General features: G+C 48.6%; 1 protein-coding gene across 1 annotated transcript; it reads right to left on the reverse strand.

Annotated features, from left to right (window-relative positions):
* Positions 1 to 11,492: 11,492 nt before the first annotated feature.
* On the reverse strand, positions 11,493 to 28,520 carry PSMA1 (proteasome 20S subunit alpha 1). The gene is made up of 10 exons (XM_088450313.1): positions 28,420 to 28,520; positions 21,189 to 21,233; positions 17,861 to 17,962; positions 16,155 to 16,258; positions 15,824 to 15,912; positions 15,113 to 15,183; positions 14,635 to 14,764; positions 14,417 to 14,496; positions 13,770 to 13,874; positions 11,493 to 11,762 (listed from the first exon to the last, which is right to left on the reverse strand). The coding sequence occupies exons 1-10, from the start codon at positions 28,420 to 28,422 to the stop codon at positions 11,703 to 11,705; spliced, it is 789 nt and encodes a 262-aa protein (XP_088306439.1). The 5' UTR covers positions 28,423 to 28,520; the 3' UTR covers positions 11,493 to 11,702.
* Between the last annotated feature and the right edge of the window lie 43,569 nt (positions 28,521 to 72,089).

A 72,089-nucleotide genomic window follows, 5' to 3' on the forward strand; every position in this document is an offset into this window, starting at 1 on the left:
GCATACTACCTTCAGTCTCCTCCACCCCTGTCATTTCCTCTCATGGTCATGTCCAAGATCGCTCGGTGCGCCTCCAGCCTATGGAACTCACTCCCTCGCTCAGTCAGTCAGTCAGTCACCTCCCCCAGTTTTACATGAGCTCTTAAAAATACCTTTCTATCAACGTATAGCAGCCCTCCTTATGTCTTGTCACTGCTTCCCTTTACCACTCCACCATAAGTCCTTCCCAGTTCACTCTCCAGTTGTTTACCCTTTCCCCTTAGTATATAAGCTTCTACAGGCAGGGCCCTCCACTCTCTTGTTCCTAGCACACTTCAGGCCTGATTCGGAGCCGCACGCAATGCCGATGTTCATTTAGTCAAGTGATTTTTTTTTTATTTGCAACTGCACATGCGGAGAGTTTTCTAAAAATTTGTATGGCGCATGCGTTACGCAGAGTGTACGTACAAAGGCGCTGCTGCATTCAAGACGGACGGTATCAGAAATGTTGCGGGAAAAGTGATGGGCGTTCCTTAGGCAGTGGCTAGTAGTGCTCGCAAAAATTGTCCGCACAGTGGGCGTGTTATGGGAATGTCGTGGGCGTGTCAGTGCGATCGTCCGCTTTCGGAGACGTACAGCCGCAGGCGGCCGTGTTCAGATGGAGAAACTTCACCTGTAATAGGGCTGGTGCACGTTTTGGGGATGTGACTGATGGTGGCATATAAGGACAGGGTTGGGTATAAGATTGCGGCGCTCAATATTCCGACTTGGTTAGGATACAGACACCTGCAGGTAAGTATCCTAACCCTCTTCCCCCACAGCCTAACCCCTCCCCAACAGCCTAACCCTAACTCCTCCCCTGCAGCCTAACCCTAACTCCTCCACCGCAGCCTAACTCCTCCCCCACAGCCTAACCCTGCCCCTAACCCCAGTACTTACCAGTGCCGGGATTCTGACTGGAGTCAGGTATTCTGAGTGCCGACTGCCGGGATATAAACTACATTCCATAAAGATCTACCAATAGGTATTACAGCGTGCACGGACGCTAAACGTTTGCACATTCAGGCGCATGGATGTACACAAAGGAAGGACTCTGTAGCGCCATTTGCATAAAGTTGCAGACGGTAGACCGCTAATAGACTCTGGTGCGTGGACTTCTGCGTCCACCTCTGAATCAGGACCCCCCTGTCACCAGTCTTCAGTGACTCTGACTCTCTTTTCTTCTCAATACATTGGGTACAGGATCTGAATCGGTTCTGACCGGTGACTCGTCACTGTATGCTCCTGCTGAATATTGCCCTGCTCTTCCTCTTATTATCTGTCCTACCCAGTCCGTGGTATGACAGGAGCAAGTCCAGTCTCAAACTGGCAGAAGGCCTCCGTCAAGCAGGTTTAGCAAAAATCGAAGCTGGCTTGCTGGTGACAAGGGCATAGAGATGGGTGCATACCGGGCCGAGTGGGTGCCTATGAGCAAAGCGGCAGAGGAGAGGCAGAGATGGGGTGAGCCAAGTCTTGATGGCCACAAACTGTAGCTGGATTAGGATGGAGTAAGAAGGCTCCTTCAGACACCTGGCGGCTATCTTACGGATTCACAGGAGTTTTGTTCAAATGTACATGGGCAGAGTAAGTAGTGAGGACTAACGGGCCCCATCCATCTGCGATGGATTGCAGAGATGCTGCAACCTGGCATCGCAGAAATCAAACATGTTGGATTTCGGCAATTTGACAATCGTGATCAAAAAATAATCGCAATTGTCAAAACGGGAACATTTAAGCATGTCAAATGTCTGCGATCCAGTGACGGATCGCAGAACATAGATGGTGGGCGATTGGAAATTTAAGCACAATGCCTTTTAGTAAACCAAGGTGAGAGATAATAATTTTATTTATATAGGGCAATGTTACTGCCGAGGCGTTCCCAGCACTCTCAGAGATGATGGGCTGCCCCCAGGTTCCCCCTACACTGTGAACAAATGACATATGCATGCACACTGCATCTATTCTCCCACTGCTCTGCCCAACTCCCCCGTCCCCCACTGCTGGACACTGTGGCCTGCGGGTGGGACAGCTTGAGAGTTCCAGAAATACGGGACAGTTGGGAAGTATGCAGTGATGAATACACCTGTGCACCAGCTAGGAAGAATGGAAACCATGCACTGTTTCAGCACCTCTACTAAATTGTTACCCACTGTGTGGTGGTGGTGGCAGGACTGGGTATAACCAGGACTCATGCCAACTAGATGAGAGAATGGAGGGGGTAACCGGAAAATTCCATCACACCTTCTAAAGTTCAGATAATGCACACAACGCTGCTAGTCTGGATCACAGGGACACTATTACACACAAGTACGTAGTGGAATATATTTCCCCTTCAGCTGCCGCTCTATGAATATAGTAGATCATGTAATAGAGAGCACAAGTTGGTGTACAAACACTATTAGGGGTCTATTTACTAAGCCTTGGCTGGAGATCAACTCGACGTAGATAAGGCTGGTACCTTATCTCCGTTAACTGTATCTCCATCCAAGGCTTCGTAAATAGACCCCATAGTTTTATTCCACATCGCTCATCTGGTCTAGCTTTGGCTGTGCATTGCCCATATATCACAGATGGGGGCAGCAGTGGGAGGATAAGTGCAGGACATTTCATACACACTCCTCCCTGGGCACTGGGCCATGACAGATGTCTGCTATGGAAACAATGTCCCGGTCAGGCTCAAGGGACAAACTCATATATAAAGACTAAATGTTTTCTAAGAGGACATAGCGATTGCTTCTAAACGTATTGTTTCCCCTTGTAAAGGTAATTACAACACAATTAGAGGCGCTGCCAGCCTTTTCATCAGACCACTTCCTTCCAGCCCAGGCCCCAGGAGAGGTCCTGCCAGAAGCTGCACAGCAAGTTACAGGAAGACCAAGGCTGATAGGACAGGTTTATATAAAGCGCGACTAGTAACATTCACATGAAGATTCATTTGGATAAGCTAAACATCGGTTTGCTAGGGCACCACATTCCCTGCAGTCCTCCTACCACACACACTCACAGGAGCTATGGGAAGCACAGATCGTCCAGATCAGCTCCGGCCACTGGCGAGATTTTCTGATGATTCCTGGACTGTTCAGAGTAGGTTCGGGAACAGCATTCTGGACTAATTGCTAAAGAGAACTTCTGGAACGGCATTCTGACAAATAGCAATGTATATACCAGTTTTATATATATTCTGTCAATGAACAAACAGGGCAGGCTTTACTTTACTACATGACGCTCAGCATTGCCCAATAATTAATGAGTACCAATGAGTAGCTATAATTCATATATTCTAATGACCACATGACGTGGAAGAGCTCTTGGATAGGTTATTCTAATCATCTTTTTCATTGGCCCTCATAATATGTGACACAGTCGATAGATTAATGTGAGTGCCGGGCAGTAAAAACCGTGCGGCGTTCCGGGTCACGTGATCGGAGAGAATCACGTGGACGGGACATCTGACAGACGGATGTATCATCTTAAGATGACTATCTATAGACCAACGAGTGGTATGAATCAAATGCAATAACTTTGAAGAAGATCTCTTGTCAAAACCTTATTTAGTGGTCCATAGAAATATGACAGTGAACATGTGATTGTTGCTACGCTATAGTAAAGGGTCATATGGAGTTCCGGGTCACGTGATCGGAACTAATCACGTGGACGGGACCTGTGACAGCTTCAATATTATACATCATTAGAGGTTTGTCTTTTTTCACAATATTTTTGTCTGATGTTTACTATTTAATTATGTCAGACATAATAGGATTGCCTAGAATTAACTAAGGTTTTTATATTATAAAGTGGATGTTTTTTTCTTGTTTCTGTATATTCAATGTAATTGTACACAGGTGTCAACAATTGATTAGATTAGATCAGATAACAAGAGATATGGTAAGAACTTACCTTTGTTATCTCTCTTTCTACTAAGTCCATAGGGTCCACAGGGTTGACCTTGGGGTATAGCTGGATCTGGATCCACGGGCACCACGCAGTTAAAGCTTTGCTGCTCCCAGGATGCACTTGGGTCCATCCTCCTCTATACCCCGCCCCCGAGCCACAGCACCTGAGTTGGTAAGCAGCCAAGGCCGGAGGAGGAGACTAAACAGAGAGAAGGAAGACTGGAACACACAAGAAACCATACTCACAGAAATGGGAGACGGAAAAACCGGTGACCAGCCACATAGCCCATTTGAAGCCAGGTGCGTCAGGGTGGGCGCCCTGTGGACCCTATGGACTTCGTAGAAACAGAGATAACAAAGGTAAGTTCTTACCATATCTCTTGTTTTCTACTTCAGGGTCCATAGGGGGTCCACAGGGTTGACCTTGGGGATGTCCCAAAGCAGTTCAACTAAGGGTGGGGACGCTCCTGTGCTGAAAGGAGCACCCAGCGCCCGAAGGATGCATCCTGAGACGCGAAGGTGTCAAACGCATAGAACCTCAAAAACGTTTGAATTGAAGACCAAGTGGCCGCCTTAAACAGCTGAACAGCAGAGGCTCCACGTCTAGCAGCCCAAGAGGGACCCACAGAACGAGTGAAATGAGCCTTAACAGAGGCTGGCACAGGGAAACCCTCCTGTGCATAAGCCTCACAAATAACTGTACGAAGCCAACGGGCTAACGTTTGCTTGTTGGTAGGCCAACCCCTCTTGTGAAAACCGAAGAGGACAAACAATGAATCAGACTTCCTAACCGAAGCAGTCCGGTCCACATAGATTCTAAGTGCCCGGACTACATCTAAGGAAGCCTCACCAGCTGAAAGATCAGGTGACTGAAAAGCTGGCACAACTAGTTCCTGATTAATGTGGAATTTTGAGACCACTTTGGGCAAAAACTCAAGACGAGTGCGGAGCACTGCTCTGTCCTGGTGAAAAATCAGAAAAGGAGGGCGACAGGAAAGCGCCCCCAACTCAGACACCCTCCTGGCGATTGCCAGGAGAAAAACAGTCTTAAACATCAGCCACTTGAGTTCCACCGACTCAAGCGGCTCAATAGGAGGACCCTTCAAGACCCGTAGCACCACCGCCAAGTCCCAAGGAGCCACAGGAGGCACGAAGGGAGGCTGGATCCTGAGAACACTCTGGAAAAAGGTGTGAACATCTGGCAGTGTGGCAATCCGTTGTTGAAACCACACGGACAAAGCAGACACATGAACCTTCAGAGAGGCAAGGCGTAAGCCAAGGTCCAAACCCGATTGAAGGAACTCCAAGATTCTGGAAACCCGGAACACTTGAGGATCAAAGCTTCTGGATTCACACCACTGAAAGTAAGTGCGCCACACCCTGTGGTAAATCCGTGCGGAAGCAGGCTTGCGTGCCCTAAGCATGGTACCAATGACCGAACTGGAGAAACCCCTAGACCTCAAGATGGCTGTCTCAAGAGCCACGCTGTCAAAGACAGCCGACCCAGATCCGGGTAAAGGCAGGGCCCTTGAGACAACAGGTCCCGACGCTGAGGAAGAAGGTACGGAGCGTCGATGGAGAGGCACCTCAGATCGGAGTACCAAGGACGTCTGGGCCACGCCGGAGCTACCAGCACGATCGTGCTGCCGTCCTGCTTGAATTTCCGCAGAACCCGAGGAAGTAGGGATATCGGAGGAAACAGATACGCCAGGTGAAACGTCCATTTCACCGACAGTGCGTCTACCAGACAGGCGCCTGCGTCTCTTGTCCTTGACCCATAAACGGGCAACTTGTGATTGTGACGGTGCTTCTTCCGCAGACCAACGACCCTGAAGCGACAACGAGCCGGTCACTGCCCCCCAACCCCGGAGACTGGCATCCGTCGTGAGCAGGACCCAGTCCGGGATCCAAAAGGGGCGCCCCTCGACCAGATGAGCTGTCTGAAGCCACCAAGCCAAAGACTGCCGAACCTCCGGGGACAACACCAGCATCTGAGAGCGGATCCGGTGAGCTAACCCATTCCATTCCGATAGAATCAGCCCCTGCAGGGGCCGGGAATGGAACTGGGCAAATTCCACCATGTCGACTGTCGACACCATGGAGCCCAGAACTCTCATAGCCGAATGGACCGACAGGCGGCAACTGCTCAGGCAACTGTGTATCCGCAGCTGTAGGGAGGAGACCTTCTCCGGGGTCAGGAAGATCCTTTGCTGACGAGAATCCAGCAGGGTTCCCAAATGAACCATCCGCTGAGATGGAATCAGGGGGGACTTTTTCCAATTTATCAACCACCCGTGCGCTTGCAGGCAAGTGATCGTCAGGTGGAGATGTTGAAGCAGTACCTCCGGGGAGCTCGCCAGCAACAGGAGGTCGTCCAGATACGGCAGCAGCCGTACATTCTGTTTCCGAAGATGTGCGGCCATGACTGCCATAATCTTTGTGAATACCCTCGGTGCCGTGGAGAGGCCAAAGGGTAGCGCCCGGAACTGATAGTGGTGTTGAAGGATAGCGAACCTCAGATACCGCTGGTGCGAGGGTGCTATCGGAACATGGAGGTAGGCGTCCTGGATATCCAGGGACACCATGTAATCCCTAGGCTCCATCGCCAGAATGATGGAACGTAACGTTTCCATCCTGAACTTGGGAACCCTGAGGAATTTGTTCAGAGACTTCAAGTTGAGGATAAGGCGATTAGAACCATTGGGTTTCTGCACCAGAAACAGAGAAGAATAGTACCCCGTCCCTCGTTGTAATTGAGGAACGGGAACAATGACCCCTGCTTTCAGCAAGGACTCTATCGCTTCCTGAATCTGTAAAGTCTTGGTCTTGTCCTGAGAAGGACTCGTGCAGAAAAACTGGTGGGGCGGTCTGTGCCGAAAAGACAGGGCGTACCCCTGGGAGACCACTTCTCCAACCCAGGCATCCGTGCTGGTATTGTGCCAGCACTGGGCAAATAGAAGTCGGCCTCCCACTCTGGGGTCCCCCAGAGGGAGGCCCGACCCATCAGGCAGAAGGTTTATCTTCCTGTTTGGAAGAAGGCCGCCTGGCACTCCAGGCCTGCTTCTTGGGCTTAGAAGCGGCCTTGGTCGCCGACTGCCTCGGGAAGAACTGACCTTTGGCCTTGCCCTGAACCCGAAAGGCAGAGCTCCGTACCTTGGTAGGTGCAGAAGCCGAAGGGAGGAAGGCAGATTTAGATTTATCCAGAGTATCCACTATTTTGTCCAAGTCCGGACCAAATAGCAGTTCTCCATTGAAAGGCAAGGCCTCCAGGCCCTTCTTAGAATCAGAGTCCGCTCTCCAGGACCTCAGCCATAAGGATCGGCGGGCAGACACCGCTGCAGCCGATACCCGAGAAGTCAGCAGACTAGCATCCAAAGAGGCTTCTCCGATGTAGGAAGCAGCGTCCCTCATCTGTCCCAACAACGCCCTCTGGACATCCGGAGCGTCGTCCGGACAGGTATCCTCCAAGGCGTTGGCCCATCCCTCAATGGCCTTGGCCACCCAGGAGATGGCCATGGACGGTCGGGCCACTGCACCTGAGAGGGAGTAAATAGACTTCAAGCAAGTCTCCACTTTCCTGTCCGTGGGATCCTTCAGCGAGGATATAGACGGCAATGGCAAAGTAGCGCTCCGTATTAAACGGGTGACGTGAGAATCCACCGCCGGTGGAGTTTCCCATTTCATACAATGTGCCTCAGGAAAGGGGTAATTAGAATCCAACCGCTTCTGAGGTAGGAATCTCTTACTGGGCGCCTGCCAAGCCACCACCATATGATCCGTCAACTGATCAGACAGGGGAAACACCGCAGAAGCCACCTTAGTTTTTTTTAAAACTAGGATACTTCGACTTTGGAGCTGGGGCCTCATCCTCCATCAAGAGAATGGCACGCACCGCCCTAACCAGTGCTCGTACATTAATGGACGATTTGGTATCCACTTCCTGCACCTCCCCATCATCTGAGGACCCCTCCGAGTCCGATACTTGTGCCGCCTGCGCCATTAGTGGGCGTTTTGATGCCCTGGAAGGCATGTCAGTCTGCAACATAGACTGAAAAGCCGAAGACGCGGCCGCCAAATTTTGTACGGAGCTGGAGAGCACATCCACCCAGGGTGGAGGAGCCGCCAGAGGGGCCTGGAAAGGCACCACAGACTGCTGCGTGCGGAACACCCGGGGAATGGGGGACGGCCGGCTGGGACAACGCCCTAGCAGGAACTGCAGTCGGTACCGACAGACGGTCTGCAATAGACGCCAGCACCTGAGAAAACATCGCCCATGGTGGCTCCTGCGCTATAGGAGGTTGTGAGGGGCCAGGAATCACCTGGCACCGACCACACAGGCCATCCAGTGACAAAACCTCCTTATCCACTCCTGCAGAACAGCGTCCACAGGAGACCAACACCGGAGCCATGGAGTGCTCAATCTCCTCGTCCGACATGACAAAATATATTCTAAAAATAAATATATCTGGCAATAGAGCCGAATCAAGCGCACTCACCAGTGTGCTGAACAACAGCCTACAATATGGTACTGTGTAGCACACAACTGTATGTGACGGACCTCACAAATACGTGATTTATATAGGTGAGGTCTGTAGAAACGCCCCTCCCCCACACACCTGTAGGGCTTGTAGGAGAAGGAAAGGGATAGGTATAGGCTGACAGTAAGTAGAAATTAGCACAGACAGGCAGCACTAGCAAAAGTCACATACCATGCAGGAAGATATACTCACTGCACCTTTCCACTACAATCAACCTGCCCAGATTCAGTGTCTGGGAGGGCTATAGTGCGGTGTACGCTGTCCTTGATCAGGGGAGAGGTACACAGGGGGACCGGTCCGCGTGCTCCCCGAGAGATCTGCGCTGCCACAGAGAAAATGGCTGCTGGAGACCTCAGAGGAGGAGTGGCCGAGTATCTGCAGCTCAGCGACGCCAGACTACTAGCTGAAAGGCGCGCTGAGCTGAGGGGAGGAGCCGCTAGACAGGGAAGGCTTCCTCCCCTGGCTAGCATATTAAACCCAGGGTTGCCGGCATCCCGCTTGCCAAGAATTAACCCTGGTGGTCTAGTGGACTGACGGGGTATTCCTCATTAGAGGGGGAGCCCGCCGCCACCGCTAGCAGCCCCCGGTCTGTCCCCTAGAACCGGGAGCAAAGGACTGCATATTCTGGTAAAACCCGCGAGCCACCGCTAATCGGCGACTCGCGGCTTACCTTGTCCACGGCGTCTCCGGCAGCAGTCCAGGGAGGTACTCAGAGTCCGGCTAGTACAGACTCTGGCCTCCCGCCGCGATCCCCAGTGCGATACTGGCGTCGCGGCGCCAGCGGGGAAGAAGAGCGGCAGCGTGGGCGTCTGCACAGACAGCCCTTCGCTGCCGCTACAGAGCCAAGTTATAAGAAAAAAACCTAACAGGCTTTTTTTTTTTTTTTTTAAATAAATGAAAAAGCTTTTGGGGGCTGCTCCTGCAGCCCCCCTGTGCAGGGTGACCCGACTCCGGCCAGGCACCAACTAAAACTGAGGTGCTGTGGCTCGGGGGCGGGGTATAGAGGAGGATGGACCCAAGTGCATCCTGGGAGCAGCTAAAGCTTTAACTGCGTGGTGCCCGTGGATCCAGATCCAGCTATACGCCAAGGTCAACCCTGTGGACCCCCTATGGACCCTGAAGTAGAAATATATACAAGCCATGGAGGTTCATTCAACCATATGCTCCTGAGGAAGCTGGGCAACAATATATCCAGCGAAACGCGTTGAGCACCATTTGTTTATGCTGACCAAGCTCTGGAAGTTTGTGGCTATCTACCCTGTGGACTTAGACCCTTTTTCCTTGGAATTGGCAGGAACAACGTAGATCCGGACATTTCACAAGAACCCATTCTTATGCAACTATAACGCTGCTAAGGAACTTATCTGTGAGAAGGTGTAGTACACATTAACCCTATCTGTGCAAATTACGCTGCCCAGGGATTGTGTGACATCTATCATACTTGGATCCGGTAAACCTATGTTGCCTTAAAGGGAAGTTCTAGTCCACATTAATACGGATTTCTTGATTATCCAGGACTTTCACTCCATGAGCTACAGGTCATAGTATATACATTACAGTGCTATTTCGTATATTGGTTCACCTGTGGTGATTTTATATATTTTTATTATGTGTTATTAAAATATGTGATTTTTCATTCAACCATCCACTTTTATTATACTATTTTTTATGACTATTTAGCGCTGGTAATTTTGTATTCTAATTGCTAAAGAGAACTTCTGGAACGGCATAGCAATAGCAATGTATATACCAGTTTTATATATATTCTGTCAATGAACAAACAGGGCAGGCTTTACTTTACTACATGACGCTCAGCATTGCCCAATAATTATGTAGATCTACATATTTTCGATTGAAAACTAGACTGGTAATTAAGAACAATGGTAGTAGCCTGTGAGTGTCTATAGAAGGGGGACTTTTGTGATGTAGTTATGCCAATATTAGTATAGTCATGCACAGGATATGACAGGACTGGGAATGATACGTCTTATATGAAGAGACAAACACCCACGACTGTTTGGAATGTGGGCTTTATGTTATGTGCAATGTAAGACTGTAATAACAGTGCACTGTAAAACCTTCCCCTAGCCATTTCCCCGACAGCCTCGGCCGAAAACCAGGGGATGGGTATGTGTGCCAATTACATGGGGCAAAATCCCTCCCCACCATTTGATGATGGATAAACTGAATTTGCCGGTTCTGCAGAGCCACAGCGGGAGGGTCCAACTTCAGATCTATTTCCCCAGCTTGTAGGGCACCTTTATGGTCTCAGACAGGGGATCAGTATGACGCCGGAAGCCCGGCAGTGAAGATCCTGATAAATTAAGTATTTCTAAATAACCCTCCCTTAGGGGTGCCTAACCCTAACCTCCCCCCTTGTGCGTAACCCTAATCTCCCCCCTGTATGTTCCTAAACCTAACCCCCACCCCCTTCCCCACAGCCTAAACCTAACCCTCTCGGGGAGGTGCCTAACCCCCCCTTTCCCCTAGCCTAACCCTCCCAGGGGGTGCCTAACCCTAAGTCCTCCTCCCCCAGGAGCCCCTAACCTAGACTGCGGCTGTCCGTGCCCGCTGCCCGGCTTACCTTCGTTCGGTATGCCGGGCATCGGGCTCCCGGCATAGGGATAATGATAGCAGTCGGTATTTCGACACCTGTCATTAGACCCCTGCCGGGATTTGACAGTCGGGAAACCGGCGGTCGGCATTTCAACCGTCGGCTTCCTGACTACATCCCCTCAGACAGATTAGGAGGTATATAGTCATAATCCCGGCAAGTGGGATGCTGGAGCCGCAATCCCAACACCAGTCAGAATCCCGGCACCGGCATGCCGGCGCTTATTACAGAGGTTATGGGCTAGGCACTAGGGGGAGGGTTATATTTAGGCTGCGAGGTGCGGAGAGTTAGGTATAAGGATGTGGGGAGGTAGAGTTAGGTTTAGGATACGTCGGTATCCTAACTGTCGGGATGCCGGCCTCCGGGATCCTGTACCCAACCCGAAGAGAACAGCTGGTTGTGTATATAAAGATTCTACTAAACTTTGCATCAAGGAAAAACAATGTTTTATTTCATTCGGCTTCAGCAATGATAAAGGACAATGCGGAATTATAGAAAACACTATTTGCAAACCTGCCCCTGTGGAAGGGTCTACGTATGTAATCTGCAGTAAGATCCCTCTGAATGGAGACTGGAGAAGATTACTCTTTTCAGCAAAATAATGATGTACAAAAAAAAAAAAAACCCCCCCAGTAGGTCTTAGTGCTCCATCGGCTCCTCCGGCTTCTCCACTGGATCCTCGGCGGCAGGTGGCGCAGTCTGGAGAGAGATTATAAAACCTAGGTCATCCCCGACACACACATAATTCATATCTAGTAGCGTATAAGAAACATCTGGTGCTTATAGCCAGAGAAGACATATTCACCGCAAGTTCATGTCACCTCCTGTAACCAGGGGGGGCATGTTAGGGTTAAACGGTTCTGCTTAAAGCAGCTGCTTCCCAACCTTTTTAGCGTTGTGACATTGCTGACGCAGATAACGCGTTTCACAATAAAATGACTGCATATCTGAAAACTAAGATAAACTGCAACTATTGTGCATCAAGTACAGAACTAAAATTTATACTACTTGCATATCCTCATCTTATGTGAACAGGTCATCCGAAATATAAATATTGATCCGTTTCTGTTCCTAGAACAGTAAAATACTATCTGCGCAGGTGGTATTTAAATAATGAATAATACATAACAGTTCTGCAGAACCACGAACGTTCATCCACTGCACACGGGGGAGAATGTAACCTATGGAGAGAAAGGTATCACTCCCGCCAGGGGCGTAACCAGAGGTATAGGGGCCCCATAGCAAAATTTCCACCGGGCCCCCATAGGTCTAGCTAGGCACCCCGTTGCCCCACCAAGTTCAATGACAGGTTGAGCACAGCCAACTTTCAGGCTGCAAAGCTTGAGCAGATGACTCACTTGTGTCAGCAGCTCCTCCAGCTGGTTCCCGGACAGGTCCAGCTTCCGCATGCTGAGTAGCTGCCACAAACTGGGGAGGGGGGGGGGGGGGGAGGGGGCTCAGCAGCGCGTTCCGGCAGAGGATGAGGCTCTACAGGTAGAAGAGGAGGCCCTGGCCGCCCGGCAGCTCCCGCAGCTCTGCGCAGCCGCTCAACTCCAGGTAGTTGAGGAGGGAGAGGAGGCCGGCCAGTAGTTGTCCCCCGCACAGCCGGAGGCACTCATCCACCGCCTGCAGCACCAGGTCCAGCGACCTTTCCAGCTCCACCCGCTGGATCTCCGGCCATTCCGCCGTCATCGCCGCACACAGAACACGCCACACGTGGTACAGCGCAACCAACCACAGGCCAAAGGGGCATTTTCTTGCAACATGACCAGCCAATCACAGAACAGGGCAGCCTCTTGCTGCACTCCACTGCACACAGCCAGCCAGAGAGCAGGGCAGCCTCTGCCAGGAATGTGACCAGCCAATCACAGAGCGGGGAGGAGACTTTCCAGCATGTCCAATCAACAACATTACTGCCGCTGAGGTGAGCTGGGTGCTGGGGGAGGCGGGCCCCAGAGGTGCTGCGGGCCCCATAGCAACCGCACCCCCTGCACCCACGGTAGTTACGCGCCTGACTCCCGCCTTAGGTGTAGGAATTGTAGAAACGGAGGGCTCAGGGCACTAGAGGGAAAATTTCCCAATAGATCAAGTGAATGTTTCACTTGGATGAAGACATGAGAATAAGGCTGCATACACACCTAAAGCTTTCTGTCCAACCAGCCAACTAGTTGATTGGTTGGAATGAAAACCTGGTAAGGGATGAAAGCAAATGACAATCAGCAATTTGCTCCCAAACGCCGGAAAATGGATAAAAACTGTTGTTTGAACAAATTGTTTAGATCAAACATTTAACAAACTTGTCTGACCGACCATTTATCTATTTTCTGGCATTTAGGAGCAAATTGCTGATCATCAGTTACTCCCATACGTTACCAGAGTTTCATTCCAACCAATCAACTAGTTGGATGGTTGGACAGATAATCTTTACGTGTGTATGCAGCTTCAGACTCATATGGTCTACACTCAACTCTATACCAGCTTCTTCATCAAAATTACACATTCACATCATCTATTCAGATGGTTTCCTTTCCATCCAGGGAAGTCCATTCTATGTTTTAGCACTTTTTCCACGTTACCCATAAACACGCGGCAGCGATCTGTCGTCACGTAAAACGCGCCACTGTTCTGACACAGTTGCTATGGATCAAACGGACTAGTACATGAACGCCACCGAAGTGCAACCTATGCTAGAAAAGTGTCACTGACCTTCCTCTGCGGTCGCTCTTCTAGGCCTTCCAGAAACGGAGCAACCTCATCGTCATCGTAGATGGTAAACTCCAATTCTTTCCCCACGATGCCGATGGAAACGTTCTGCAGAATACAATATAAAAGCAGTTTCCTCTAAACCTCTTTAGTACAGTTTGATGCTAAACATTAAGAAACATCCATAGAGTTCCAGCATGTGAATAAGACAGGCAATACCCAGCCCTGTCCCTGTACAGATTTCCCATTGAAACGCACCAATGTATTTTACGGATATAATTGGGGGGGGGGGTCAGAATGACGTGGACTCGCAGTGCAGCAAGACCATTCTGATATGTTTATTGTGGATAAAATATTAAAATCACCCTCACAAAGAGGTTTACTTAATATACATTTTATGTAACCTGACACTGAATGCAATTTTATCATACATATGCAGTACATGTATGTATATCTCTATATATTGCAGGCGGCTTAGCATATAGGGGGGAGATGTATTAAGCAGTGAACAGAATGGAGAATTTGTCCATAGAAACCAATCAACTTCGTGACAGAAATGATCAAGTGCATTCTATAAAATGATAGGTAGAAGCTGATTGGTTTGCTAAGGAGAACTTCTCCATACATCTTCCCAAAGTGCGTTCTCTTACCTTTGTGGTCAGGTCTTGCTCTGCAGGAAGTGTTTCTCGTAAGGCTCGGAGCCCATGTTTAACCAGTTCATTCAGATTGCCTGGGAGGAGAGTGTTAATGACATATGAGCACGTACTGTCACGCCATGTGTACCACACCAGATCCTGCTGCTAGTATTCACTATCACACTGTACCGCAACACTATCTGCGTCACATACTGTACATGAGTCAGACTCACTGTCACTGAACTCAGTCATGTGTCTCTCCAGGTACGTGCGAGCGGACTGTGATCGCGCCCCGATAGACATCGCTCTGCAGTCAAAGTAGTTTGCTGAAGGGCAGGTCTGGAATATGTGGGGTCCCATGTCCTGGGGAGAGGAGACAAAGGCCTCAAGATTAAAATCACTGGGGATTAATAACCATTTTATACCACTCCCAGTACTCCTTTTCCTCCACGCAGAGCTTCACACGTTAATAGTAAATGATTTCCTGCCGGTGCTACCACAAAAGTGCAGCCATAAGGCTGTATCCGGCTGGTTCATTCATAGGCTCCTACAGCCAAACGTTACTCAGTTCCCATAAACACTTATCAACTGCACCTAGACTAAAACATTGAAACATCAGCATTAAATGCGGAGATGGCAGGCAGCACAGAGATAAGCCGTGCCAGCCCATGGCGGTAATGTAAACTACTGAATAGGTGTCTGAATACTTACATCAAATCCTGCAATGAGTAGTCCTACTCCGTATGGCCTCCTCCCATAGCGCTGAGTTGGAACTTGGGTTTCTGGACACCGATAAGGATCAGGAACAAGAAAAGGACAGTAAGCAGCACAATCATATCCCTCCAAATGTATAGGAGCAAAGCAAATATTGGGGGAGATGTTATGTGCGCTGATTCCGCTTCTCCCCCATGTATGATCGGGGGTTAGGTGGTGAATGAGCGCCCCTGTCATTATAGCCTGGGCCATGTATGAACGGTCATATCGCCTGACCGTTTGGCCCGCTGTAGCTGTCGCTATCGGCAGCTATAGCCTGGCGCTGCCCTATCCCCACAGCAGGGACAGCGCTGCCCCTGCTGCGGCAACTGCCGGCTGCACGCGAGAATCTCGCGATACTTGTGAGATCCCGCGCATGCTCAGTGGAGCCGGCCGGCACTGACGCATAGCGTGCTGATGCGCTGAGGTCTCTAGCGGGTAGCGCCGGAAGGGGGAGTTATCGCTCCCCATCTCCGGCTGATGAGATGTTCATACATCTCATCAGTAGTGCTTCCTACTTTGCCTCGGTAAAGAGGCGAAGTAGGAAACAATATAGCGGCACGTTAAGTGCCGCTATAAATCATCTACCCCATTGTGATTAGTTGTTTATTTGCTGAAAAAGCCCCTTTAACATGAAGTACTAGGAACACCCAGCGGCAGAAAGGATACTACTTCCGATCAGAGAGACAAGTCGGGACACTGGCAGTGGGCGATCAAACACGAACCGAGAATCCAGACATTCCTGGCGCATGAAATTACTGTAAATCAAAACCAACAGTGTGATGATTAACAAGTGAAATATTTCTTCCCCAGAAGACGAGAATAAACTCAATGTGTGAACTTTGTGTTACCCATCAGAATGATATTATTAAAGAGCTCAAAATTGGTGACGATTCAGTTTGCAGTAGGGAAAGTGCTAATTAACATAAATTGCGCAGTTTAACAAGAACATATAATGGCGGTCTTGATATCCAGGACAAAGGAAGGGATGTGTACTCACCACAGCAGCCGAGCGTCGGCAGTGAGACCGGCGATAGAGATCCCCACGTGATTGTCCACATTGAGGATCTTCTTCTGGTGAGCGGCCAGCTCCGACTGAGCTCTCTGTACAATGCAGACAGGTTACAGTTTAACAACCTCTAACACAAAGCGAAGGGCCTGATTTAGAGACGGACAAGGAGCCGATGTTTATGCAGTGGAGCGATGGTTTGCTACTGCGCATGCGCGAAAAGTCAGAAATCCTTACTGCGCGTGCAAGAACCAAAGTGTCCAATATCGATTATATTGTCATACAGCGTCACTAACACTTGAGAAGGGGGTTTGCGATCCCTGGACGTATCATGGTGGAGACTGGGAAGTGAAGTAAAGTGATAGGAAAGGTACACAGAAAATAAGAAGTCCCTACCCGCCTGCCCTGAGCGAGATACATAAGAAGTCCTACCCGCCTGCCCTGAGCCAGATGCATAAGAAGTCCCTACCCGCCTGCCTGAGCTAGATGCATAAGAAGTCCTACCCGCCTGCCTGAGCTAGATGCATAAGAAGTCCTACCCGCCTGCCTGAGCTAGATGCATAAGAAGTCCTACCCGCCTGCCTGAGCTAGATGCATAAGAAGTCCTACCCGCCTACCCTGAGCTAGATGCATAAGAAGTCCTACCCGCCTACCCTGAGCTAGATGCATAAGAAGTCCTACCCGCCTACCCTGAGCTAGATGCATAAGAAGTCCTACTCGCCTGCCCTGAGCTAGATGCATAAGAAGTCCTACCCGCCTGCCCTGAGCTAGATGCATAAGAAGTCCTACCCGCCTGCCTGAGCTAGATGCATAAGAAGTCCTACCCGCCTGCCTGAGCTAGATGCATAAGAAGTCCTACCCGCCTGCCTGAGCTAGATGCATAAGAAGTCCTACCCGCCTACCCTGAGCTAGATGCATAAGAAGTCCTACCCGCCTACCCTGAGCTAGATGCATAAGAAGTCCTACTCGCCTGCCCTGAGCTAGATGCATAAGAAGTCCTACCCGCCTGCCCTGAGCTAGATGCATAAGAAGTCCTACTCGCCTGCCCTGAGCTAGATAGATAAGAAGTCCTACTCGCCTGCCCTGAGCTAGATAGATAAGAAGTCCTACCCTCCTGCCCTGAGCTAGATACATAAGAAGTCCTACCCACCTGCCCTGAGCTAGATACATAAGAAGTCCTACCCGCCTGCCCTGAGTTAGATGCATAAGAAGTCCTACCCGCCTGCCCTGAGTTAGATGCATAAGAAGTCCTACCCGCCTGCCCTGAGCTAGATACATAAGAAGTCCTACCCGCCTGCCCTGAGCTAGATACATAAGAAGTCCTACCCGCCTGCCCTGAGCTAGATACATAAGAAGTCCTACCCACCTGCCCTGAGCTAGAGACATAAGAATGGTGTAGATGTACATGTGGGAAGTGCCATGTTTTGATATTCATCAGGTGCCACAAGCCATCCACCAAGCTTTTGACAAGAATTATCAGGGCCTAATACTTTAGGTTCCGGAACTTTGAAAGTGCTGAGATTTCAAGTTTAAATTGGCAATATTTATTGCGCCATAACCAGGTACGTTAAGTTACTAAACATTGCCAATTTAAATTTGAGGGGTAAATCGTCGAAATCTCAGCACTTCAGGAATCCCGCACCCTATAGCATTGGGTCCTAACAGTCTACACATCACGCACAGAACAGGGAAGTTACCTTTAACGCTACGAGCACTGCATGAGTCTTAGACTTCAGCCCTACAGTTGCAGATCCCTGCTTCACGGCTTCCATGGCATACTCAATCTGATGGATTCGGCCCTAGGAGTCAAAGGATAAGATCCAGATTTCTGTACAAAAACATTAATGTTTACTGAATTGTTCTTGTCCATTCCTGCTGCCGGAGACATTTAATTATAGTGCACAACCCGCTTACCTGCACCACCGATTCTATCTTTGCAAATGAGAAGAACTAAAAAGACGATTAGGACGTTAAAGCAGGCTGTGTAAACTAGAATACCTCTTTTTTCCAAAACTAAGATTTCCCTCATTTGCAGATCCCAACTACTAAATAAAAAAAAATTAAAAAAATGATCGGGTTCGGCAAATCAGGGAATTTTAACATTTAGGATTTCCCAGATTCCCTGACGAATCACTGATCATCGATGCCCGCCGATCGGGAAATGACGGCACTGATGTGTGGGCACCTTAACTTGTTAGACTACGATGGAAGAACCTGTCCATCTGCAGTTTATTATCCACAATAGACACAAGTTTAACCCTCACAGGATTTAACCATCTTACCTTAAGACATGTATGCTTTTGACATTTATGTTTTAACAAAAACTTCCCATCATTATTTTCAATAAATGGCCATAGGAGGTTTTTCTAGAAGGTAATGCCGGGTGCACATGCCGAGAAGTTGTGCGAGATGCCTCCTGCTGGCAAGAATACCCCATTGCTCCTCTTGTTATGTAGAGGATATTATGAGGATACATTATGGGGCATATCCAAACAGCTGCAAAAAAAAAATGTTACGGCAAAAATTACCGCAAGCATTTTTTCGTTAACGCGGGTATTTGCACTCCCGATTCCTGTCTTATCCAATTGGGGGGGAAAAAGAATATTGCCGCGGTAATTTTTCCAGCAAAAAAACTTGTGGGAATTTTTTTTTTTTTTTTAAAGAAAAATGTACCCTAAAAAATTTAAACAAATATTGGCAAAAAGTATAGATTCTATTACTGTCCCAAAGAAAAATATTTAGCATTTTTAAAATGCAAATATGTTTTTTTTTTTTTTTTAAAGGTATATTTATTATAAATCCACACACAAAGCAAAATATTCTTACAAAAAGACATACAATATCTCTGAAAATAGCAATAGGAATGTACAATAACAGTATTCAATGGTATAAATGAAAATGTGAGATACAATTTTATATAAAAATGAAAAACATTAAAGAAAACTAAGAGAACAGAACATAGGGACAGAAGAGGGAGACAGCGTGGCTAGAAATGTCAAAGAGAAAAAATGGGGAGAATAAAGGAAATTAGGCGAATGGGGAACTAGCTAGCATTGAAAAAGGACAACCAGGGGGCTCAGACCTGCAGCAAGAATGATTAAGGAGTTTTTTTGGGGGGTGTTTTTTTTAAATGCACAAAGAAACAATGATAAAAAGCTAACTTTGGGCCAGATTCAGTATAGTTCAACTGCGATAGCAAGCTAATCCACTGCCATCGCAATGTAAACTCGGCTCTACATAAGGACGCCTACTTTACCACATGCACATCCGTACAACTTAGCAGAATAGCGAAGTATTGAAACCATCGGTACAAATGACCACCACCGTAACCCATACGCATAGTTGCACAAGCCCTGACCTTACTCAGAAATTGCTAACAGCCACGCACGCTGCGAGACCTCACACTGTGTATGGCTTCGCAGTGGCTAATGTAGGCAAACCCCTGACACAGCGTGTGAACACAGTTGCATACCTGCGTTTGGCCGAACCCCCCCCCCCCAAAGTCCCCACCCACAAACAACACTTCCTGTCAATCACTATGCGATGGGTCTGCAAAGTCCCGATCACAATAGCTAGTTCGCGCACTGAACGCAAAAATCGCAGAACTCAAAATTTTTTATTTTTTTAAAAAGGTGATTTTGTGCTAATTTGAGGCCAATAAACCGCATTAATCCCGGTTGACATTACCGCGCAAAAATTCTCGCACAATTGAATAGCAAATACCTTACATCTACGGGAAAAAACTCTGCGAGGTGAGATTTTTAACAAATGTGCAGCCAATTGATTATGCCCCTATCATTTATTCTATGTGGTGATTTATATCTTACAGCGCAAAAATCCAGATGTATTTCATTAGTTAAAAAGTAATTCCTTAGTTTATATTGCACAAACGTTACAGATTTCCACCTGCATGTGACTTAATATTGGTTTCTATGCGCATTCATGCAACTTACTACTACATTGATTTATCTTTATGGTTCTGTGTTCTTCATCCAGGTCTTTCTAACTGTTTATTTTTTGTTTCCTTTATTTTAACAACAAAAAGTGATGCATAATATGAGACCTATATTTTGAGTTTATCAACAATCACTTAACATTTGGGTTTCATGGGGCTGAAATACGCAGGCACAGAAGGACGATTTAAGTACTCCTTAGGAGCAATGCAATAACTTCTGGTGATTGGCCTCGAAGCTGCACTTATTCTGGATTTCCATTAAACGAGGATTCGGGGTAGTCGCGACCTGACAGCTGCATGGCGCCCGGTACTTAGCCTGGGTGCTGTAGCTTAATCTGGCTAACCCCAGGCGTTGTCATAGAAAAAAAGTGTCCTTCACGGGAAGTAGCTTCCGCGCACTAAGCTCGGGAGCTAATTTGGGTATACATTAGACGATTTTTTTTTTAACGATTCGTCAGATTCTGACGGATCAGAACGACAAATCGTTCAAAATAGTCTAGCGTGTACCCACTATGTCGGCTGTTGCGCGCTCCTGTTTGGTCGTCAGCAGAATCATGCAGCTCAACCTGACTATGCGGCTGACGACCCCATACAGTGGGATGTGGCAGGGACTGACATATCGGACGGTCGGGCCCCGGATCGCCTAGCCTCCCGATATGTTGGTCCGTCGCCGGACACATCGCTGGGTACACACTTTGTCTAATGTGTACCCAGCAAGAAAGTGCCCATGTGCAACTAGCCCTAATGCCCACGTCTCCCAGACAACCAGTTAAGTAATGTGGGCAGCACAGTACATGATGAGCAATTCGTGGCTACCCTGCACCCGCTCATCCTGTTTAGCATCCAGGGCCGTAGTTCCTTCATTTATCCACTATCCAGATCTCTTTCACGCTGAAAGGCTCACAGGGCATCTGCTTAAAATCATGTCTTTAGGGGAATATTTATTAAGTTTACATAAAAGAGTTTCTAAGGAGACGGAAGAAGAGAGGGCATATTGTGTAACTAATATAAGCAATCCCATGTGTTCAGTTAAGGGGGGGGCGACAAAACTACAAAACAAGTACACTTACCTGGGGGCTCCACACAGTCACATCGTTATCATACTGGTTGCGAAACTGCGCAATGGAAAGAAGGTTCACCATGGTTACCAATAATGACAATACAAATATACCACTAAAGTTAAATGAAGAGAACAGATCCCACACACACACATCTGCACGGCTAACAGGAGCGCTCACCATGAATAAAACAGTGCAAAATCTACTTTATATCAGTGTAGTCATTTTTACATTGCTAGCAGCAACTTCCTTACCCTAATGCCAGTGTGATCTATGCAAGTAGGAGTAGTCTTCATTCTAGCACCCTGCACCTGTCACAACCAGTGTAGTTCCTCTTTCCTGCCTGAGGTGTCGCTCTCTGCTCTGGTGCTTCTAGCACACTCAGCTGATGCAACAAACGGCTGATATACAAATCAGTGTGGGCTAGAAGAACCAGAGCAGAGAGTGACACACCAGGCAGGAAAGAGGAGCTGCATGGTGGGTTGTGACAGGTGCAGGGTGCTAGAATGAACACTACAGGAGGCCAGAGGTGGATTACGCATGTGAAGCTCTCAAACCTAAAACACAGGATTATTTTATACCTAGCTAAATATTTTTGTATGCAGTGCTGTACAAGTGGTTATACTTAGCTAAATTATTATTACTTTTTTTTTATGTTACGTGCAGGTAATACCATACAAGCAGTAAGAAAAAGATAAGTATAGTAAGCAGTATACATACAAAGCACAGCCAACAGTAAGCATCGCAGGAGTACAAAGCATAAATATAAACATTGCAATAAAACTACAGACAAGTAGTAGCAAGTACAGGGAAGAGTAGGATAACTCGCTGCAGCTAGTCAGTAGGCAGTGGAGTGTTGCAGGGGGAGGCACAATGAACCTGTACCCGTCATATGGGTGAATAGACAGTAGGGCCTGATTCGGAAATGTACACAAACCCAATGGTTTACATACAAATCCGATGCTCTGGGATCTGCACATAACCTGGTCTGCACATGTGTGACCGCTCGCAGTCCTCCCCGTAGCATGAGTGACATGCTGCAGCATTTGGGAAGGGGGGGCGGGCTTGTAAGCATGCCAAGCCCAGAGTTGTCACAGACTTCCTGGACCTGGCTGGCCAGTTACAACTGGCCGGGGGCTGCAACCAATGGTCACGATTGTGATCCGATGCTGCATCTTCAGGCGCAGCACTCAGATTGCAGATGCATTCAGGAAGCATCTACTGTATTTCCTGCAGCTGCAATTAAACTGTCCGGTCCATTACAGAATCAGGTCCAGTGTCAGGGCCACTGAAGGGTAGAGAGAGACAGAGGACAAAGTAGAGGGGTAGAGTGTAAACTGGGAGGAAGACAGCAGTTTAGAGGAGGGCTAGTAGGCTATGCGGAAAAGCTGTGTCTTCAGAGAACGTGTAAAGCTGGGGTGAGCGGAGGTGGTCAGAATTGCCGAGGGAGTATATTCCATAGGGACGGGCCCTAGCGGGAGATATCTTGGAGGCAGGCAATATTTCTGAGAAAGCCGCAATTACTGATAACGGTGCAAGTCTACCATCCACCATTCAGGAACAGGACAGTCTACTGATCGGTGGATTTACAAACAGGGGTAAAGCTGGCGATTCCACAGCGAGCAGTTTTCCATTTTAGCCACTGTGCCTGGCTAGCAAACCCTAGAGTAGAGCCTTTTCATTGCCACTTAAACCAGCTCCCTAGAGATGTGGAATAAATTAAGGGCTGCACCAATAGTTGAATCTACATTTTAAGTAGTCTACTGTCAGCGCAGTACTGTAAGGCAATGGTTCCCAAACTGGGTGCCACGGGGAGCTTGCAGGGGGTGCCACGGGTTGGTGGTCCAGAACCAAATAAATTATTTATGGTCAATATGATAGGCAAACCAGTGCTGGTGGCGGCCAGTCATATCACATATAGACAAACACAAGAGCAATCCTGTCCATCACCACATAACTGACCTAAGGATGGCCGGTAAATACAATGTATCTAATTTAATCATTTCTGCTGAATTTCTCAATAAAGAAAAAAAAACTTTTGGCCCAGGGGTGCAGAGAAAAAAAAAATGCTGATACTCTAGGGCAGGGAACTCTTTTACCCCAAAATATATTTAGATACGCCGACGTTACCCCCTCGATTTGAAGCAGTGCCCCCATAGTTATGCCCCTGTAGCAGTGCCCCCATAGTTATGCCCCTGTAGTGCCGCTTGTATAAAAAAAAAAAAAAAAACACTTACCTTAATCCCCGCTCCTGCATCCGCCGCCATCCTGTCCACCCGGCTGCTCCTCGGAACTATGGGAGAGACGTCATGACATCTCTCCCATAGTGCGCATGGAGAGAGCCGAAAGCTGGAGTTCAGGAGAATTCCAGCCTCCAGCTAACGCGGCGCTGCAGGGAAGGAGCCGGGCGCCCGCTGGTAATAACATCTCAACAGGCGTCCGGCTTAGAGCCTCCCTGCGGCGCCGGCTGGAGATCACTGGCGCCGGGTGCAGCGGCACACCCGGTTAACGTACACCTCCAGCTCTGCATCCATCACTGCTCTAGGGCGTCGTGATTTAAGAAAGTTTGGGAACCACCAGTGTACGGGATCAATTCATTTAGGGGCAAATTGCAGGTGACGCCTGCAATGTGATGTGCACACTTAAACGATGTGCCGACCAGTGATAAACTGTAATAATATATTGTATTGCTGTACAATAACGCAATATACAATTACAAGTTTAATATAACACCGCGTCATCGGCACTTCAGATGGGAAGATGCGACCACCCATTTCATCGAACAATGAATTGGGTGGATTTGAGGGTACGTACTATATAATGGTCATTGCGATCCATTGCGGATCACAAGATTGGACAGTTGCACGGGACCAGGCGTGAAGAGAAAGGTTACTTGGCGTAAATGAAGCCTCAGTATAAAAAGACGCATCTGTCCCTGGCCCACTGTAAACATGGGACCTGCAGTAACCAAAAAAAAATGTAAGATAAGATTATATTTATTAGATACATTTAAACAAAAGGCCAACATTTTTATATATCACTGCATGGAAGGGTTCTCATTATAACGCATTTCTACCAAAATCCCAGGTCCAATCCAGGACACTGAACACTGGTTTCAATCCGTGTCACAGCGGCTTGAACTCAGATTACACCACAGACTGGACCAGAGATACTTTCGAGGCTTGCAGCTGCTTGAAGATTACATCATCTCCATGCGCCGAGAATACGGCTCTCCTTATGCTGTGAATGGTTTCTGGGTCCTCTGAGCCGTAATTACCCAGGTCTTTCCCGTGTAAAACACTGCTCGCGACCCGGGTTAGTCGACCTGGGATTTTTTTTCTAGGAGCCGTTTCCACTGAGCTGCTACCCAGGTTGACTCGGCAATAATCCGAGTTTTAACGGCAGTGGGAAAGGGGCATTAGACAGCCAAAATCCCCCTAATGCCGAACCTTTTTTTTTTTTTTTTATTAAAAAAAGGTCATTCACTAATGTAAGTTTACAGTGGGAGCCCTGAAAGTTCAACAAAACACATTTATATCTGTCACACTATAATACAGCATTCTTTTTACTGAGTAATGGTGCGTACACACTGGGCGATTAAAGTGGACGACTGAACGATAACGATATCGTTATCGTTCAGTCGTCCACTTTATCGTCCATTTTTAACACAAAAAAGATGAACGATGACGACGACGCGCGTTCCCGCGGGTCATTCGTCATCCTCGTTCATCGGGCTGACATGCAGGCCAACCTGACGACCTCGTCAGGTTGCTGCATGTCAGGGAATGGGTGAGAGAGCCCGGCGCTGAACGATATCGCTAATGATATCGTTCAGCGGCTGTGCTCAATGTCATGAACGACATTGAGCACAGCCTGCCGGGGACACACTAGACAATATCGCTCAGGGAGCATATCGTCTAGTGTGTATGCACCATTACAGTATGTTGCAATTTGCTGTCCAAGCGACAAGCACCAAATCACAGAGGCAGCCAAGAAGGAGACGGGAATTTTTTTTTTTTTTTCAATAGGAAACCTGAATTGACACATTGTTTTAAAAGGCAGGTCATAGAAAAATATGTTCATATCAGGTTTGTGAAGAATATACTTATAACCTGTTTCAGACAAGGAATAGGCATGGGAGAAGGATTGGACACAGTGTAAAGGTGCGTAGCCACAAGCAGATAGTGGAACGACAGTACAATTACAACTTTGTAATCGTACAGTCGTTCCTCTTCCCCTGCAGTGCCTACACTGAACAACAACGATCCTGAACATGGTCAATCTGTCGTTATCGGCAGACTGGCCAGCATATCAGGCGATGATTGATGTCGGAAATGACCAGTGGGAGCACGCATCTCAGGTTGTTTCCGTCATTTTCTTACACGATTTGCGCTCGATTAATGAGCGATTGAATGATAACTATCATTCAATCGCTCATTTGAGTCGGGAAGTGGATATTACTCTTCACACTCACCAGATAACAGCAAACTCGTGATGAGTCACAAAACAAAAGTGAAAGTAACAGCAGTTGGGGGAATGGTCAGGATTCTTGATAGAATATAATTTATTTATAAATCCGCACAGGGAATCCATACATTTTGTTTCTTTTGAAACTACAGCTTGGTATGTGGGCTGGTAAACAGAACAGGGAACATATATGTAGTTGTATCTTTGTGATATTTTACCATCTGGGAACACTGTAATATACTATTTTCTAGGCCAATGATCAGCCTGTAAATGTTATCATATGTAATTTGATCTTTTACAAAGCCTTTCTATAAAAAGAAAGAAGTTCGGAACCTGGCCACACCTAGACCCCAAGAACAGTAGCTGCCACTCCTGACACTGAATTAATAAATACTCAGATGCCACTGCACAGATCAGCCTGGTGTTATAGTACATATGAGAGGGGTCTGGTCCTGTCCTCTGCTTCCCTCACCAGTACACTCTCAGGCAGAGGGGCTGCTACTGGCTCCTGATAAATGAATATATAGATTTTTTAACACAAATTAACATATGTCTAGAGGTGCAATTTTGTGTCACAGGAAAAATGTAAAACAACAGATATAACAGCTGAATAATATCAGTCAGTCCACTCACTGACTACACTACCTTCATACTCCCTTCTAACCATCTCTACACCCTCCCCCCACATCCCAATCTAGCACACCCATGTCCCTGTACCACTCACTAATCCTCTAACACCTTACACCATCAGACAACCCTCATCACTGCAATCCCACTGAGACCCCCTCATTCTCACCGCCCCACTATCTGACATCCCTCATTCTCACCCCTCCCACCAGACACCCCTCATCTAAGACCCCCACTATCAGACAGTCCTCATCCCTGCGCCAATCTGACAGCCCTCATCCCCACCACCAAACTGACACCCTTCACCCACACACCCCTAAAATGACACCCTTCATCCACACATCCCCAATCCAACACTCCTGGCAGCAGAGAGAAACTGCATGGTTTGTGACAGGTGCAGGTTGCTAGAATGAAGATTATGACGCCCTTCATCCACACCACCCCAATCTGACACCCCTCATCCACACCCCCCTACCAATCTGACACCCTTAATACACGTACCACCACTAATCTGACACCCCTCAGCTGCGCACTCCCCACCATTCTGACACCCCTCAGCTGCGCACTCCCCACCATTCTGACACCCCTCAGCTGCGCACTCCCCACCATACTGACACCCCTCAGCTACACCCCCCCACCATTCTGACACCCCTCAGCTGCGCACTCCCCACCATTCTGACACCCCTCAGCTGCGCACTCCCCACCATTCTGACACCCATCAGCTGCGCATCCCCCACAATACTGACACCCCTCAGCTGCGCACTCCCCACCATTCTGACGCCCCTCAGCTGCGCACTCCCCACCATTCTGACGCCCCTCAGCTGCGCACTCCCCACCATTCTGACGCCCCTCAGCTGCGCACTCCCCACCATACTGACGCCCCTCAGCTGCGCACTCCCCACCATACTGACGCCCCTCAGCTGCGCACTCCCCACCATACTGACGCCCCTCAGCTGCGCACTCCCCACCATACTGACGCCCCTCAGCTGCGCACTCCCCACCATACTGACGCCCCTCAGCTGCGCACTCCCCACCATACTGACGCCCCTCAGCTGCGCACTCCCCACCATACTGACGCCCCTCAGCTGCGCACTCCCCACCATACTGACGCCCCTCAGCTGCGCACTCCCCACCATACTGACGCCCCTCAGCTGCGCACTCCCCACCATACTGACGCCCCTCAGCTGCACACTCCCCACCATACTGACACCCCTCAGCTGCGCACTCCCCACCATACTGACACCCCTCAGCTGCGCACTCCCCACCATACTGACGCCCCTCAGCTGCGCACTCCCCACCATACTGACGCCCCTCAGCTGCGCACTCCCCACCATACTGACGCCCCTCAGCTGCGCATCCCCCACCATACTGACGCCCCTCAGCTGCGCACTCCCCACCATACTGACACCCCTCAGCTGCGCACTCCCCACCATACTGACACCCCTCAGCTACGCATCCCCCACCATACTGACACCCCTCAGCTACGCATCCCCCACCATACTGACACCCCTCAGCTACGCATCCCCCACCATACTGACACCCCTCAGCTACGCATCCCCCACCATACTGACACCCCTCAGCTACGCATCCCCCACCATACTGACACCCCTCAGCTACGCATCCCCCATCATACTGACACCCCTCAGCTACGCATCCCCCATCATACTGACACCCCTCACCTACGCATCCCCCACCATACTGACACCCCTCACCTACACCCTCCCCCCACCATTCTGACACCCCTCGCTACACCCCCCCACCATTCTGACACCCCTCGCTACATCCCCCCCACCATTTTGACACCCCTCAGCTACACCCCCCCACCATTCTGACACCCCTCAGCCATGCACCCCCCCACCATTCTGATACCCCTTTCCCTACAACATCCACCATTCTTATACCCCTCATCCTTATATCTGACACCCCATGGGTTTAGCCCCCCAGAACCGGCGTCAGGGGTGACGGCTCTCCGACCCCACAGCCCCTGAGCCTCTCACCCAGCACGCGCCTAGCTGCACCCTGGCCAGTAAGCCAAGCACCCACGCCCGCCATGTGAGAGCTGTAACTGGACACAGCGGTGGGGGGAGGAGGCGGCTGGGGACGCCCCCCCAGTTCCCACAAGGAACAGAACCCCGAACCCCGAACTCACCATGGTGACCGGAACCGCAACTGCTGAATAATGCCGGAACTCGACGGTCTGACACTCGCGTCTGGCAAGAGCAAGCCCCGCCCCCTATCAGGCTTGAGCAGTCGATTGCAGTGTAACTACCGGCTGTTTCGCGCGTTCCCTTTTTCTAAAAACTTTATTGCTCGCATAAAAACAATCAGCACAGCAGCAATGCAGGCAGGGGAGTAGCAGCGTTAGGAGTGAGAGAGACATCAATGCAATGTGTATAATACACCAGTCACTCTATATACAGTATAATACACCAGTCACTCTGTACAGTATAATACACCAGTCACTCTGTACAGTATAATACATCAGTCATTCTGTACAGTATAATACACCAGTCACTCTGTACAGTATAATACATCAGTCACTCTGTACAGTATAATACACCAGTCACTCTATATACAGTATAATACACCAGTCACTCTGTACAGTATAATACACCAGTCATTCTGTACAGTATAATACATCAGTCACTCTGTACAGTATAATACATCAGTCATTCTGTACAGTATAATACATCAGTCATTCTGTACAGTATAATACATCAGTCATTCTGTACAGTATAATACACCAGTCACTCTGTACAGTATAATACACCAGTCACTCTATATACAGTATAATACACCAGTCACTCTATATACAGTATAATACACCAGTCACTCTGTACAGTATAATACACCAGTCACTCTATGTATAATACACCAGTCACTCTGTACAGTATAATACACCAGTCACTCTGTACAGTATAATACATCAGTCACTCTGTACAGTATAATACACCAGTCACTCTATATACAGTATAATACACCAGTCACTCTGTACAGTATAATACACCAGTCACTCTGTACAGTATAATACATCAGTCATTCTGTACAGTATAATACATCAGTCATTCTGTACAGTATAATACACCAGTCACTCTATATACAGTATAATACACCAGTCACTCTGTACAGTATAATACATCAGTCACTCTGTACAGTATAATACACCAGTCACTCTGTACAGTATAATACACCAGTCATTCTGTACAGTATAATACATCAGTCATTCTGTACAGTATAATACATCAGTCACTCTATGTATAATACACCAGTCATTCTGTACAGTATAATACACCAGTCATTCTGTACAGTATAATACATCAGTCATTCTGTACAGTATAATACACCAGTCACTCTGTACAGTATAATACACCAGTCACTCTGTACAGTATAATACATCAGTCATTCTGTACAGTATAATACACCAGTCATTCTGTACAGTATAATACACCAGTCACTCTGTACAGTATAATACATCAGTCATTCTGTACAGTATAATACACCAGTCACTCTATGTATAATACACCAGTCACTCTGTACAGTATAATACATCAGTCATTCTGTACAGTATAATACACCAGTCACTCTGTACAGTATAATACATCAGTCATTCTGTACAGTATAATACACCAGTCACTCTGTACAGTATAATACATCAGTCATTCTGTACAGTATAATACACCAGTCACTCTGTACAGTATAATACATCAGTCATTCTGTACAGTATAATACACCAGTCATTCTGTACAGTATAATACACCAGTCACTCTGTACAGTATAATACATCAGTAATTCTGTACAGTATAATACACCAGTCACTCTATGTATAATACACCAGTCACTCTGTACAGTATAATACTTCAGTCATTCTGTACAGTATAATACACCAGTCACTCTGTACAGTATAATACATCAGTCATTCTGTACAGTATAATACACCAGTCACTCTATGTATAATACACCAGTCACTCTGTACAGTATAATACATCAGTCATTCTGTACAGTATAATACACCAGTCACTCTGTACAGTATAATACATCAGTCATTCTGTACAGTATAATACACCAGTCACTCTATGTATAATACACCAGTCACTCTGTACAGTATAATACATCAGTCATTCTGTACAGTATAATACACCAGTCACTCTATGTATAATACACCAGTCACTCTGTACAGTATAATACACCAGTCACTCTGTACAGTATAATACACCAGTCATTCTATTTATAATACACCAGTCACTCTGTACAGTATAATACACCAGTCATTCTATTTATAATACACCAGTCACTCTATGTATAATACACCAGTCACTCTGTACAGTATAATACACCAGTCACTATATAATACCACAGTCACTATGTACAGTATAATACACCAGTCACTCTATGTACAGTATAACACACCAGTCACTGTATGTAATAGGCGAAAGAAGAGGAAGTACTCTCTTTTAGTGGGGCACTCTACCTATCTATTGATTGTAATCATAAAATATAACTTTTATTAGTAGATCATTAAAAGCTTACACATATAGAATGTTAAGCATACAATATCAAAAATTATTTTCTATACATAAACAACATAAAACATGAAACAACAGACAAACAGTCAGCTCTTTATCTATTGGGCCACTGTGGCCAGACTTAATATTCATTTGTCATGTTTGTCTGTTGTTTCATGTTTTATGTTGTTTATGTATAGAAAATAATTTTTGATATTGTATGCTTCAATAGGTAGATAGAGTGCCCCACAAAAATAGAGTACTTCCTCTTCTTTCGCGTACATGTCCAATACAACTCTCATGAGTGCACCTCCATAGAAGAGATCATCACACAGATATTGTCCTTTATTATATAATTTGGAAAACACCTACCTTCATTTCGATATTTTTTGCATGTTCATCATCAGTGCTTGGGATATCCCCTACTCCCTTTCCATTTTTTTGCTTTACTGTATGTAATACACCAGTCACTCTATGGGCCGTATTCAATTAGTTTCACCTCCGCGATAAAGTTTCGCCTGCTGGACTTTCCACCGACATGGCGTTTTTTGGATGCAAAAATATTGTGCGCATCCCCGCTATTCACCGTAATCAATTCCAAAATAGGCGAGTGCGGCAAATGTAAAACATGCGGAAAGTACTGTCAGAATTGGGGGAAAAAGATGGGCTGACTTCGGAAATCATTATGGTAGTTTATCATTAGCCCTAATTGAACTAGTTTAGGGTACTTAAGTGGTGGTAATTTCTTGCTATTAGTGTCTTGTTAAAAGTGGTAAAGATTGGCATAAAGCAATGTTTTTTGGGGAAAATAAGTAGTTCCATCAAATTTGGGGTAGTGGGAAATGGTGTAACCCAGGCACATATACTACTGCTCTCTACTGGTGTAACCCAGGCACATATACTACTGCTCTCTACTGGTGTAACCCAGGCACATATACTGCTGTTCTCTCCTGGTGTAACCCAGGCACATATACTGCTGTTCTCTCCTGGTGTAACCCAGGCACATATACTAATGTTCTCTCCTAGTGTAACCCAGGCGCATATACTACTGTTCTCTCCTGGTGTAACCCAGGCACATATACTGCTGTTCTCTCCTGGTGTAACCCAGGCACATACACTACTGTTCTCTCCTGGTGTAACCCAGGCACATATACTACTGTTCTCTCCTGGTGTAACCCAGGCGCATATACTACTGTTCTCTCCTGGTGTAACCCAGGCGCATATACTACTGTTCTCTCCTGGTGTAACCCAGGCGCATATACTACTGTTCTCTCCTGGTGTAACCCAGGCACTTATATTACTGTTCTCTCCTGGTGTAACCCAGGCGCATATACTACTGTTCTCTCCTGGTGTAACCCAGGCGCATATACTACTGTTCTCTCCTGGTGTAACCCAAGCGCATATACTACTGTTCTCTCCTGGTGTAACCCAGGCGCATATACTACTGTTCTCTCCTGGTGTAACCCAGGCGCATATACTACTGTTCTCTCCTGGTGTAACCCAGGCGCATATACTACTGTTCTCTCCTGGTGTAACCCAGGCGCATATACTACTGTTCTCTCCTGGTGTAACCCAGGCACATACACTACTGTTCTCTCCTGGTGTAACCCAGGCACATATACTACTGTTCTCTACTGGTGTAACCCAGGCACATATACTGCTGTTCTCTCCTGGTGTAACCCAGGCACATATACTGCTGTTCTCTCCTGGTGTAACCCAGGCACATACACTACTGTTCTCTCCTGGTGTAACCCAGGCACATATACTACTGTTCTCTCCTGGTGTAACCCAGGCACATACACTACTGTTCTCTCCTGGTGTAACCCAGGCACATACACTGCTGTTCTCTCCTGGTGTAACCCAGGCACATACACTGCTGTTCTCTCCTGGTGTAACCCAGGCACATACACTACAGTTCTCTCCTGGTGTAACCCAGGCACATATACTACTGTTCTCTCCTGGTGTAACCCAGGCGCATATACTACTGTTCTCTCCTGGTGTAACCCAGGAACTTATATTACTGTTCTCTCCTGGTGTAACCCAGGCACATACACTACTGTTCTCTCCTGGTGTAACCCAGGCACATACACTACTGTTCTCTCCTGGTGTAACCCAGGCACATACACTACTGTTCTCTCCTGGTGTAACCCAGGCACATACACTACTATTCTCTCCTGGTGTAACCCAGGCACATATACTACTGTTCTCTCCTGGTGTAACCCAGGCACATACACTACTGGTCTCTCCTGGTGTAACCCAGGCACATATAATACTGCTCTCTCCTGGTGTAACCCAGGCACATATACTACTGTTCTCTCCTGGTGTAACCCAGGCACATACACTACTGTTCTCTCCTGGTGTAACCCAGGCACATACACTGCTGTTCTCTCCTGGTGTAACCCAGGCACATATACTACTGTTCTCTACTGGTGTAACCCAGGCACATATACTACTGTTCTCTACTGGTGTAACCCAGGTACATATACAACTGTTCTCTCCTGGTGTAACCCAGGCACATATACTGCTGTTCTCTCCTGGTTTAACCCAGGCACTCATACTACTGTTTTCTCCTGGTGTAACCCATGCACATATACTACTGTTCTCTCCTGGTGTAACCCAGGCACATATACTACTGCTCTCTCCTGGTGTAACCCAGGCACATATACTACTGTTATCTCCTGGTGTAACCCAGGCACATATACTACTGGTCTCTCCTGGTGTAACCCAGGCACATATATTACTGCTCTCTCCTGGTGAAACCCAGGCACATATATTACTGTTTTCTCCTGGTGTAACCCAGGCACATATATTACTGTTCTCTCCTGGTGTAACCCTGGCACATATATTACTGTTCTCTCCTGGTGTAACCCAGGCACATATACTACAGTTCTCTCCTGGTGTAACCCAGGCGCATATGCTACTACTGTTCTCTCCTGGTGTAACCTAGGTGCATATACTACTGTTCTCTCATGGTGTAGCCCAGGCACATATACTACTGTTCTCTCCTGGTGTAACCCAGGCACATATACTACTGTTCTCTCCTGGTGCAACCCAGGCACATATACTACTGTTCTCTCCTGGTGTAACCCAGGCGCATATACTACTGTTCTCTCCTGGTGTAACCCAGGCGCATATGCTATTACTGTTCTCTCCTGGTGTAACCTAGGTGCATATACTACTGTTCTCTCCTGGTGTAACCCAGGCACATACACTACTGTTCTCTCCTGGTGTAGCCCAGGCACATACACTACTGTTCTCTCCTGGTGTAACCCAGGCACATATACTACTGTTCTCTCCTGGTGTAACCCAGGCGCATGTACTACTGTTCTCTCCTGGTGTAACCCAGGCGCATACACTACTGTTCTCTCCTGGTGTAGCCCAGGCACATATATTACTGTTCTCTCCTGGTGTAACCCAGGCACATATACTACTGTTCTCTCCTGGTGTAACCCAGGCACATATACTACTGTTCTCTCCTGGTGTAACCCAGGCACATATACTACTGTATATGTAACCCAGGCACATATACTGCTGTTCTCTCCTGGTGTAACCCAGGCACTCAAACTACTGTTCTCTCCTGGTGTAACCCATGCACATATACTACTGTTCTCTCCTGGTGTAACCCAGGCACATAAACTACTGCTCTCTCCTGGTGTAACCCAGGCACATATATTACTGCTCTCTCCTGGTGAAACCCAGGCACATATATTACTGTTCTCTCCTGGTGTAACCCAGGCACATATATTACTGTTCTCTCCTGGTGTAACCCAGGCACATATACTACTGTTCTCTCCTGGTGTAACCCAGGCGCATATGCTACTACTATTCTCTCCTGGTGTAACCTAGGTACATATACTACTGTTCTCTCCTGGTGTAGCCCAGGCACATATACTACTGTTCTCTCCTGGTGTAACCCAGGCACATATACTACTGTTCTCTCCTGGTGTAACCCAGGCATATATACTACTGTATATGTAACCCAGGCACATATACTGCTGTTCTCTCCTGGTTTAACCCAGGCACTCATACTACTGTTTTCTCCTGGTGTAACCCATGCACATATACTACTGTTCTCTCCTGGTGTAACCCAGGCACATATACTACTGCTCTCTCCTGGTGTAACCCAGGCACATATACTACTGTTATCTCCTGGTGTAACCCAGGCACATATACTACTGGTCTCTCCTGGTGTAACCCAGGCACATATATTACTGCTCTCTCCTGGTGAAACCCAGGCACATATATTACTGTTCTCTCCTGGTGTAACCCAGGCACATATATTACTGTTCTCTCCTGGTGTAACCCTGGCACATATATTACTGTTCTCTCCTGGTGTAACCCAGGCACATATACTACAGTTCTCTCCTGGTGTAACCCAGGCGCATATGCTACTACTGTTCTCTCCTGGTGTAACCTAGGTGCATATACTACTGTTCTCTCCTGGTGTAACCCAGGCGCATACACTACTGTTCTCTCCTGGTGTAACCCAGGCACATACACTACTGTTCTCTCCTGGTGTAACCCAGGCACATATACTACTGTTCTCTCCTGGTGTAACCCAGTCACATATACTACTGTTCTCTACTGGTGTAACCCAGGCACATATACTACTGTTCTCTCCTGGTGTAACCCATGCGCATATGCTACTACTGTTCTCTCCTGGTGTATCCTAGGCGCATATACTACTGTTCTCTCATGGTGTAACCCAGGCGCATATACTACTGTTCTCTCCTGGTGTAACCCAGGCGCATACACTACTGTTCTCTCCTGGTGTAACCCAGGCGCATATACTACTGTTCTCTCCTGGTGTAGCCCAGGCACATATACTACTGTTCTCTCCTGGTGTAACCTACGCGCATATACTACTGTTCTCTCCTGGTGTAACCCAGGCACATATACTACTGTTCTCTCCTGGTGTAACCCAGGCGCATATACTACTGTTCTCTCCTGGTGTAACCCAGGCGCATGTACTACTGTTCTCTCCTGGTGTAACCCTGGCGCATACACTACTGTTCTCTCCTGGTGTAGCCCACGCACATACACTACTGTTCTCTCCTGGTGTCACCCAGGCTCATATACTACTGTTCTCTCCTGGTGTCACCCAGGCACATATACTACTGTTCTCTCCAGGTGTAACCCAGGCACATATACTACTGTATATGTAACCCAGGCACATATACTGCTGTTCTCTGTTGGTGTAACCCAGGCACTCATACTACTGTTCTCTCCTGGTGTAACCCATGCACATATACTACTGTTTTCTCCTGGTGTAACCCAGGCACATATACTACTGTTCTCTCCTGGTGTAACCCAGGCACATATACTACTGCTCTCTCCTGGTGTAACCCAGGCACATATACTACTGTTCTCTCCTGGTGTAACCCAGGCACTTATATTACTGTTCTCTCCTGGTGTAACCCAGGCACATATACTACTGTTCTCTCCTGGTGTAACCCAGGCGCATATACTACTGTTCTCTCCTGGTGTAACCCAGGCACTTATATTACTGTTCTCTCCTGGTATATCCCAGGCACATACACTACTGTTCTCTCCTGGTGTAACCCAGGCACATACACTACTGTTCTCTCCTGGTGTAACCCAGGCACATATACTACTGTTCTCTACTGGTGTAACCCAGGCACATATACTACTGTTCTCTCCTGGTGTAACCCAGGCACATACACTACTGTTCTCTACTGGTGTAACCCAGGCACATATACTACTGTTCTCTACTGGTGTAACCCAGGCACATATAATACTGCTCTCTACTGGTGTAACCCAGGCGCATATACTACTGTTCTCTCCTGGTGTAACCCAGGAACTTATATTAATGTTCTCTCCTGGTGTAACCCAGGCACATACACTACTGTTCTATCCTGGTGTAACCCAGGCACATACACTACTGTTCTCTCCTGGTGTAACCCAGGCACATACACTACTGTTCTCTACTGGTGTAACCCAGGCACATACACTACTGTTCTCTCTTGGTGTAACCCAGGCACATATACTACTGTTATCTCCTGGTGTAACCCAGGAACATATAATACTGCTCTCTCCTGGTGTAACCCAGGCACATATACTACTGTTCTCTCCTGGTGTTACCAAGGCACATACACTACTGTTCTCTCCTGGTGTAACACAGGCACATACACTGCTGTTCTCTCCTTGTGTAAACCAGGCACATATACTACTGTTCTCTCCTGGTGTAACCCATGCACATATACTACTGTTTTCTCCTGGTGTAACCCAGGCACATATACTACTGTTCTCTCCTGGTGTAAACCAGGCACATATACTACTGCTCTCTCCTGGTGTAACCCAGGCACATATATTACTGCTCTCTCCTGGTGAAAACCAGGCACATATATTACTGTTCTCTCCTGGTGTAACCCAGGCACATATATTACTGTTCTCTCCTGGTGTAACCCATGCACATATACTACAGTTCTCTCCTGGTGTAACCCAGGCGCATATGCTACTACTGTTCTCTCCTGGTGTAACCTAGGTGCATATACTACTGTTCTCTCCTGGTGTAGCCCAGGCACATATACTACTGTTCTTTCCTGGTGTAACCCAGGCACATATACTACTGTTCTCTCCTGGTGTAACCCAGGCACATATACTACTGTATATGTAACCAGGCACATATACTGCTGTTCTCTCCTGGTGTAACCCAGGCACTCATACTACTGTTCTCTCCTGGTGTAACCCATGCACATATACTACTGTTCTCTCCTGGTGTAACCCAGGCACATATACTACTGCTCTCTCCTGGTGTAACCCAGGCACATTCTACTGTTATCTCCCGGTGTAACCCAGGCACATATACTACTGGTCTCTCCTGGTGTAACCCAGGCACATATACTACTGCTCTCTCCTGGTGAAACCCAGGCACATATATTACTGTTCTCTCCTGGTGTAACCCAGGCACATATATTACTGTTCTCTCCTGGTGTAACCCAGGCACATATATTTCTGTTCTCTCCTGGTGTAACCCAGGCACATATACTACTGTTCTCTCCTGGTGTAACCCAGGCACATATGCTACTACTGTTCTCTCCTGGTGTAACCTAGGTGCATATACTACTGTTCTCTCCTGGTGTAACCCAGGCGCATATACTACTGTTCTCTCCTGGTGTAACCCAGGCACATACACTACTGTTCTCTCCTGGTGTAACCCAGGCACATATACTACTGTTCTCTACTGGTGTAACCCAGGCACATATACTACTGTTCTCTCCTGGTGTAACCCAGGCACATATACTACTGTTCTCTCCTGGTGTAACCCAGGCACATATACTACTGTATATGTAACCCAGGCACATATACTGCTGTTCTCTCCTGGTGTAACCCAGGCACTCATACTACTGTTCTCTCCTGGTGTAACCCATGCACATATACTACTGTTCTCTCCTGGTGTAACCCAGGCACATATACTACTGCTCTCTCCTGGTGTAACCCAGGCACATTCTACTGTTATCTCCTGGTGTAACCCAGGCACATATATTACTGCTCTCTCCTGGTGAAACCCAGGCACATATATTATTGTTCTCTCCTGGTGTAACCCAGGCACATATATTACTGTTCTCTCCTGGTGTAACCCAGGCACATATATTACTGTTCTCTCCTGGTGTAACCCAGGCACATATACTACTGCTCTCTCCTGGTGTAACCCAGGCACATATGCTACTACTGTTCTCTCCTGGTGTAACCTAGGTGCATATACTACTGTTCTCTCCTGTTGTAACCCAGGCGCATATACTACTGTTCTCTCCTGGTGTAACCCAGGCACATACACTACTGTTCTCTCCTGGTGTAACCCAGGCACATATACTACTGTTCTCTCCTGGTGTAACCCAGGCACATATACTACTGTTCTCTTCTGGTGTAACCCAGGCACATATACTACTGTTCTCTCCTGGTGTAACCCAGTCACATATACTACTGTTCTCTACTGGTGTAACCCAGGCACATATACTACTGTTCTCTCCTGGTGTAACCCAGGCGCATACGCTACTACTGTTCTCTCCTGGTGTAACCTAGGCGCATATACTACTGTTCTCTCATGGTGTAACCCAGGCGCATATACTACTGTTCTCTCCTGGTGTAACCCAGGCGCATACACTACTGTTCTCTCCTGGTGTAACCCAGACGCATATACTACTGTTCTCTCCTGGTGTAACCCAGGCACATATACTACTGTTCTCTCCTGGTGTAACCTAGGCGCATATACTACTGTTCTCTCCTGGTGTAACCCAGGCGCATATGCTACTACTGTCCTCTCCTGGTGTAACCTAGGCGCATACACTACTGTTCTCTCCTGGTGTAACCCAGGCGCATACACTACTGTTCTCTCCTGCTGTAGCCCATGCACATATACTACTGTTCTCTCCTGGTGTAACCCAGGCACTTATTCTACTGTATATGTAACCCAGGCACATATACTGCTGTTCTCTCCTGGTGTAACCCAGGCACTCATACTACTGTTCTCTCCTGGTGTAACCCATGTACATATACTACTGTTTTCTCCTGGTATAACCCTGGCACATATACTACTGTTCTCTCCTGGTGTAACCCAGGTACATATACTACTGCTCTCTCCTGGTGTAACCCAGGCACATATACTACTGTTATCTCCTGGTGTAACCCAGGCACATATACTACTGGTCTCTCCTGGTGTAACCCAGGCACATATATTACTGCTCTCTCCTGGTGAAACCCAGGCACATATACTACTGTTCTCTCCTGGTGTAACCCAGGCACATATATTACTGTTCTCTCCTGGTGTAACCCAGGCACATATATTACTGTTCTCTCCTGGTGTAACCCAGGCACATATACTACTGTTCTCTCCTGGTGTAACCAAGGCGCATGTGCTACTACTGTTCTCTCCTGGTGTAACCTAGGTGCATATACTACTGTTCTCTCCTGGTGTAACCCAGGCACATATACTACTGTTCTCTCCTGGTGTAACCCAGGCACATATACTACTGTTCTCTCCTGGTGTAACCCAGTCACATATACTACTGTTCTCTACTGGTGTAACCCAGGCACATATACTACTGTTCTCTCCTGGTGTAACCCAGGCGCATATGCTACTACTGTTCTCTCCTGGTGTAACCTAGGCGCATATACTACTGTTCTCTCATGGTGTAACCCAGGCGCATATACTACTGTTCTCTCCTGGTGTAACCCAGGCGCATACACTACTGTTCTGTCCTGGTGTAACCCAGGCGCATATACTACTGTTCTCTCCTGGTGTCACCCAGGCGCATATACTACTGTTCTCTCCTTGTGTAACCCAGGCGCATATGCTACTACTGTTCTCTCCTGGAGTAACCTAGGTGCATATACTACTGTTCTCTCCTGGTGTAACCCAGGCGCATATACTACTGTTCTCTCCTGGTCCAACCCAGGCGCATGTACTACTGTTCTCTCCTGGTGTAACCCAGGCGCGTACACTACTGTTCTCTCCTGGTGTAGCCCAGCCACATACACTACTGTTCTCTCCTGGTGTAACCCAGGCTCATATACTACTGTTCTCTCCTGGTGTCACCCAGGCACATATACTACTGTTCTCTCCTGGTGTAACCCAGGCACATATACTACTGTATATGTAACCCAGGCACATATACTGCTGTTCTCTCCTGGTGTAACCCAGGCACTCATACTACTGTTCTCTCCTGGTGTAACCCATGCACATATACTACTGTTTTCTCCTGGTGTAACCCAGGCACATATACTACTGTTCTCTACTGGTGTAACCCAGGCACATATACTACTGTTCTCTCCTGGTGTAACCCAGGCGCATATACTACTGTTCTCTCCTGGTGTAACCCAGGCGCATACACTACTGTTCTCTCCTGGTGTAACCCAGACGCATATACTACTGTTCTCTCCAGGTGTAACCCAGGCACATATACTACTGTTCTCTCCTGGTGTAACCCAGGCGCATATACTACTGTTCTCTCCTGGTGTATCCCAGGCGCATATGCTACTACTGTTCTCTCCTGGTGTAACCTAGGCGCATACACTTCTGTTCTCTCCTGGTGTAACCCAGGCGCATACACTACTGTTCTCTCCTGGTGTAGCCCATGCACATATACTACTGTTCTCTCCTGGTGTAACCCAGGCACATATACTACTGTTCTCTCCTGGTGTAACCCAGGCACATATACTACTGTTCTCTCCTGGTGTAACCCAGGCGCATATACTGCTGTTCTCTCCTGGTGTAACCCTGGCGCATGTACTACTGTTCTCTCCTGGTGTAACCCAGGCGCATACACTACTGTTCTCTCCTGGTGTAACCCAGGCTCATATACTACTGTTCTCTCCTGGTGTCACCCAGGCACATATACTACTGTTCTCTCCTGGTGTAACCCAGGCACATATACTACTGTATATGTAACCCAGGCACATATACTGCTGTTCTCTCCTGGTGTAACCCAGGCACTCATACTACTGTTCTCTCCTGGTGTAACCCATGCACATATACTACTGTTTTCTCCTGGTGTAACCCAGGCACATATACTACTGTTCTCTCCTGGTGTAACCTAGGCACATATACTACTGCTCTCTCCTGGTGTAACCCAGGCACATATACTACTGTTATCTCCTGGTGTAACCCAGGCACATATACTACTGGTCTCTCCTGGTGTAACCCAGGCACATATATTACTGCTCTCTCCTGGTGAAACCCAGGCACATATACTACTGTTCTCTCCTGGTGTAACCCAGGCACATATATTACTGTTAACTCCTGGTGTAACCCAGGCACATATATTACTGTTCTCTCCTGGTGTAACCCAGGCACATATACTACTGTTCTCTCCTGGTGTAACCAAGGCGCATATGCTACTACTGTTCTCTCCTGGTGTAACCTAGGTGCATATACTACTGTTCTCTCCTGGTGTAACCCAGGCACATATACTACTGTTCTCTCCTGGTGTAACCCAGGCACATATACTACTGTTCTCTACTGGTGTAACCCAGGCACATATACTACTGTTCTCTCCTGGTGTAACCCAGGCGCATATGCTACTACTGTTCTCTCCTGGTGTAACCTAGGCGCATATACTACTGTTCTCTCATGGTGTAACCCAGGCGCATATACTACTGTTCTCTCCTGGTGTAACCCAGGCGCATACACTACTGTTCTCTCCTGGTGTTACCCAGGCGCATATACTACTGTTCTCTCCTGGTGTCACCCAGGCGCATATACTACTGTTCTCTCCTGGTGTTACCCAGGCGCATATACTACTGTTCTCTCCTGGTGTCACCCAGGCGCATATACTACTGTTCTCTCCTGGTGTAACCCAGGCGCATATACTACTGTTCTCTCCTGGTGTAACCCAGGCGCATATGCTACTACTGTTCTCTCCTGGTGTAACCTAGGCGCATATACTACTGTTCTCTCCTGGTGTAACCCAGGTGCATATACTACTGTTCTCTCCTGGTGTAACCCAGGCGCATATACTACTGTTCTCTCCTGGTGTAACCCAGGCGCATGTACTACTGTTCTCTCCTGGTGTAACCCAGGCGCATACACTACTGTTCTCTCCTGGTGTAGCCCAGGCGCATACACTACTGTTCTCTCCTGGTGTAACCCAGGCTCATATACTACTGTTCTCTCCTGGTGTCACCCAGGCACATATACTACTGTTCTCTCCTGTTCTAACCCAGGCACATATACTACTGTATATGTAACCCAGGCACATATACTGCTGTTCTCTCCTGGTGTAACCCAGGCACTCATACTACTGTTCTCTCCTGGTGTAACCCATGCACATATACTACTGTTTTCTCTTGGTGTAACCCAGGCACATATACTACTGTTCTCTCCTGGTGTAACCCAGGCACATATACTACTGTATATGTAACCCAGGCACATATACTGCTGTTCTCTCCTGGTGTAACCCAGGCACTCATACTACTGTTCTCTCCTGGTGTAACCCATGCACATATACTACTGTTCTCTCCTGGTGTAACCAAGGCACATATACTACTGCTCTCTCCTGGTGTAACCCAGGCACATATACTACTGTTATCTCCTGGTGTAACCCAGGCACATATACTACTGGTCTCTTCTGGTGTAACCCAGGCACATATATTACTGCTCTCTCCTGGTGAAACCCAGGCACATATACTACTGTTCTCTCCTGGTGTAACCCAGGCACATATATTACTGTTCTCTCCTGGTGTAACCCAGGCACATACACTACTGTTCTCTCCTGGTGTAACCAAGGCGCATACACTACTGTTCTCTCCTGGTGTAACCCAGGCGCATACACTACTGTTCTCTCCTGGTGTAACCCAGACGCATACACTACTGTTCTCTCCTGGTGTAACCCAGGCGCATATGCTACTACTGTTCTCTCCTGGTGTAACCTAGGCGCATATAATACTGTTCTCTCCTGGTGTAACCCAAGCGCATATACTACTGTTCTCTCCTGGTGTAACCCAGGCACATATACTACTGTTCTCTCCTGGTGTAACCCAGGCGCATATACTACTGTTCTCTCCTGGTGTAACCCAGGCGCATATACTACTGTTCTCTCCTGGTGTAACCCAGGCGCATATGCTACTGTTCTCTCCTGGTGTAACCCAGGCGCATGTACTACTGTTCTCTCCTGGTGTAACCCAGGCGCATACACTACTGTTCTCTCCTGGTGTAGCCCAGGCACATACACTACTGTTCTCTCCTGGTGTAACCCAAGCACATACACTACTGTTCTCTCCTGGTGTAGCCCAGGCACATACACTACTGTTCTCTCCTGGTGTAACCCAGGCACATACACTACTGTTCTCTCCTGGTTTCACCCAGGCACATATACTACTGTTCTCTCCTGGTGTCACCCTGGCACGTATACTACTGTTCTCTCCTGGTTTCACCTAGGCACTCATGCTACTGTTCTCTCCTGGTGTCACCCAGGCACATATACTACTGTTCTCTCCTGGTGTCACCCAGGCACATATACTACTGTTCTCTCCTGGTGTAACCCAGGCACTCATACTGCTGTTCTCTCCTGGTGTAACCCAGGCACTCATACTGCTGTTCTCTCCTGGTGTAACCCAGGCACATATACTGCTGTTCTCTCCTGGTGTAACCCAGGCACATATATTACTGTTCTCTCCTGGTGTATCCCTGGCACATATATTACTGTTCTCTCCTGGTGTAACCCAGGCACATATATTACTGTTCTCTCCTGGTGTAACCCAGGCACATATATTACTGTTCTCTCCTGGTGTAACCCAGGCACATATACTACTGTTCTCTCCTGGTGTAACCCAGGCACATATACCACTGTTCTCTCCTGGTGTAACCCAGGCACATATACTTCTGTTCTCTCCTGGTGTAGCCCAGGCACATATTCTACTGTTCTCTCCTGGTGTAACCCAGGCACATATATTACTGTTCTCTCCTGGTGTATCCCTGGCACATATATTACTGTTCTCTCCTGGTGTAACCCAGGCACATATACTACTGTTCTCTCCTGGTGTAACCCAGGCACATATGCTACTACTGTTCTCTCCTGGTGTAACCTAGGTGCATATACTACTGTTCTCTCCTGGTGTAACCCTGGCGCATACACTACTGTTCTCTCCTGGTGTAACCCAGGCACATATACTACTGTTCTCTACTGGTGTAACCCAGGCACATATACTACTGTTCTCTCCTGGTGTAACCCAGGCACATATACTACTGTTCTCTCCTGGTGTAACCCAGTCACATATACTACTGTTCTCTACTGGTGTAACCCAGGCACATATACTACTGTTCTCTCCTGGTGTAACCCAGGCGCATATGCTACTACTGTTCTCTCCTGGTGTAACCTAGGCGCATATACTACTGTTCTCTCATGGTGTAACCCAGGCGCATATACTACTGTTCTCTCCTGGTGTAACCCAGGCGCATACACTACTGTTCTCTCCTGGTGTAACCCAGACACATATACTACTGTTCTCTCCTGGTGTAACCCAGGCACATATACTACTGTTCTCTCCTGGTGTAACCCAGGCGCATATACTACTGTTCTCTCCTGGTGTATCCCAGGCGCATATGCTACTACTGTTCTCTCCTGGTGTAACCTAGGCGCATACACTACTGTTCTCTCCTAGTGTAACCCAGGCGCATACACTACTGTTCTCTCCTGGTGTAGCCCATGCACATATACTACTGTTCTCTCCTGGTGTAACCCAGGCACATATACTACTGTTCTCTCCTGGTGTAACCCAGGCGCATATACTACTGTTCTCTCCTGGTGTAACCCTGGCGCATGTACTACTGTTCTCTCCTGGTGTAACCCAGGCGCATACACTACTGTTCTCTCCTGGTGTAACCCAGGCTCATATACTACTGTTCTCTCCTGGTGTCACCCAGGCATATATACTACTGTTCTCTCCTGGTGTAACCCAGGCACATATACTACTGTATATGTAACCCAGGCACATATACTGCTGTTCTCTCCTGGTGTAACCCAGGCACATATATTACTGTTAACTCCTGGTGTAACCCAGGCACATATATTACTGTTCTCTCCTGGTGTAACCCTGGCACATATACTACTGTTCTCTCCTGGTGTAACCAAGGCGCATATGCTACTACTGTTCTCTCCTGGTGTAACCTAGGTGCATATACTACTGTTCTCTCCTGGTGTAACCCAGGCACATATACTACTGTTCTCTCCTGGTGTAACCCAGGCACATATACTACTGTTCTCTACTGGTGTAACCCAGGCACATATACTACTGTTCTCTCCTAGTGTAACCCAGGCGCATATACTACTGTTCTCTCCTGGTGTAACCCAGGCGCATATGCTACTACTGTTCTCTCCTGGTGTAACCTAGGCGCATATACTACTGTTCTCTCCTGGTGTAACCCAGGCGCATATACTACTGTTCTCTCCTGGTGTAACCCAGGCGCATACACTACTGTTCTCTCCTGGTGTTACCCAGGCGCATATACTACTGTTCTCTCCTGGTGTCACCCAGGCGCATATACTACTGTTCTCTCCTGGTGTAACCCAGGCGCATATACTACTGTTCTCTCCTGGTGTAACCCAGGCGCATATGCTACTACTGTTCTCTCCTGGTGATACCTAGGCGCATATACTACTGTTCTCTCCTGGTGTAACCCAGGCGCATATACTACTGTTCTCTCCTGGTGTAACCCAGGCGCATATACTACTGTTCTCTCCTGGTGTAACCCAGGCGCATGTACTACTGTTCTCTCCTGGTGTAACCCAGGCGCATACACTACTGTTCTCTCCTGGTGTAGCCCAGGCACATACACTACTGTTCTCTCCTGGTGTAACCCAGGCTCATATACTACTGTTCTCTCCTGGTGTCACCCAGGCACATATACTACTGTTCTCTCCTGGTGTAACCCAGGCACATATACTACTGTATATGTAACCCAGGCACATATACTGCTGTTCTCTCCTGGTGTAACCCAGGCACTCATACTACTGTTCTCTCCTGGTGTAACCCATGCACATATACTACTGTTCTCTCCTGGTGTAACCCAGGCACATATACTACTGTATATGTAACCCAGGCACATATATTGCTGTTCTCTCCTGGTGTAACCCAGGCACTCATACTACTGTTCTCTCCTGGTGTAACCCATGCACTCATACTACTGTTCTCTCCTGGTGTAACCCATGCACATATACTACTGTTTTCTACTTCAGGGTCCATAGGGTATCCACAGGATACCTTGGGGTATAGGTGTGACGTCAGTCGCAGGGCACCAAAGAGTTAATCTTTCAGCCTCCCAGGATGCACTAGGTCCCCCTCCTATACCCCGCCCCCGGGCCAAGGCACCTCAGTTTAGTTTGGTGCCCGGCCGGAGTCGGGTGCACCTGTTGGAGTGGGGGCTAGAAGAGCCCCTGAAGCTTTTTCTTCATGCAGCTGTGGCTGCACATCTGGATGAACAGCATGGACTGTCAGTCCTGACGTCCATGCTGTCTTCCCTACACCCCGCCGGTACCAGAACGCCGGTACTGATCCGGGGATGCTGGTGGGCGTCTGGGGTCACAGCTAGCGGTGACCCCAGATGCTCCGGACCATGGCCGGATTCAAGGGGGACAGAGGTAAGCAGCGGGGTCCCGCGGTGGGTCCCCGCTGATCACATGGTCCTAAGTCCCCAGGCAGGGGGCTCCCTGGGGACTGGCTGCAGCGTGGAGCCAGGCGACCAACCTGCGCTTCCACTACCCCCTGGGACAGCGGACCGCAGCAGAGCGGTAGCGCTGCGGCGTCCCAGGGGTTAAATGCATGCCAGGGGAGCGCGCCTTCCCTGTCTCACAGCCGGCGCCTCCCCCGCTGCACACAGCCCTCTCTGCATGCTGCCGACTGGTCCTGTGGCAGCGCTCCTCCCCCAGGCCAGCCTCCTCTCTGCTCCTCGGCGGCCATCTTCTCCAGAACGCATGGTGAACGCTGCTGGAAGCGCTGGACGGAAGCATCGTGGTCTGGGTCCCCCCGCATACTTCTCCTCCGCTGTGGCTCAGGTCTGTGTATGCAGCGCTGTGTCCTACCAGGCCCTGTGTCTGTGTAGTTGAGTAATCAGCGCTGTTAGTGCAGGAATTGTTATTTCTCTGCATTGTATGTGACTGTGCTAGCGCTGCCTGTAACTTTTCTTCTCTAAACTGTCAGCTTTATTACTGTCCCTGTTCTTCTGCTAAAGCCCTTGCGGTGCGGTGCTGCAGGGTGGTCTCTCGCCTATTTAATACTTAATTGGTGAGAGAGGTCACATACGTGGTGCCATCATGTCTGAAAGTGATTTTCCCCTCCGGCTACAGTGTACCACGTGCAAAGTACCGTTAGCGGAGGGGGAGGGTAGCGCGGAGGGCCTTTGCCGGCAGTGTTTGTCCATGGCGCGGCCTATTACGGTTACAGCACCGGTACAGGAGCCGCCCTGGGCTTGTTTCGCTCAGGCGTTAACAGCTTTAGTGGGCCAGTTAGCTCCGCAGCCCGCGTTTACTCCGATGGGTTTGTCCCAGCAGTCTGTGGTGTCGTCACCCATGCAGGGGTTCCCACGACAATTGGTGGTACCCCACAGTCTCCCTATTTCCCCGCTCCCGGGTTCTCAGGAGCCAGCGTGGGTTAACTCCCTGACGAGTTCTGTACAGCACTTGTCGGATGTGTTGCAAGGGGAGTCTGTGATGCGGCCTCATAAAAGGCCGGTGGCGTCTCTGTCCGCTCCTTATGAGGATGACGAAGGGACGTCTGATGATGGGGAGATTCTGGATCCTTACGATCAGGAACCTCTCCATACTAAGGACGCTGATGCTAAGTCCAAAGTATATATTCCTGGACTTATTCGGGCGGTCCGCACAGCCTTGGTGATTGAGGACGAAGTTCCCCCAGCGGCTAAATCTAAGTATGCCTTTTTCAAAGATGTGAAGGGCGATGCCACAGTCTTTCCTCTTTCGGGTCAGTTGGTGGACCATTTAGAGGAGGCGTGGAAACAACCTGGCAAAAGATACCAGCCGCAGAGACGCCTGGCGGTGGCTTATCCGTTCGCGGATAATTATTTTGCTAAGTGGGAATCCCCTCCACAGGTGGCTTCTCACGTGACCCGTCTTGTCCGTAGTGCCACATTGCCGATGCCATCCATGTCCTCCCTTAAGGATGCTACGGACCGCAAGGTAGAAATCTGCCTGAAGTCCGCTTATTCCCTTGCAGGGGGGGCAGCACGGCCGGCTATGGCCATTTGCTGGGTTGCCAGAGCAATGGAGCGCTGGGCGGATTCATTAGAGGCTTCTTTTGAATCCGACTGTCCGGCCGAACAGGCGGAGTTGATTGGCAATCTCCGTGATTCGGCCACCTACATCAACGAGGTGGCTCTAGACATTAGTACTCTGGTGTCTAGAATTTCTTCAGCAGCGGTGGCTGCTCGTCGCACCTTGTGGCTGCGATCCTGGAAGGCGGACGCAGATTCCAAGAAAGGTCTGGAAGCGTTGCCGTTTACCGGAGAAGTTCTCTTCGGTCCGGATCTGGATAAGATTGTGGCCACGCTGGCGGCAGCCAAATCTGCTTGTCTCCCGTCGGCTGCTGCTCCTTCTGGTTCGGGACCATCGTCCTTTCGGTCATCTAGGGCCCAGGGCAGGCCCAAACCACAGTCGTTTCCTCGACAGGCTGGCCCTAAGAAATCGGTCAAGCCCCGGAAGCAGGCATGGAGTACCAGACGTCCGGCCCCCAAGCCAGATGACAAGCCTGCGGCCTGACGGTCCGGGCCTCCCTTTGGGGGATCCCAGGGTGGGAGGCCGCCTGCTACAGTTCGCCCAGTGTTGGTCGACCACTACGACAGACACTTGGGTTCTGGAGGTGGTTTCCCACGGATACGCCCTCTCCTTCCGGCACAGACCCCCGGCTCGCTTCTTCACCACGGGTCTCCCATCAGACCGGAACAAGGCTACGGAGCTGCGGAAGGTATTGCACACTATGCTCCAGGCTGGAGTTATAGTGGCTGTTCCATTCTCCCAGAGGGGCCAGGGTTTCTATTCAAATCTATTTTTGGTACAGAAACCCAATGGGTCATATCGTCCGATTCTCAACCTCAAAGCACTCAACAAGTCTTTGCGGGTCCCGAAGTTTCGGATGGAGACCCTACGGTCCATCATTCTGGCGCTGGAACCTGGGGACTACTTGGTGTCATTGGACAACAGTTCCTCAGGTTTGCAATCCGCAGCGACCACTTCCAGTTTCGGGCGTTACCTTTTGGCCTGGCAACAGCACCACGTGTTTTCACCAAGGTGATGGCGGTCATGGCGGCTTCTCTGCGGCTGCAGGGAGTCCGCATGTTGCCGTATTTGGACGACCTGTTATTGGTGGCAGGATCTCCAGAGCTCCTGTTACGCCACTTGGACCTGACCATTGCACTGCTGCAACGGCACGGCTGGCTAATCAACTGGCAGAAGTCCACTCTAATCCCGTCTCGGAGGATTCTGCATCTTGGAGCCTTATTGGACTCGGGACAGCAAAGGATCTTCGTGACGGAGGACAAGATCTCTGCTTTACAGTCAAGGGTGCGCAGTTGCCTGCACAGCCGCCGGGTGTCCTTACACTCGGCGATGAGGTTACTGGGCTCCATGGTGTCGGTGTTCGACATGGTGGAATACGCCCAGTTTCACTCCAGACCTCTGCAGCACCTGATCCTGTCCAAGTGGAACGGGCTGACTCAGTCTCTGAAGTCCCAGAGGATTGTGCTCACCCAGGAGGTTCGCCTGTCCCTTGCGTGGTGGTTACAGACGACCCACCTCAACAAGGGACGTCCGTTCTGGGTTCCAAATTGGGTCCTGTTGACAACGGACGTCAGTCTTCGGGGCTGGGGAGCAGTTTCGGGTCCACACTTGTTCCAGGGCAGGTGGACGCCGACAGAAGCGGAGCTTCCAATAAATATCTTGGAACTCCGTGCGGTCTTCAATGCTCTCCTGCAGGCACAGCGGTTTCTCCAGTGTCGCCCGGTGCAGGTCCAGTCGGACAACGCTACCACCGTGGCCTACATAAACAGGCAAGGAGGAACTCGCAGTCGGGCGGCTCTCGTAGAGGTCTCTCGGATCCTGGTTTGGGCGGAGCGCAATCTTCCGGCCATATCAGCGGTCTTCATCCCGGGAGTGCTAAATTGGGAGGCGGACTTTCTAAGTCGCCAGGACGTTGATCCAGGGGAATGGTCCCTGCACCCGGACGTTTTTCAACTACTGGTGGACAGGTGGGGTCTTCCAGAAATCGACCTCATGGCGTCCCGGCACAACAACAAGTTGCCGGTGTACGGGTCTCGCACAAGAGACGAAGGGGCGTCTCTGGTGGATGCTCTGTCCGTCCGGTGGACGTTCCGGTTCGCATACCTGTTCCCTCCGGTCTCCCTTCTTCCACGGGTAATCCGGAAATTCAAACAGGAAGGAGGGACGCTCCTGTTGATAGCTCCCGGTGGCCCAGTGGCCCAGACGGCACTGGTTCTCAGACCTTCAGGGTCTGTCCGTGGACAGTCCTCTGCGGTTGCCGCTACGACCGGACCTTCTGTCTCAGGGTCCTTGCCTTCACCCGGACCTGACTCGGCTGTCTTTGACGGCGTGGCTGTTGAGACGGCCATGCTGAGGTCCCGGGGGTTTTCCAGCTCTGTGGTGCGTACCATGTTACGAGCTCGGAAACCGTCTTCCGCGAGGATATACCATCGCGTGTGGCATACGTTCTTCCAGTGGTGTCGACCGAGAGGTTATGCACCGCTGGAGTTTCGTCTGTCTCGGATTCTCGCCTTCCTGCAAGCGGGACTAGATCATGGGCTTCGCCTTGCTTCTTTGAAGGTACAGGTTTCGGCCCTATCTGTCTGGTTTCACCATAGGATTGCTACAATCCCGGATGTGCGCACCTTTATGCAGGGTGTTCTCCGCATTCAGCCGCCCTTTGTTCCACCTGTGGCGCCTTGGGATTTGGCTGTGGTCCTGAGGGCTCTCCAAGGACCGCCGTTTGAACCACTGGGCTCAGTGGATCTTAAATGGCTAACAGCTAAGACTGTTTTCCTTCTGGCCATTGCTTCGGCCAGACGTGTTTCTGAGTTAGGGGCTCTTTCTTGTAGACCCCCTTTCTTGGTTTTTTATGGGAACAGGGCAGTGCTCCGCACTCGGCCCGAGTTTCTTCCCAAAGTTGTTTCCCAGTTTCATGTTAACGAGGAAATAGTTGTTCCGGCCTTTAACTCACCGGGTCTTTCCGTGGGTGAGGCCTCTTTGGATGTTGTGCGGGCCTTAAGGACTTATGTTGACCGCACTTCTTCGTTTAGGAAGTCGGACGCTTTGTTTGTCCTCTATGGCTTCCGTAAAAAGGGTTGGCCTGCTTCAAAGCAAACTTTGGCAGCCTGGATCCGTATGGCTATTTCTGAAGCTTATCTTCATGAAGGCCTACCGGTCCCTCCTTCTCTGAAGGCTCATTCCACTAGGTCTGTGGGTCCTTCGTGGGCAGCTCGACGTGGTGCCTCGGCAGTTCAGATCTGCAAGGCTGCTACGTGGTCTTCTGTCCATACCTTCGTGAGGTATTACAGGTTTGACACCTTCGCCTCTCAGGATGCTTCCTTCGGGCAGCGGATTCTCCTTTCTGCACAGGAGCGTCCCCACCCTTAAAGGATACTGCTTTGGGACATCCCCAAGGTATCCTGTGGATACCCTATGGACCCTGAAGTAGAAAATATGAGATATGGTAAGAACTTACCCTTGTTATCTCTATTTCTACGAAGTCCATAGGGTTCCACAGGACTCCCGCCCTGTCGCACCTGTGCTGCAGATGGGCTTTGCTCTGGTCACCGGTTTTCCGTCTCCCTCTGGTGAGAATGTGATTCTTGTATGTGTCCAGATCTTTGTTCTCTCTCTTCCTTCTCCTCCTCCGGCCTATGGCTTGGTAACTAACTGAGGTGCCTTGGCCCGGGGGCGGGGTATAGGAGGGGGACCTAGTGCATCCTGGGAGGCTGAAAGCTTAACTCTTTGGTGCCCTGCGACTGACGTCACACCTATACCCCAAGGTATCCTGTGGAACCCTATGGACTTCGTAGAAATAGAGATAACAAGGGTAAGTTCTTACCATATCTCATATTTTCTCCTGGTGTAACCCAGGCACATATACTACTGTTCTCTCCTGGTGCAACCCAGGCACATATACTACTGCTCTCTCCTGGTGTAACCCAGGCACATATACTACTGTTATCTCCTGGTGTAACCCAGGCACATATACTACTGGTCTCTCCTGGTGTAACCCAGGCACATATATTACTGCTCTCTCCTGGTGAAACCCAGGCACATATACTACTGTTCTCTCCTGGTGTAACCCAGGTACATATATTACTGTTCTCTGCTGGTGTAACCCAGGCACATACACTACTGTTCTCTCCTGGTGTAACCAAGGCGCATATGCTACTACTGTTCTCTCCTGGTGTAACCTAGGTGCATATACTAGTGTTCTCTCCTGGTGTAACCCAGGCGCATACACTACTGTTCTCTCCTGGTGTAACCCAGGCACATACACTACTGTTCTCTCCTGGTGTAACCCAGGCGCATATGCTACTACTGTTCTCTCCTGGTGTAACCTAGGCGCATATACTACTGTTCTCTCCTGGTGTAACCCAAGCGCATATACTACTGTTCTCTCCTGGTGTAACCCAGGCACATATACTACTGTTCTCTCCTGGTGTAACCCAGGCGCATATACTACTGTTCTCTCCTGGTGTAACCCAGGCGCATATACTACTGTTCTCTCCTGGTGTAACCCAGGCGCATATGCTACTGTTCTCTCCTGGTGTAACCCAGGCGCATGTACTACTGTTCTCTCCTGGTGTAACCCAGGCGCATACACTACTGTTCTCTCCTGGTGTAGCCCAGGCACATACACTACTGTTCTCTCCTGGTGTAACCCAGGCACATACACTACTGTTCTCTCCTGGTGTAGCCCACGCACATACACTACTGTTCTCTCCTGGTGTAACCCAGGCACATACACTACTGTTCTCTCCTGGTTTCACCCAGGCACATATGCTACTACTGTTCTCTCCTGGTGTAACCTAGGTGCATATACTACTGTTCTCTCCTGGTGTAACCCAGGCACATATACTACTGTTCTCTACTGGTGTAACCCAGGCACATATACTACTGTTCTCTCCTGGTGTAACCCAGGCGCATATGCTACTACTGTTCTCTCCTGGTGTAACCTAGGCGCATATACTACTGTTCTCTCATGGTGTAACCCAGGCGCATATACTACTGTTCTCTCCTGGTGTAACCCAGGCGCATACACTACTGTTCTCTCCTGGTGTTACCCAGGCGCATATACTACTGTTCTCTCCTGGTGTCACCCAGGCGCATATACTACTGTTCTCTCCTGGTGTAACCCAGGCGCATATACTACTGTTCTCTCCTGGTGTAACCCAGGCGCATATGCTACTACTGTTCTCTCCTGGTGTAACCTAGGCGCATATACTACTGTTCTCTCCTGGTGTAACCCAGGCGCATATACTACTGTTCTCTCCTGGTGTAACCCAGGCGCATATACTACTGTTCTCTCCTGGTGTAACCCAGGCGCATGTACTACTGTTCTCTCCTGGTGTAACCCAGGCGCATACACTACTGTTCTCTCCTGGTGTAGCCCAGGCACATACACTACTGTTCTCTCCTGGTGTAACCCAGGCTCATATACTACTGTTCTCTCCTGGTGTCACCCAGGCACATATACTACTGTTCTCTCCTGGTGTAACCCAGGCACATATACTACTGTATATGTAACCCAGGCACATATACTGCTGTTCTCTCCTGGTGTAACCCAGGCACTCATACTACTGTTCTCTCCTGGTGTAACCCATGCACATATACTACTGTTTTCTCTTGGTGTAACCCAGGCACATATACTACTGTTCTCTCCTGGTGTAACCCAGGCACATATACTACTGTATATGTAACCCAGGCACATATACTGCTGTTCTCTCCTGGTGTAACCCAGGCACTCATACTACTGTTCTCTCCTGGTGTAACCCATGCACATATACTACTGTTTTCTCCTGGTGTAACCCAGGCACATATACTACTGTTCTCTCCTGGTGTAACCCAGGCACATATACTACTGCTCTCTCCTGGTGTAACCAGGCACATACACTACTGTTCTCTCCTGGTGTAACCCAGGCACATATACTACTGGTCTCTCCTGGTGTAACCCAGGCACATATATTACTGCTCTCTCCTGGTGAAACCCAGGCACATATACTACTGTTCTCTCCTGGTGTAACCCAGGCACATATATTACTGTTCTCTCCTGGTGTAACCCAGGCACATACACTACTGTTCTCTCCTGGTGTAACTCAGGCGCATATGGTACTACTGTTCTCTCCTGGTGTAACCTAGGTGCATATACTACTGTTCTCTCCTGGTGTAACCCAGGTGCATACACTACTGTTCTCTCCTGGTGTAACCCAGGCACATACACTACTGTTCTCTCCTGGTGTAACCCAGGCGCATATACTACTGTTCTCTCCTGGTGTAACCCAGGCGCATATATTACTGTTCTCTCCTGGTGTAACCCAGGCACATATACTACTGTTCTCTCCTGGTGTAACCCAGGCACATATACTACTGTTCTCTCCTGGTGTAACCCAGGCACATATACTACTGTTCTCTCCTGGTGTAGCCCAGGCACATATTCTACTGTTCTCTCCTGGTGTAACCCAGGCACATATACTACTGTTCTCTCCTGGTGTAACCCAGGCGCATGTACTACTGTTCTCTCCTGGTGTAACCCAGGCACATATAACGGCTGACCTTGTAGGCAACCCGCCATATAGAGTAGGCGAGCAGTGTGATGAATAGACTGTGCCTGTTGTTGTTTTCCATGTTGCATAAAGTCCTATACCGTGTAATAAACTAATCACAACATGCTGTAGGGCTCACTGTGGGACAAAGCTTTGACATTTAAATGTTACCTAACTGTGGATACTTTGTAACCAAACCAGTATTATGAATAACAGAACATGTTTTGTTTGTAACCTTTGCAGCTGTGTTTTCCTCCAGTATTAGATTGAGTTTCCTGTTACAGTATATCTTTATTTCTGTGTTTTGGAACTGATACTTAGTGTGTCACAACTGTCGTGTGGAGGTGACCACTCTTTGCCAATAACTATTATATTAAGATCGTGCTCTGCAGCTTGGAACGTTTTAGTAGGACAATGAGGGACATTTATAAAACTAGCGCTGCTGATCGCGTGTAACCCCCCGATGCTGGGAGGAAGGGGGTGTGCATGTACAAAATTATAATACACTTAGGGCCTGATTCAGAGGTGCTCGCAAAAAGTGAACGCTCGCTCTGAATTAGGGCGGTCGCTTTTTTTTTTTAAACCCAGCCTCCTGGCCGCTCGCTAAGCTGTGGGTGACCACCCACAGCTTTTGCGAGCGGCCAGGTGATGGTCGAGACCATCGGGCTTGTGACAAGATCCTTGCGGTAGGGTCTCGTTCCCGCAAGCCCCAGTGAGCTTCCTGCTCTAATAGAGCAGGAAGTTCACTACTGACATCACGAGTGATGTCAGTAGGGCCGCCCACAAACGGCAGGCGTTCCTTCAGGAACGCCTCCGTTTGACCAGCCTTCCCCCTTCCCCACCTACAAAACGGGGCGAGCTGTCGATCAACATCGACAGCCGCCCCGTTTGTAGCGAGCGCAATGCCCCACCATCGACTCGCTTGCGAGCTGGTCTGACTTTGACGCTGCAGAAATAGCATGGAGTGATTGAATTTTTTTTATTATTTATTGCAATATTTGCGTGATTTTGTTTATATTTTTCAAATGTTAACTGGATTATAGGTCAGTGAATAAGACCTTAAATGCACTTTATTGAAACTACTACCGTTATTATTATTATTTTCTCTTTCATCCACTCGGGGACACTGGAGGTTTAGTACACTGGGGTTTAGAGGCGTGGATAGCTGGAGCTGGCACTTTATATAATTTAGAAGTGTGAAGCTCTTCCCCCTCTATGCCTCACTAGCCCTCAGTTTAGAAAAATGTGCCAAAGGAGCTGGACACTAAAGGTGCCTTATCCACTACACGAGAGTGGAACGACTGTAGGATTACAACATTGTAATCGTGCAATCGTTCTCCATCCTGTGCAGTGGATAATGGGCCCGAATCAGACCTGTACACAACGTGGCGTTCGTTCGTAGCTGGCCGTTTTTTGCTTTCTGCACATGCCTATAAGCTGCAGTACGCGTGCGCAATCCAGTCTTAGCGATCAGGAATCGGGCGCTCAAAGCACACAGACTGTGCGCTAATTTGAGTGACAGTGCCGTTTGTGGGTGGTGTCAGGGGAAGGTCTATGAAAACGGGGGTGTAGATGTGTGAACGCATTTCATGGGCATGCATAATTAGCATGGAGGCATCATTGTACACGTCACTTGGTTGTATTTCAGCCTGCTGTGATCGCAGTGCTTGCGGCAGGGTAGGGTCATCGCTGGTCGTGCATCGCTGGTCGTTTTCGACATTTTCATGCAAGATTTATGGGCGGTTAATGAGCCATTGAACGATAAAGATGTTGTAATCCTTCAATCGCTCATTTGATTCGTCTAGTGATTACGCACCTAAAAGCTGAGGGCTGAGCGCTCATAGCGGGTCGATGTTGGCCCAGTGCGCATGCGCACGGCGGACCCGGCTCCGTCGTGCGCATGCGCAAGACCCGGATAGCGACGGCCAAGCCGTTGCTATGGGTCTCGTACCAAAGGCGTGCTGTCGATGGTGAGTGACAGCACGTCCCCGTTGGTGGGCGTGCCGGGGGCGTGGCTGCCCAGACGGAGGCGTTCCTATGGGAACGCCTACTGTCTTGGGCCGGCCCCACTGATATCACAAGTGATGTCAGTGGGAGTGCTCTCGGCTCTGATAGAGCTGAAAGTACTCCAGGGCTTGCGGCAACGAGACCCTACCACAAGGGTCTCGTCGCAAGCACGATGGTCGTCATGGTCTTTACCATCACGATCATCTTCTTGGCCGCTCGCTATAGCTGCGGGTGGTCACCCACAGCTATACGAACGGCCAGGAAGCCGCTCTAAAAATGAAGATGGACGGCCCTGATTCAGAGCGAGCACTCTGTCAGAGCGTCCGGCTCTCAATCAGGGCCTGTGTGTCTCCACCATGACAGGAAGGGCCACCAAGGCTTCTCAGAAAATGTTTGTTTGCTCAAAGTGCAATAACAAACAAACACAGCCAAATGCTACCGGCTCTACACTATGTGATGCTTGTACAGTAGTAGATCCGCCTATTACTATCACTGCATCGCCAACTACCTCGCCTACTCCTCCGTGGGCCTCTGATCTAGCGGGAGTAATGGCGGACTTAACGTCAGAGTTGGCCGAGTCTCGACGGTCACAAACCCCCCCGGGCGATGGCATTGGCCAAATTCAGTGGAAAGCCTGGTACAGATTATGGGTTCCCACGGTAGCATGCCCTCTACTTCCTATCAAAAGCCGTCACAAAAATATCCACTACCGACTGTACCCCAGTCGGATGATTCCGACGAAGAACACCTCTCACGAGGAAAATGAGGAGGGTGAATTGGACGAGGTTTTGGAAGATGATGTGTCCGCACCGCCAGATTTAGAATCTGGTTCTCAGGGAGTGGAGGCATTAATCCAGGCGGTCAGGCAGGTCCTTAATTTACCTGAGGACATAGTACCTGAAACTCAGGAGTTTGATTTATTTGGTAAACAGCAAAAGAGGTCTGTTGTTTTTCTCTTCTCACAACAGCTTCAAGATCAACTTTCAGTGGGCTGGAAGCAACCGTATAAGCGTTTCCAGATTCCACAACGCTTCACCTCCACCTATCCTTTTCCATCACCTATGATGGAAAAGTGGGAAACACCTCCTCCAGTGGATGCCTCCGTTTCTCGCCTATCAAAGAAGACAACGCTTCCAGTTCCTGGTGCTATGTCACTCAAGGACCCTTTGGATCGTAAGCTGGACACAACACTACGATCTGTGGGCCTGATTCAGAGCTGAACGCTCTGACCAGAGCGCTCGCTCTGAATCAGTGCCCTCCTACCTGTTTTAGGAGCGTCCTCATGGATGCTCGCATAGCTGTGGGTTACCACCCACAGCTTATGCGAGCGTCCATGATGATGGTCTCGATGGTCAAGACCATCGCGACCATCGGGCTTGCAACGGAGACCCTGTGGTAGGTTCTCGCTGCCGCAAGCCTTGGAGTGATTTTGGCTCTATCAGAGCCAAAATCACTCCCACTGACATCACTAGTGATGTCAGTGGGGCCGGCTTCAGACAGTAGGCGTTCCCATGGGAACGCCTCCGTCTGGCAGCCGCGCCCCCGGCACGCCCACCAAAGGGGGCGTGCTGTCAATCAACATCGACAGCACGCCCCCTTTGGTGCGAGACCCAGAGCGACAGCTTGGCTGTCGCAGTCCGGGTCTCGCGCATGCGCACGACGGAGCTCCCTCCATCGTGCGCATGCGCAGTGGGGCAACATCGACCCGTTTGCGAGCGTCCTTTGCTCGCGAACGGGTCTGAATGACCCCCTGTGTACACTGCGTGTGTTGACCAACGCTTGTTAGCGCCTGGGTTAACAAGGCTGTAGCCTGCTGGGCGGAGCAGCTGATAACGGGTCTGGACTCCAGTACCTCCAGAGCAGAGTTACTACTGCTAGCAGAACACATCCATGAATCAGCAGTTTACCTTGTCGATGTTTCCAAGTATATCAGCCAGATTAGTGCACGCCTATCTGCTTCCACTATTGCAGCCCGCTGAGCTCTCTGGCTGCGCTCTTGGCAGATGGACACAGAATCCAAGCAGGTGGTTGAAGGTGTGCAGTTCACTGGTGATATGCTTTTTGGTCCAGAACTGGACAAATGGATATCCCAAGCCACAGGGGGTAAGTCTACTTTCCTCCCTTCAACTGCCCCGGCACCAAGGAGGACTTACATTGGTCTCACGTTTCACTCCTTTCGTGCCCCATAGCCCTTTCATGGCAGAGCCAGGGGTACTACCACGCAGGGTAGAGTTGGCAGAGGTAAAGGTCGCCCACAGACAGTCGCCCACCGACAGGAACAAAAGCCAGTTGAAAAACAGGTGGCATGACGGTCTCCCATCCCATTTGGGATCTTCTACAGTAGGAGCTCGCTTAAAGACTTTTCAACAGGTTTGTAACCAGACCTCTGCGAATCCGTGGATTTGCAGATTACTCACTGTAGGGTACAGGATAGATTTTGAAGTTTCACCTCCAAATCGTTTCTTCACTACAGGTCTGCCGGTGTCGGCAGACAAGGCCAAGGTTCTGCAAGAGGCAATTCGGTCTCTCCTAAAATCGGCAGTGCTGGTTCCGGTACATCATCGGGGTCTGGGGTTCTACTCAAACCATTTTGTGGTACCCAAGTCGGATGGATCTGTCAGGTCTATCCCGAACCTCCAGTCTTTAAATCAATATCTGATAGTTTATCGCTTAAAGATGGAGGCGATTCAGTCAGTCATTGTGAGCTTGGAACCGGCAGAGTTTCTAATTTCTCCTGATATGAAGGATGCGTATCTACATGTTCCAATTTGGGAACCGCATCAAGCTTTCCTGCGTTTTGCGATATTGCATGATCACTATCAGTTTCAGGCGTTGCCGTTCGGTTTATCCTCTGCACCCCGTGTCTTCACCAAGGTCATGTCTGTCATGATTGCACACCTTCGAACATCAGGTGTGACCATAATTCCTTACTTAGATGACCTGTTGATCAAGGCCCCATCGGAATCTCTTCTCTTGGACCACGCCTTACTAACATACAAGACTCTGACGCAGCATGGCTGGATGATCAATTTGGGAAAAAAAAATCCAACCTAATCCGTCGCAGACTCCAGTTTCTAGGGATGATCCTGGATACGAGGTTACAGCGGGTGTTCCTACCGCAAGTCAAAGCCCAGGAAATTCGGCTACTAGTTCAGCTAGTTCTCAGACCGAAGAAAGTGTCTTTACTTGTTTGTCTTCGTCTCTTGGGAAAGATGGTAGCTGCCTTCGAGGCACTACAATTCAGACAATTCCACTCCTGTGTGTTCCAGCTGAACCTCCTAACACAGGGGTCAGGTCTCACTTACTACTATATCGGATGATCCGGTTGGCCCCAACAACCAGGGTGTCTCTTCTCTGGTGGATGCAACCTAACAACCTCTTGGCGGGTCGAAGATTCGGAGTGTGAGATTGGTTAATTGTGATGACAGACGCCAGTCTCAGAGGATGGAGAGTGGCGGTCCTAGACTGTCAGTTTAAGGCCGTTGGTGTACAGGAAAGGCGGTGGCCCATAAATGTGTTGGAACTCAGAGCAATTTAAAATGCTCTGCTCGAAGCCGCACACTTACTAAGGTCTCATCCGGTGAGGGTACAGTCGGTCAACGCGATTGCCGTTGCTTATATCAATCAACAGGGCGGAACTCGAAGTTGCATGGGGATGCAAGAAGTTACTCGGATTGTCTGTTGGGCCGAGAGTCAATCAGTGATCCTGTTGGCGGTGTTCATCCCGGGAGTGGACAACTGGGAAGCAGATTATCTCAGTTGCCAGGATCTCCACCCCGGGGAATGGAAGCCTTGGTCCATCGTTGGGGTGGACCTCATGGCATCTCTATTGAGCCATCAGCTACCAAGATACGTTTCCAGAACTCTGGATCCAGCTGCAGAGGCAGTGGACATGTTAACAGTTCCATAGACCACAGACATGGTTTACCTATTTCCTCCAATTCCTCTACTTCCTCGTCTACTAAAGTGGACAAAACACGAGTTGGCCTCTGCCATTCTCGTGGCATCGGACTTACCTGGGAGGAGTTGGTTCTCGGAACTTCGGACTCTCTTAGCAGACGACCCGTGGTCTCTACCACTTCAGACCTCCTGCAACAGGGTCCTTTCGTGCACCCCAACCTAGTGCAGCTGCGTTTAATGGGGTGGCTGTTGAGGCCACTATCTTGAGAAGCAAAGGCATCCCAGAATCTGTTATCCCCAATATGCTTTGCGCCATAAAAACGGTTACGACTGTGCATTACCACCGCATTTGGCTGTCTTATATGGCATGGTGTGACAGTCGAGACCTTCTGTCTAGGATTTTTCTTGTATCTAGGCATAGGCTTCGGCCCGTCGGGTTTCGGAGTTGGGGGCCCTGTTTTGTGATCCCCCGTACCTTATCTTTCATGATAGGGCGGAGCTTAGGACCCAGCCCGCTTTCCTTCCATAGGGTTATGTTGGCTTTCCACATAAATCAGCCCATTGTAGCGCCTTCCTTGGTCGAGGACTCCGGAGTATCCTCGAATCTGGATGTGGTTAGAGCTCTCCGTGTCTATGTGGCTCGGACAGCGTGTTTCCGTAAGACTGATTTGCTTTTTGTTTTGTTTGATGCTGTTCGGAGTGGTTGGCCGGCATCAAAACAAACGTTGGCGAGGTGGATTCGACTGACTATACGTCAGGCTTATGTCAGCAGCGATAGGCAACCTCCTCCGTCTATTTCAGCGCATTCCACGCCCTCTGTGGGTACGTTGTGGGTGGCACGTCGGGGTGCCTCAACCATGCAACTGTGCAGTGCGGCTACTTGGTCCTCGGTACATACCTTTGTGAAGTTTTATTGGTTTGACACGTTTGCGGCTTCAGCTTCACAACTTGGCCGCCTTGTTCTGCAGGCTCCTCAGAGCGCTCCCGCCCTTAGGGAACACTTTGGGACGTCCCCAGTGTACTAAGCTTCCAGTGTGCCCTAGTGGAAGAAAGAGAAAATGGGATTTTGGTTCTTACCAGTAAATTCTTTTCTCTGATTCCACAGGGGACACTGGATGCCCACCTCAGTGCTCTTCGCCTGCCTGTTTGGTTGGTTCTGTGTGTTTGTGTAATTTTGTTTGTTGTGTCAACTCGCTTCTCTTTGCTCCTGTTATTCTGCATCTCCTCTCGGTCTTCATTTTTCTAAACTGAGGGCTGGTGGGGCATAGAGGGGGAGGAGCTTCACACTTCTAAATTATTTAAAGTGCCAGCTTTAACTATCCACGCCTCCATACCCCAGTGTACCAGTGTTCCAGTGTCCATCAGTTGGCAGGAGAGGTGGCATTCATTTGTGGAGCGAAGTGGACAGGCGGGAATTTGAGGGAGATTAGGTTGAAGATGTAAATGGGAAAGAAGTGGGTGAGGGATTTGTAAGTGAGAAGCTTGAATTGGGTTCTGAATGGGAAGGGCTTGTAGAAGAGGGGAGGCAAATGTAGAACGTTTGGAGAGGAAGATGAGCTGGGCAGCAGCATTGAGGACAGATTGAAGTGGAGAGACATGAGAAACATGTAGGCCAGATTGGAGGAGGTTACAGCAGTCCAATTTGGAGATGACCAGTGAGAGGATGATGGTCTTAGTTGCCTCCAGGGTGAGAAAGGGTCTGATCCTGGACAACTTTCTGAGATGGAAGTGGCAGGCGTGCGAGAGGTGTGGTTTGAAAGAGAGGGAGGAGTCTAAAATTACGCCAAGTCAAAGCACTTGGGGGCTAGAGGAGATAGTGGTGCTATCAGTAGATAATGAAATTGTGGGGGTGAGGATATTTTGGACGGTGGAAAGATGAACAGCTCAGTCTTAAGGTGCCTACACACATAGCGATGTGTTCACGATCCGACCTGAGGCACAATTTCCCTTGAACTCTCTCCAGGCACCTCCCCGGCAGTCGTGGGCACGATTTGGAGTAAAAAATTTCCAATCTGACTTAAGATCTATCATGCATCCAGTGCAGTGTGTCCCAGATTGGCAAATCTTCCCTATAGCACGGCAGATCTGAAGATGCTACGTACGACGAGCGGGGACGCGCATCGGCATCGTGATCGAGTGTAGAAACTCACAATTTGGGCATATTGGGCACACGATTTGTCGTCACGATTTGTCGAAATCGGGCAAATCGTGTAAAATATCGCTATGTGTGTAGGCACCTTAATACATGTTAAGTCTATAAAAGAGCGGGGACATCCAGGAAGAAATAGCAAAGATACAGTTTGAGATGTGAGGAGAGTGTGCAGCGGCCGCAGGGCCTAGATGTAAGGGAGGGCCCTATAGCTGCTGTGGTAGGAGGGACATTTAAATGAGGTGCATACTCTCCTGGTTTGTCCGGGAGACTCGCGAATCTCGGATGGCTCTCCTGGATGCGCGGAAGAATGGGCAGGTCTCCTGGAGGCTGCCTTTCTGCCGCCCACTTCCCAAGTGAAGTAGATGATCTGGACGGCCGATGACGTGTTTCGCACTGAATTGCATCATCACAATGCTGGTAATCGTGGCATTAATGGGGGACGGGGCCATAATGACGCAGGCACTGCCTCACACCCTCCCGCACCGCTGACCTGGCTGTCAGCCAGAGAGTCAGCAACTATGCACAATATTTATATTAAGGCTCGCACATGCTCTATTATTTTATAGCAATGTTGTATATATTTTTTGAGAGGGGACTGCATGAAGCTCACAGTTTAAACTTTTAGAGCGCCAGGTTCTGTTTTTCTTAATGTCCTGCAAAGCAATGTGTTATGTAATGTTATGCAGAAATACAGAAGAATGCTGTCAGCAATGTCAGCAACACCTATACTGCTGTCTGTAGCCGAACAAGTCCAACTCAAACACCATAGTTACATTATAAATACTGCACTGCAAATACATCACTGGGATCACTCCAGCTCAAAGACAGCGAAACCAGAATAAAAAGAGGGCCTGGTTCAGAGATGGAGGCAGGGTGTTGTAGGCGTATCGCAGCCCTGACTGCGTCCTTGTACGTGGTTATGCTGCACCCTGCTTCTTAATTCTGATGGCATTCTGTGTGGCCATTGGGTTAAGCAGAGCTTCGATAATCCAATCATCTGCGTCTGATGCTGCGTCTTTGTATGCAAGCCCTTGGAATTGCAGTGCCGGCAGTGGGCGTCTCAGTACAAGTCACGGCGGCTGCAATATTTGCATATTCTCGCACATAGACGTAGTAGCGACAGGATTTGCGCTCATCCCTGGCGCTCTTACTAGTTTCTCTGCTGGTTTTATAAAAGGCGTTCTGCGACTGCAATATAACAGCAGAGCAGGGGCATTTCAAGAGAGGAGGGGACCCGTGTGAAGTCACTGTCCGGGGCCCCCTCCACTCTCAGCCTCCGGCGGCCGGCAGCGCCGCAGCGGTAGTCTGTCGTGACATTTCTCCGGTGTTTTCCATACTGCGCATACGCAAAATGCAGGGGATATGGCACCGCACACCCTGCACCCATTATAAATACCCCCTGCAGCGGAGGTTGTTTCATAAAACGTTAAACTCATGGGTGCACCTACAATGGGTGCAGGGTGTGCAGGCCCACAGTGCACACCCTGCTCTTATTCACTATATTTATCTCTACATCTGCACCACAGATATAACCGAGAACATGGTCCAAGCGCCATGTTTACAGAGATCTGCGCCGCAGATATCACCGCAAACATGGCGCAGGTACCACGTTTCCGGAGATCTGTGCATGCGCACTACAGAGATTACCGAGAAAATGGCGCCTGCACAGTAGATTCTAATGACATTAAGGTAACGCCACCTAAATATTTGAGCAAATATATGAATACAGAAGATTTGGGAAAATTCTATTCAGCTCCACTTTGAAAGCTTTATTATCACTTGACCTCAACATTGTAACCAGAGGTGTGCTCAGATGTGTTTAGGTTTTGCTTGATATGTTTTATTTGTTTGTTAATGGTCATCAGAACGACAAATGGTTAACATCGTCCAGCGTGTACGCACTATATACTGCGCTGCGTGCTCCCATGGGATCGTCTTTCGCATCGTCTGATCATCCCTACATGTAGTCCAATCAAACAATGCAGGCTGATGACCCCATGCAGCTAGATGCGGCAGGGTCCGACATATCGGGCGTTCGTGCACCGGATCGTCCAGCGTGTACCGGCCGCCCGATATGTCGGCCCGTCGTCCGTCGCATCGCTGGTTACACGCGTCTTTTAGTGTGTACCCAGCTTTAGTCCACAATTTAAACGATTTGAGAAAGATGATTGGAGTTTTTCATTTTGATTCGTTATTGATTTGATTAGATATTGATTTGATGGATACTGTTATACAGCGACATATTTTGCATATAGCGAAACAGCAGTGGCAAAAGGCTCATTGAAAAAGTCTCCAATCCCTTGCCCAGAGAGATGGAATGAGAAAGCTGATTGGCGTCAGGTCTAATCCTGCTTTATAGTTCTTTTTTTTTTTTCATCAATACTTTTTTATTGAGAACAATCAAAAAAAAGTTGGGGTACAGAAAAAAGAGACGGGGCATAGGGGTCAAGAAAAAAAACCCAATAACAATAGGAAATAAGTAACAGGACATCCATAGATATCAGACAGTTATTACAATACAAAAGCAAGACAAATAGACAGACTAAGCATCTGAATCTCCCGAGGGAAATTCGTTTAGATTACAAGGGGAAGAGGATTAAGGGCCTGATTCAGACTCACTCGCAAGCGGGTCGATGGCCGGGCAGTGCGCACCCATGAGCCCCAGAGCGAGTGAGAAATTCACTCGCTCCGGGGCTCGCTACAAACGGGGTGGCTGTCGATGTTGATCGACAGCTTGCCTTGTTTTGTAGGCGGGGAGGGGGGGGGTGGCTGGTCAAACGGAGGCGTTCCTGAAGGAACGCCTGCCGTTTGGGGGCGGCCCCACTGACATCACCAGTGATGTCAGTGGGAGAGCTTTCCGGCTCTATTAGAGCCAGAAGCTCTCTGGGGCTTGCGGCCACGAGACCCTACCACAAGGGTCTCGTCGCAAGCCCGATGGTCGCGAAGACCTTGACCATCGCGACCATCAACCTGGCCGCTCGCAATAGCTGTGGGTGCTCTCCCACAGCTATGCGAGCGGCCAGGAGGCCGCACAAAAACAAAAACGCCCAGTTTCAGAGCGAGCGCTCTTTCAGAGCGTCCGTCTCTGAATCAGGGCCTTAATACCTAATCGCATCCAATAAGACATATGAAGATTGGGAAGCACGTTATCTAATGCTTGGAGGGATATGGTCCTAGTAGGAAGAGTGAAGATAAAATGAGTCGGGAGCCTAATATCCCATATCTTTAGGGTATCAAGGGCAGAGTAACGGGGATTGTGGGCGTAGTTGTTTAGGTAACCACAGAAGATCCGATAAAGGAAATCCTTGAAAAAGGGCACGTTCTAGGTCCACCCAAGGCTTAGTGTGGGAGGGGGGGGGGGGAACCAGTCACACAGCTGGTAGAGAAAGGCTGCTTCATGGTACCTAAATAGGTCAGGGAGAGTAAAGGCCTCCATGTAGTCTAGAGCGAATCATGCGGCTATAAGCCATTCTGGGAGCTCTGTGTTTCCATACGTAAGACAGTATCAGTCTCCCCTGCTTTATAGTTCTAGGGAGGTGAAGATCCAAAGCAACAAAAGACTGACAGGAATCCAGGGCTCAGCTGTATCCATGCATAGGCATAACTAAATAGCATTCTATTACATCTACATGCCCAAAGCAGACTTGCCTGACGTGCAGTTGCCTCCCAGTTGCACCCACTCAACTGCAGCTGCGTACGACTATAATTTGTGTATGGAGGCTATCCCTAACACCTGGACTGTAATGGCGGAGTTTGGGAACCCCTGGGCTAGGCGATTATGTCACGTTATATAAGCAGGATTGCTACTTGTGGAGTTCAGTGAGGGCTGGTCACATTCCAAACATCAATATCAATGATTTATTTTTTTATGCTGTACCCACACAAATGATACTTTGTATTTTCAGAAAATGCCATTAATCTGTGTACACATTCTAACACTTACAACATGTTTCTTAACCCAAATGGCCAAAAAAGTGTTTTTTTTATTCATTGACATTTTAAAGAAAGGGAACCAAAAGCAATTTGCAGTGTCAAAATAAAGCTACCTTGCGTTTTTGGGCTACCTGCCAAAGCAGCCAGCTTTTACCCTAGATGCTAAATGTAATACATATATTTGACCCCCCCTTTGCATTACAGCATGGCTTGTTCCAGACACTCTGTTTTGCTTTACTCCCACCTCAGAATCAGCCCCAGTGAGCAGGTGGTGCTTGGGAAGTCATAGAAGATGCATGTCCACAACTGGGAACTCATTATTAAACTGGATATTCTACTATGGTTAACTGGATTAGTAGGACCACTATTATCAAAAGGTGGCCATAGACGCAGTCCTTCCTTACACTGCTGGTGGCACAATGGGATTTTTAGCTATTGTCCTTTTTCTTAACAAATCACATTCATCAGTCCCTTTATATTTCAATCAAGAACTGATGTTATTTTTTGAGTCTGTTAAAAATTGTTTGGATGAGGAGCGCCCTATCAAAAAAAATATTTCCTTCCCAGGTGACTTTTTTTTTACTATTAGAGGTGGAATAAATATTACTACACCCAGCGCTAGAACTGAAAGCGGCATGACGTTCTAGCCCCTTGTAGGTGCCACCACACAGGTAAATGCATTGTCAGATCCAGGGGTAGTCGTTACTCTTCCTCCCCTCCATTCGCATGCGGCCACAAATGAGGGCATGGCTTAATATAGGTTCGCCCCTAAATGACGTTATTTGGGGCGTGCCCGCATGGCACACCTCCCATGTAACTGAAGGCTGGGGGCGAGCCCAGCACTCCATCACTAGCTGGGCTTCCCCCAGCCATCTCCCGGCACTGAGAGGATGCCGCGCGCATGCACGCAGCATCCATTCCACTACTTCGGGGTCCGGCACAGCTGTGGGGGTGCGAAACCTCCCGACCAGACCACCCGCGGGACACTTCGGGATGTTGGGAAGGGTGCGTCCTTTATGGGTGGCACCTCTGTTCGACCGCACTGGTCGAACATGCCTGGAGCCGGCCCTGGGTAAATGAACAATGAAATAGAGAAAGCATAGACTGCTACCTTGCAATTTGCACAATATCATTCTAATTAATACAATTGGCTAACTTACAGTAAAATATATCCTTTTTTGAGGGAGAGGTGGGGGGGGGGATTTTCTGTGCTGCAACTTGTATTTTTGCTATCAGATTTCATACTGTCCTTCACACACCAATACCTTTTATACAGTACTTCTACACCAAGAAAGAAATGTGCATCTTTTAGTTTATTAATATGTGCACCCTTTATTACAAATAATTATATATATATATATATATATATATATATATACACATTTATATATACACATTTATATATATATATATATATATATATATTATAAGGGCACAGTCGTGCCCTTATATTAAGGCTGCATCTAAAAAAAAAGGGACTTCTGTCACTGGGTGCTGCATGCCAAATTTCAGGGCAAAAACATAAACAATTAGGACATGGGAGTAATCTAAAGCTCCAACTGTAACCACCAGGTGAATACGACAAAAAGCCCTGGGGGGTTGGCATATGCCAGGTGAAAACGCCAAAACCCTGGTGGGTTGGCGCCCATCAGGCGAAGTCGCCGAAGCCCTGGTGGGTTACCGCCCGCCAGGCGACGATGCCTAAGCCCTGGGGTGGTGGCAGCCACGTAAAAGAGCTTAAAGGCCGCCGTCCCCCAGGTGAAGACCTGTAAAATAAATATTACAATATTAAAGTGTGTTGTGTTATTTTAATATTTTTGTTTACAGATGGACTACAGGTGGCAGTGGGCCCTAATGCCCAGCATGCTGGTACTTTTCCAAGTACCAGCATGCAGGGAGGTGTGCTGGGACCTATAGTTCACCTGCAAAAGAAAATATTCTTTAAAATGCACCACATCACACAATCAACCTGGCACCCACCCCCCAGGGATGCTGGGGATAGCCCCGGGCTATCAGCCTAGGCCTGGGGTGCCCTGAGGAGGGGGACCCCTTTATTGGGGGGTCCCCAGCGCCTCAGGGATCCCCGGCCTGGACTGACTAGCGGTCAGGGTTGATGCTGCTGCTGGGGGGCCCAGTGAAAGGGCTCCCCTGGCTGTGGCATCAGCCTCCCATTAGAAATAGCCTGGTACTGGTTCTGGAGAATACAGGGGAACCCTACTCATTTTTTCCCCCTGTATTTCCAGAACTAGGACCGGATCAGAGCCCAGTGCTGGTTGTGCAACTTACGGGCGGACCCCTATGTCATTTGCCCCATGTTTTTTGGCAACAAGGTATAGTTTTCACTAGCCTGGTGCTGGTTGTGCTTAAATACGGGGGTCCCCTATGTCATTTGTCCCCTGCATTTAAGCACAAGCAGGACTGGCTGCCTGTGTTTAAAAAAACAAAAAAATTGGCGTGGCCCCCTCCCCAAAAACCAACCAGCCCTGGGCTATGGAGCCCCAGTACTGGTTGTGCTAAATACAGGGTACAAATGACATAGGGGTACCCCGTATTAAGCACAGCCAGCACCAGGCTTTTCAGAACGTGTCCTGGTTGCCAAAATACGGGAGACAAATGATGTAGGGGTCCCCCGTATTCAGCACAACCAGCACTGGACTCTGAGCTGGTCCTGGTTCTGGAAATACAGGGGGAAAAAATGCATAGGCCCGCCCTATATTTCCCAGAACCAGCACCGGACCCTTTCTAGTGGAGGGGGGTGATGCCACAGCCAAGGGAGCCCTTTCACCGGGCCCCCCAGCCGAAGCATCACCCCTAACAGCTAGTCAGTCCAGGCCGGGGATCTCTGGGGAGTTGGGGGACCCCCCCAATAAAGGGGTCCCATCCTCAGGGCACCCCAGGCTGATAGCCCGGGGCTATCCCCAGCACCCCTGGGTGGTGGGTGCTGGGTTGATTATGTAAAGTGTGGTGCATATGAAAATATAAATATTGTCTTTTGCTGTGGAACTACAGTTCCCAGCAAGCCTCCCCCGCATGCTGGTACTTGGAGAACCCCAAGTTTCAGCATGCGGGGCATTACGGGCTTGCTGGTACATTTAGTTCCACAGCAAAAGCAATATTAAAATAAACACACAACACACAGTAGAAAAGTACAATTTAATTAAACAAATACATACGCACACACATGTACTCACACATGCATACACACTATCTCACATACTCACCTATGTATCCCTGAAGCCAATCTGTCCTCTTGTCTAGTAGGTAATCCAATGGTGTACCTGTAATAAAAAATGTCATACTAGGGAAGAAAATACACATCAGCACTGCACTAGTAGAAAAGATGTATGTCAGAAAGTTTCATACTGCCTACAAGGGAAGACCTCAACCTCTTCCACTTCACCTCCCTTACCCCCTACAATGCGATTGGTAGTGATCAGATTCTGTATAAAGAAGCCAGGGGTACCAGATCGCTGTGAAATCTTGACGACTGTGTGATAAAGGTGATATAAGGTCATCCATAGGCATATAATGGTCAAGCTGAGCACACCACTCTTTCATGTTGGGAACTGTAGCAGACCTCCAATGCACCGGGATGACTACTTCTAAGGCACTAAGTATATGACGCAGTAAAGTTTTCTTAAAGAGCACCTGTGGTCTTCTTAAGAGGTTCAAGAGCCAGAAGCTATGGCAGGAGGGTAGGTCTTCCTGAAGAATAACACCTGCAGTCTCTATTACTTTATCCCAAAAGGGACGTAACAAGGAGCATTCCCACCAGATATGCAAAGCATTACCCAAAGCCTCATTACATCTCCAGCACGAATTATACACCCCAGGATTCATTTTAGCTAATAAGCTAGGACAACGCTACCGACGAGTTAACACTTCGTAATGTGTCTCCATCGCCAACATATTAAGAGAACTAGAAAATGTTTTACTATAGATTTCCGGCCAATCATCCTCTCCCACTAATCCCTGCAGATCAACCTCCCAATCCTTCGTGAATTTAAGCCTAGTGGGAAAGAGGTGATCTCTAAGTAGTTTTATAAATAGAGGACAAAGGGTGTGGGGGATAGGAATGTGATGTGCACAGACTTTTCGAATGGAGCGAGTCCATGGCAGTAGGCACTAGTGGATCTTAAGTCTAGGAGAAAGTGCTTAATCAAGAGCGCCACGTGGTAAATGAGTTGAGCGCAAACCCAGGAAGAAAGGCCGGGTTTCGGCGATAGTCTTTTTTTTAACCGAGGTCTTGTAAGATTGCCTTGTAGATGACATTTGGCGTTTTTCCTCCTGACGTCAACACGAAAAGATTTAGTTATGACATGACATGCAAAGGGGCCACGTAAAGTTGTCCATGAGCAAAACAGTCTCCACCTAGGTCAACTCTTGCCACGTTACGTGTCTGTCCCTGCGCTTTATTTATTATCATGCTAAAGCAGCCTCTTATCGGGAATTGGACTCGTTTGAAACTAAAGAATCGTTTCTCACTTAAATGAAATAGGAATGGTAATAAAAAAAGGAAAAACTGATATTGTGTATCAGTAAACAGGACTTACATCAATTTTTCTTGAGAAACTGGATAACAAGTATTAATCTCTACACATTGTAAAATAAAGTCCATCGTTGTGTTATATCTTTAGCGGTTTAGGCAGCGTAAGCCAAGAAAGCGTTCGGTCGGCCATTTTTTTTTAATTGACGTGTTTCACTAAAGTCATCCCTGCTCGGCTCACATTAATGTTTTATACACCTAAACAAATGCTCTATAGAATAGTGAAAACTGCATCAAAATCCATCCAGCGGTTCTCGAGATTAGCCCAAACAAACAGACAGACGTCTACCAGGGACTTTATTTATAATATATATATATATATATATATATATATATATATACACATATATATATATATATATATATATATATATATATACACAGTCAGGTGCATAAATATTGGGACATTGACAGAATGTTCATATTTTGGCCTCTATTCACCACCACAATGGCTTTGAAATGAAACAAACAAGATGTGCTTTAACTGCAGACTTTTTAGAGATTC

The sequence above is a fragment of the Taudactylus pleione genome, unplaced genomic scaffold, assembly GCF_031769625.1.
Source record: "Taudactylus pleione unplaced genomic scaffold, aTauple2 ptg000515l, whole genome shotgun sequence".
NCBI classification, from domain to species: domain Eukaryota; kingdom Metazoa; phylum Chordata; class Amphibia; order Anura; family Myobatrachidae; genus Taudactylus; species Taudactylus pleione.

What these genes read in the sequence shown, in the direction of transcription:
- PSMA1 (XM_088450313.1), bottom strand. An exon ending in TGTCTCTCTGATCGGAAGTA is followed by an intron (nt 15,184 to 15,823) that starts GTATCCTTTCTG and finishes ATCGGTGTCCAG; the next exon opens with AAACCCAAGTTCCAACTCAG. An exon ending in TACTCATTGCAGGATTTGAT is followed by an intron (nt 14,765 to 15,112) that starts GTAAGTATTCAG and finishes TCCTCTCCCCAG; the next exon opens with GACATGGGACCCCACATATT.